This window comes from Cynocephalus volans, chromosome 10, assembly GCF_027409185.1.
Source record: "Cynocephalus volans isolate mCynVol1 chromosome 10, mCynVol1.pri, whole genome shotgun sequence".
Classification (NCBI taxonomy): domain Eukaryota; kingdom Metazoa; phylum Chordata; class Mammalia; order Dermoptera; family Cynocephalidae; genus Cynocephalus; species Cynocephalus volans.
In genome coordinates this window covers 94829524-94899597 of record NC_084469.1, presented here as the reverse complement: position 1 = coordinate 94899597, position 70074 = coordinate 94829524, and the positions used below count along the sequence as shown (strand labels likewise).

The window sequence follows — 70074 nt, the reverse complement described above, 5'->3', positions numbered from 1 at the left end:
CTGGGCAGGTGCACACTTCGAGCTGAGCTGCAGGCTCGCGTCATCAGGCTGGCATGTCACCCACTCTGCCTGCCTGTCCTCCGCACTCAACCCCTGGGCCTTTTTTTCCCCACCTGTAAAATGGGGTGGCGACCTCACATGAAATGGTACAGGGAGGGCACCCTGTGTGCCTGTGCCGTGCCCCCTTCCCTGTGCCGTGGGTCTCCGGCTGCATCAGGTGGCCACTGACTGCTTCTCTCTATCCAGACCAATTAGAACATGCAGGTCCCCAGTGAACTGCATTCATGGCAGTACGTGAAGATGGAGCTGGCTGAGAAGTTGGGCCAGCTTCGTGAGAAGCTGGGAGACCTAAAGGAGATGGGAATCCCTGCCCCATTCAGGAAGGGCTAGGAGACAGGCACCAGCCTCTGAGAGGGGGTTCCAGAGCCAGCACAGAGGCAGCTCCAGCCTGGGGAACAGGTGACCCCAGTCATGCACTGCAGTCCTGTGACTATTCATTGCTCCCTTCCTTCTGACCACACAGCTGCCACAGAACATACAGAAATGCCAGGAGAACCAAGGCTTCAGCAACAATCTCTGCTTTCCATTGTTTTATCAAGCAGAAAAGTATTGTGACAGTAACATCATGGACATCTGAGATGTGGGGCCCAGGGCTCTGCCCCCTCCCAGTTCCTGCTACACTGACCTTGCCACCATGTCTCTGCCACCCTGTCCCTTCTGCCCTGTCCCTGCCACCCTATCTCTGCCGCCCTGTTCCTGCCACTCCTTCCCAGTCACCCTTTTATCATGTTAAGACCCCTGTTCTTTAAAAAAAAAAAAAAAAATCCAAAAAAAAGCAAAAAAAATGAAAAAATGAAAAAAAAAACTTAAAAAAGGAAAAAAAACCAAAAAAAGAAGACAGCACACGAAAACACCCAAAAGAAGACAACACCTGGAAAACATCCTAAACATGACAGCTCCCAGAAAGCACCCAAAAGAAGAAAACACCCAGAAAACTTCCAAAAGAAGACAACTCCCAGAAAACACTCAAAAGAAGACAACACCTGGAAAACACCCAAAAGAAGATGACAACACCCAAAAGAAGAGAACAATGCCCTGAAAATACTCAAAAGAAGACAAAACCAAGAAGACAACACCCAGAAAACACTCAAAAGATGAAGACAACACCTAAAAGAAGAGAACAATGCACAGAAAACGCTCAAAAGAAAACACCGAGGAATCACCCAAAAGAAGAAAACACCCAGGAAACACCCCAAAGAAGAACAGAACACCCAAAAGAAGATGACATGCAGAAAATACTTGAAAGAAGACACCCAGAAAGCACCAAAAAGAAAACACAATCCAGAAAGAAAACACACAGAAGAAAACATCCCCCCAAAAGAAAGAAAACCTTAACAAAAAGAATAACCCAAAGATAAAGAAAAACTGCCCAAAAGAAAAAAATAAAACACAAAAAAAGACAACCCCAACAAAAAGAAGAGAACCCCAACAGAAGAAAAATTCCCCCAAAATAAGAAAAACCCCCAAAAGCAGAAACCACCCCAATGAAGGAAACTCCCCAAAAAATAAAACCATAATGATAAGAAGATAACCTCTCAGAAAAGAAACCCCCAAAAAGAAAATTGGAAAAGTGGAAATCCCCCCAAAAGAATAAAACAGCAACAACGAGAGAAAAAAACCACAAAAAACCAAGAAATCCACAAGAAGAAAAACCCAGTAAAAAGAAGAAAGTGCCAGAAATAGGAAGCCCACCAAGGAAGAAAATCCTAATGAAAAGAACAAAACCCTAACAAAAAGAAGAAACACCCCCCCACAAAAAGAAGAAAAGTCTCCACAAAGAAAAACCTCAGAAAAGAAGAAAAACTTCCAGAAAACAAGAAAACCTCAACAAAAAGAAGAAACCATGCACCCCAATAAGAGAACCCCCAAAGAAGGAAACCCTAACAAAAAGAAAAATCCCATAAAAGAAAAAAAAACCCAAATACAAAAAACTCCAATAGAAAAAAAAACCCCAGGAAAACAAGAAAACCCCCCCAAAAGCCCCAAAAGAAACCCCCAAAGAGGAAAACCCCAACAAAAGGAAAACTCAAAAAGAGAACCCTCCCAAAAAGAAGAAAACACCCCCAAAAGAAAACCAAATACTCCCCAAGAAGAAAACTCCCACAAAAAGAAAAACCCAGCAAAAAAAAAAGCCACACAGAAAGAAAAGCATAAAAAAAAAAAAGAAAACCCCTAAAAAATGGACAGAAATATACAAAAATCAAAAAATGCAAAAAAAAAAAAAAAAAAAAAACCCAGGAAAAATACTGAGAGAAAAAACAAACAAGAAAAAACAAAGAAAAAAGAAAAAAACATAAAAGAAAATCCAAAAATAAATATGTAAGAAAACAGGAAGAAAGAAAGAAAGCAGCAGGGTGCCCTCACCAGTAGTCCAGGCTCAGCTACCATAGGGGAAGATCAGTAGAATTGGTCCCTTGGGCAGGCCAGTCAGGGAGCCCCTTAATGCTGGGGCAGGCCAAGGAAGTACTAAGGGCAGGCCTGAGGCCCTTAGCAGCAGGGGTGTCCTGAATAGTAGGTGTGGCCATGGAGGCCCTGAGCACCAAGTATGCTAGGCCAGGGGGCCCATAGTGCCAGGTCAGAGGGGTCCTAGGTGCCCAGGCCAGGCCAAGGAAGCACTCAGGGCAGGCCTGACAGGCCCTTAGCAGCAGGGGTGTCCTGAATAGTAGGTGTGGTCATGGAGGCCCCGAGCACCAAGTAGGCTAGGCCAGGGGGCCCATAGTGCCAGGTCAGAGGGGTCTTAGGTGCCCAGGCCAGGCCAAGGAAGCACTCAGGACAGGCCTGACAGGCCCTTAGGAGCAGGGGGCCCTTAGCAGCAGGGCGGCCCTGAATAGTAGGTCTGGCCATAGAGGCCAGGAGCGACAAGTAGGCTAGGCCAGGGGGCCCATAGTGTCAGGCCAGGGGGCCCCTAGGTGGCCAGACCAGGCCAAGGAAGCACTTGGGGCAGGCCTGGCAGGCCCTTAGCTGAAGGGAACCCTTAGAAGCAGGGGGGCCCTGAATAGTAGGTTTAGCCCTGGAGGCCCTGAGCACCAAGTAGGCTAGGCCAGGAGGCCCACCAATCAAGCCAAGGGGGCCCTGAGGTAGACCATTCGAGGGGGGTCCTTAGTAGAAGGCCAGTCCAGGGAGTTGGCGGGGGGGGGAGGGTGCTTAGCAATGTTTTATCATTTATACTTGTCCAGAAAATCTTCTTTTTCATTAAAGTATCAAACTTATCTATGAAATGTCTATTTTAATAATTATCCTTATTTTTGTAGTTTCTTCAGAATCTACATTTATGTTTTTCTCCACTCCCATATTTGTGTATTTTTATTTGAGTCATATTTATTTAATTAAAATACAGACTGAAAGTGAATACATGGTTTTTGTTTGATTTTTATTTTTCAGGTAAACAGCTTTCAGATTTATTAGTCTGTCAATTCTGTAATTTTCTCCTATCCAGATAATTTGATTTCATTATTTTGTGTGTGTTCAGTATATCCATTCTCCTGTGAATCTTAGGTTTGTCGTTATTTTCTTATGATGAATAAGTATTTTTAGAATACTTTGATATTTATGATTTAATCATGACATATAATGGTGTGAATTTGCTTTAGAAAAGAAATTTGACTTTATGTCCTTCGTCTCAGCAATTTAACTACGATGGACTTTGGTATGATTTCCTCTTTTCTTTTTTATTCCCAGTTGGGGTTTGGTTCTTTAATCTGTGGATTGACCTACTATACCCATTTTGGAAACCCTCAGGCATCACACCTTCAGGGAGGGCTTCTGCCCCTTCTCTCTCCCCTCTCTGTCCCCTACTGAGTCCAATCACACACACGCAGTTGTAATGAGGCTCGTCCATCTCTGCTTCTCCTGTCTTCCTCCGGGAAGGCCCATCAGGGATTTGGATGAACATTCCAGTAGGTCACTGGTCAAGCATGAAAGACTGGCAAATCCACTTGTAACCTTTGGACGTTTCAGCTTGCTGCTTTAGCGCCCACGCCCTGCAGCTTTCAAATGTGGCAAAAATCTTGAGGGATCAATCAGCAGGCCTGTCCCTCTTTGAGACTCAGACTTGACTTTTAGGAACCCTTTGCCTGGCTCCTTAATCCACCATGTTCATCCCCAGAACACAGACGATGTCCTGTGGAAAACACAGACTGTGTTGGTGCTTCTCGATTTTTGTGATTTCTCACCCCAGCACCAGTCCTGAGAGACCAACCAATACGTCCCTGGTATCTCTGTCCCCTGCATGGGCCAAGTGTGATCACCTCTGTCCCCCATGTGGGTCAAGTGTCATCATTGTAGCTTTTTCTTGGTGGAATCAGAGTCACAGAGGCCCTAGAAGTGTTAAGAGAACAAGATGCCCACCATAAAAATTAGACCTTATACAAATGTGTTAAGATCGAGAGAGGGGACTCAGAACATCTGAGACTGCAACCGTAACAGTCAGTGGTCTGGAGAACACGTAGGGTTTGTAGGAAAATTGAGACTGTGGGTGTCTCGCCACACAGATGTACCCTTGACACCAAGCTCATGGAGAAGTCTGTGGAAGGCTGCACCTCTGAGAAAATGGAAATCAAGCACTTGCTGTTTGTTTTCATGATACTCTTGATGGGCAGGGCCAAGAATCCAGAAGATAAACTGAAGGCTTCTATCCACAAAGCCCCCATGCATCTGTCTATTTTCATTTATTGGGACCTTAACAACAGTAACGACTTCTTCATTCCGCCCATCTAAATCTCATGCAAGTGACTATTGGTAAGTTCAAATGTGGAAGCAGAAAGGGAAGGGATTCTGGCAAATGCGGTTTCTGACATTATCCACATTGACATTACACAATCCAGAAAGACTGTCTCCAACTCTAGATTTCATTGTTGTATCACAGGTGTCTCTTGAGTCAAAGCCTATTGTCCAATTCATACCCGCAAGCAAGGACACGCAGCACAGGGCCAGCGTTGAACATAACCATTCACTTGAGGCTGTACTCTTTGAAGAATGTTGCATAATTACAAATTTCTGCCAGTTATTTGTTAAGAAAATGGAATAAGTTTCCTTTGACCAAAACAATAGAAATCTGACCCACAGTGTGCAGCAACCAGCCCAGAAAACCAACCCATTACTTATAGTAACCAGTCCATGAAGCCAGGCTATTGTGTGTAAGTCAGACTCGCAGGTGGTCAGACTGCTGTTTCTAGCAAACAATCCAGGAAGCCAAACAATAACCTCTGTAACAACTGGCCCCAAACAACCCGGACTTGATTAACAATTGATTTTCTTTGGTCTCCACTTCCAACTTAGGATGAACCAAAGAAAGCCAAACATGCCCTCCCTAACCCATCACAGGATTCCCAGCTGTATCCAACCAGGGCACGCCTGAAGCTTTCCCCTTCTTCCACCATCAAACTTTCCCACTCCTTCGCCTGCCTTTCAATCTGCGGCAACACACAAGCCATGGTGGCTGACTCCCTTGCTGTAGCCACCTCTGAATAAACAAACAGCCTCTGCCTGTTCTCATCTGAGTGCTCTTTGTTTACTTCCATAGCACATGGCAAGTCGATGACATCTGGTGGGTGGAAAGACTGACTCATAGTTACATAAATACAAAGGCCAAGAGAGGTCAGAATGCATGGATATGGTTGTGGCTGGGGGTGGCGAAGGGCCAAGTAGAGACCACCCTTGTGTGCGCGGGCACAATACGGTCCTCTGCTGTTATCTTTACATTGGAAATTTTTACCTCGCCTTAGGTAACTGGGAATTACTGAAGAACGGGTCTGGTGGGAGAAAGTGGTTTTTGCTGGGCACGTGGCAGGGGTGTGGAGTTGTCCATCAGGAAGCTCATATGTGCTACATATTGAGGAAACATGAGAGCAGGTGCCACTTGCCATGGGGGGTTACCCCAGATACTGTTCTGGCCGGCCACCAAAAGTCCAAATAAAAGAATAAAATATAATTGGATTTTTGGTGATGGTTGTGCAATTGGACACATTTACCAAAAGTCATCCAGCAGTGTGCTTAAAACGGGTGACCTGACGTGTGTAAATTATTTCAATGAAGGTGTCATAAAAAGTTTTACCTACAGAGGGTGCCAGAGGCCACAAGTTCAACTCAGAGCCAGCCTAGGGGGGACTTGGTCTAATAGAGACAGTTTATCTTCCCACCTTACAGAGAGAATGAAATGGACCCTCAAGAAGGCATCCTGGGGAGATCTCACCAGGATAAAGCCGTCCCCTTCATTGGACGACACCATTCGGGGCTGGCTGGTCAGCTCAGTTGGTTAGAGTGTGGTGTTGTAACACCACGGTCAAGGGTTCGGATCCCTGTACCTGCCAGCTGCCAAAGAAACAGATGACACCATTCGAATTAACAACTGGCCAACTGGGAATTTACCCTATGTAGCCTAAAATGTGTTTAACCAACGGTGGCCACACTTTGTCCTAAATTTATATGAGTTGGCTTGATGGTCAAGTCTCAACCACGGGAAGGCCAGGAAGAGTTGGTGATGACATATCCTGCAAGTTCCATTCCTTCCCCAAGTCCTAGAGGTAGAGCTCTTCCCCCACAAAGTGTAAACTGGGACTGAGCATCTATGAATGTGTCAGGGAGCCACGGCTCGACCGTCCTAAGGCCCCAGCCCTTTCCCACAACTCAGAGACAAATACCCAAAACCTGGTCTCCGAGCCCATCTGACAATCTCACACCACCCTGCCCTGCCCAGCCCAGATGAGGACAAGTGTCCAGAAGGAATGCTGGGCCTCTGGGGACAGGGGGGACAAAGCCACCTTGAACCCCCAACTGTGACTTACAAGGAAAATAAGCACCAAAAAGAAAAAGTGTGCATGGATGGACTCAAGTGTCCTGCATTCAGCCATCCTTCCAGCTGTCAGTTATGCAGCACATCCTGACACACAAGGAACGACGGAATAAACAAGAAAACATCCCAGGGGGGTGAGTGCAATTGTGGATGCAGGAGAGACAATGACGGAGGTGGGAGAGGGCTGGCCAGTTAGCCCGGCTGATTAGAGCGTGATGTTGTAACACTAAGGTCAAGGGCTCAGATCCCATACCGGCCAGCTGACAAAAAATATTGGTTCTGATGGCTGAAGGTGGTCAATTGAAAAAGGGAAAATCAAAGGCTCAAATTTGTATAATCATTCACTAGCAATCCAGATTCCTGACCACCGGAAACTGCAAGTCAATAAATATGGGTTACTTTCAAGCCACAGTTCAAGCCATAAGTTTGGGGGCATTTTGTTATGCAGTGATAGCTGACTAGTACATCTGGGTTTCTTCCAAGGGGAGAGCCGGGTCCAGGAGATCCAAAGCCCACTTCTGGAACGGATGCACCTTCCTCCAAACTTGGGCCCTGGAGGTCCAACCTCACGTGGAGAGTTCAAGGTGGGAACCTAATTGGATCTTGGTATTACGGTGTAAGGGTTAGGAGCATACGACCCAGAGCAAGATGGCCAGGGTTAAAATCCTCATTTAGCCACTTAGTCCTGCGTGATCCCAAGTAGGTCACTTAACCTCTCTGGGCTACAGTTTCCTCTTCTGTATAACGGAGATATCAGGGTTCATGGAAGGATTGAGTTGCTATAGTAACTTAACTTCTTTCTTGAGCCTTGTGAGTAAAACAGTGTCCCCCCAAGAGATATGGTGAAGTCCTAACATCTCCCAACCCCCCTCCCCCACTGCCATCTGCCATACCTGGGAAAGTGACCTCATTTGGAAATAGGGTCATTGCACATGTGATTACTTAAGGTGAGGCCACACTGGATTAAGGTGGCCTCTAAATTTAATAACTAGTATCCCTAGGAGAAGACGGAAATTTGGACACAAACACGGAGAAACACAGAGAAGAAGGAAGCAGAGACTGAGGCAGAGACTGGAGTGGAGCCCAGTAATGCTGGCCACCCACCAGGAGCTGGAAGAGGCAGGAAGGATTCTTCTCCCAGGCCTTCGGAGGCAGCGTGGCCCTGCCACACCTGGATCTCAGACTTGTGGCCTCCAGAACTAGAGAAAATACCTTTCTGTTGTTTTAAGTCCTCTAGTTTGTTACATCTGTTGCAAATGTGTGAGGGCAGCAACAGGAAACACAGACCTCCTTCTACCAGATGGCAGAAGGCAAACCTGTCAATTCCAGGTAATTGGAGAAATTCACTTTTCCTGCACCAAGGGGTTCATGTAGAGTCTGAGTGGAGGCAGCTGACCCAGGGACATCCACCAGCATCTTTGGAGGGTCCCTGTCCTGCCTGCCTCTTGGTCATTTGCTCACTGAGGCCATCTCTCATGCTGGACACCAGGGTTTTCCTACTGTTCCATAAAAATGATCTAAGTTTCTGCATTAGACTCCAACAGACCAGACGAAATATCAAAATGGTGTCACCCCTGCTAAGTTCCAGTTTGGTTTTGATCTGACCTTCAGAGAGGTCAGGAGAAAGAAAACAGCCAATTTCCCAGTCAGGCCAGTTCTCATTTTCAATAGGTCTGATAACATAGTTCTCTCAGCTTAATTCTTACACAAAAGAGACAATCCGAAGTGAGCTGGTGTTAACCAGTCAGTTATTTTTCTATTGTTCTGTCCCCACCTTACAAGGAAAGTCACTTTGAAATGACGAATCTGCTTTTTGTTCTTGTTTCTGCTTTCTTTGGCCCCCTCCTTTTTTGCGGGGACAGGCCCATGTGGGGATCTGAACGCTTGACCTTGGTGTTAAGGACACCACGCTCTAACCAACTGAGCTAACAAGTCAGCCCCAAATGCTTCTGATTTCTACCCGGACCCAGGAATTTTACTAAGAACGTCAGATCAGTACTGTCCAGTGGAACTTCCTGTGATTGTAGAATGTTCTAGATCTTCACTGTCCAGGCTGGTAGCCCCCAGATACAGATGGATCCCGAACACTTGACATTAGGCTAATGTGCTTAAGGAACGGAATTTTAAATTTTATTGAATTTTAGTTCATTTTAATTAAAAGAGCCATGTGAGCCTAGTGGATACTTCATAAGCCAACACAGCATTGGATAAACTGATGCGTCCAGAGGAAAGTCTACAACCTGGAAGAATGGGAAAGCAAAGCATGGAGAAGAGGCATATAAGCTGGACCATAAATAAAATACACTTCCATTAAGGGCCAGTTGAGGGATCATAGCTCTCACATTCTCCCCCATAGACCAGCCACAAAACTCAAGTTACAACGCCTTTATATCATCACCTCCGGGGGCTCCTTGTCCCAACATTTAAACCCTCAGTTCTCCCTGTGACAAAGCACAGAACCAGGGAAACAGAGGAGACTTCCGTGGCCAGTTTGGATCCCACGCCAGCAGACCTAGCCAGGTGCCTGTGTCACAAGGGAGGTCCCAGGATGGGGATGCCTCTTAGGAGAATCCTCACAGCATTTTAAACACAACAGGGTTTACAGCCAGCCTCACAGGAACCCCTGAAAGGACATGAGAAGCTCCAATCCAAACCACGCTTGGAGAAAAATAAAATAAAATAAGGGAGATGCAGGGAAAGGAGGTTTAGGAGACCCTCCTGAGGTGGTGACTTTACAGCAGAGAGCTGAACAAGGTGAGAGAGCCCCAGGGAGACTATCCTAGGCGGGAGCAAAAGCACATGCAAAGGTCCTGGGGCAGCAGCAGAAACTTGGTCTTGTTAAATAAAAGTGATTGGAGACCGTTGCTTTGAGCTAAATTCCTACACTAGGCCCCAACAGACTAGACTAAAAACCAAAATGCTGTCATCCCTGCTAAGATCCAGGTCACTTAGGCTGTGGTCTGACCTTCTGAGAAGTCAGGAGAAAGTGATAACAGCCAATTTCCCCCAACAGGCCAGTTTAAATCTTCAATAGGTATGATAATAAAGTCCCTTCCGCTGTAATCCTTACACAAAAAAGACAGCCTGAAGTAAGCTGGTGTTAACTAATCACTTATTTTCCTACTGTTCTGTCTGCCTGTCCCCACCTTACAAGGAAAGTAACTTTGAAACGACCCACCCTCTTTTTGTTCTTTGTTTCTTCTTTCTTCAGCCTTTTCTGTCAAGAAAGCCTTTGTTCTTGCAATAGCCTGCCAGCACTTTTCTGACTCTGTCCAATGGTGTTTCCAGGGTCGATCCTCACATTTGGCTCCCAATAAACTTTACAAAATTACTTCACTCCATATCTCTGGACTGACACCACTTCATATTTCAAATAAGCATTTCCAACCAGGCCCAAACAACTCTGTGCCCCCTGTCCTCGCCCCCACGACCCCACCCGTCACTACTCCCGAGGTTTCTGTATCTCAGTAACAAATCCACCACTCTTCCCCACCCTGGCCTTGAACCTGGCCACGCTGCACCAGCCTTTGCTGTTCCTGCTTTGGGTTCTCAGATCCTTTGTCACTGAGCTGGGAGGACAGTTGGGAAAATAAAATTCACTGATAAAACGCTTAGCCTGGGGCCTGGCTTACAGGAAACACTGCATCAAGGGGAGCTATTAATTCTCTCCAATAAGGAGGCTTGAAGCTTCGTTTGCATTGCACTGGATTTAATATTGATGAAAACGTAATTAGTCCATATCTAAGCACTAAAGATCCCCACCCCCACCCTGGGCAAAGTTGAAAATGATGAGACGTCTCACCAAACAATGCAACTCCTCGCCTCCCATCTCCTGCCCAAGTTCCGTCCTCAGACCCCCACGTCCCACACCCTCCCAAATATCCCCGCCCCTGCCTGAACCCCACACTACCTGAGGCTCTCTCTGCACACCGCCCTTCCCAGCAGCGGGACCGCAAGGGTTAAGCGAAGGCTCGGGGCTCACTGAGTGACAGCCGGCCTGAGGCCTTGGCGATTTGGCCAATCAGCGACGGCAAACACGGCCCAGGTGGGCAAGCCACCTCGCAATTGGCCAGTGCTGCCAGCGCTTCCCGCAGAGCCCGAGCCCACGCGCTGCGGCTCCTTCATTGAGCGGCTTCGAGGTCCAGGGGGCGGCGCTGGGGCGGCGCTGGGGCGGCGCTGGGGCGGCGCTGGGGCGGCGCTGGGGCGGCGCTGGGGCGGCGCTGGGGCGGCGCTGGGGCGGCGCTGGGGCGGCGCTGGGGCGGCGCTGGGGCGGCGCTGGGGCGGCGCTGGGGCGGCGCTGGGGCGGCGCTGGGGCGGCGCTGGGGCGGCGCTGGGGCGGCGCTGGGGCGGCGGGTCAAATGACTCTAGTAGGGGCAGGAGGTGCTTCTTCTTGGCCTGAACTTGGCTGACCTTCGCAGCTTCTTCCTTTCTCCTCTGTCCTTAGGTGAGTTGGCAGGCGTGTTTCCTGGAGGTGAAACCCCTGCAGGGTGTCCGGGCTGGGGAGGACACTGGAGGGGCGTCGAAGGGCAGAAGTGAGGTGCAGAGAGATCTTGGTGTGCAGGAGTGACTGGGGTGGAGAGCTCTCTTTTGTCCTTTTTGCTCAATTCCACCGAATGCACCTGGTGAACTCTTACTCATCCCTCAAAACCCCTTTCTCATGATGATCTCCCCGTGCTTTAGGAATTGTCTCAAAATGAAGGTTGAGCTTTGGCGACCTTCTCTGGGCTCCTCCAGCCCACTGGGTGAGGCCTCCAAGACTCAGTCCATTGTGGGTCCCCACCTCTTATCAGGGTAGCTGGAGGCACTGATGGATGCATTTGGGATGTAGGCAATGCAGTGGGGTGCTGGCAGTCAGGGACGGTGGGTGGGAGCCTCCCAGGAGGGATGCCAACTTGGGTGGTGGAGACGGGTTGAGTCTTTCGCTGGCACTGCCCTGCCTTCTACCCTCAGGACCTGCCATCTCCTTGTTAACTTTTAGAGTCTTTGGCTAAAGTCCTGGAGGCTACAGCCCGAAGATGACCTCTCTGGGCCAGCCCAGCCCCAGGGGCACCCTCAAAGAAACTTCGGTGAGGAGGAGGGTGTGGTATGGCTTTTGCCCCCAGGGAGCTCAGTCACCTGTATCCACCTGTAGAGTTGCAGGCCAGGCCTTGCAGCTGCAGGCAATAACCCATCACTGCCACACCAAGGGGCAGGTGGAAAGGCTTTTGAAAATTAAGGTTACTTTTTAAGATTAAACTTACTTCCAGTCACGCAGGCGATACAACACCTGGACACATCATTTATTCCGTTAATATTTTACAACCCTACTCCCTCCTGCAGACGCTACTTCTCCTTCTAACAGTTTAGGCCAGGGATGGGCAAACTTTCTGTAAGAGGCCAGATAGGTGGTGAATATTAGATGCTGCGGCCAAGGTGGGAAATGGAAGATACTCCTTAGATACTTACATAACAAGAGAGGGCTGGCCGGTTGGCTCACAGGTTAGAGTGTGGTGCTGATAATATCAAAGTCAAAGATCAAGATCCCATCCCACACCAGGTTTTAAGGGGCCCCACCCTACCCCACACAAGGCTGGTTACATCCCGGAGGGTTTCAGGTTGTATCTAATCTCTGGATGGGTGGGAAACCTGGGGGCTTGGACGTTTGGGAGGCAGGTGGGTTTTAAGTATCCCTCCTGTGACCTTTCCAGCCTTATCCTGGAGTGTCTAAGAGTTCTACAGCCCTGAATGATCAGGACACCCGGGATCAGCTCCTAAAGCAGTTCCCCAGGTGAGGGCAATTCCAGGGTGTCACGATCCCTCTCTTTGGAGCCCAGGTGGGTGATCCAGAAGCCCTTGGCCCAAAACACAAGATCAGTAACAGAAAAAGTCATACTGAAGCTTCAATCAAAAGGAGAACCCGGTAGTACCGATCCCAGCTTTTAATTAAAAGGGATTTAAATGAAGAAAGATTTTTCTTCTTCAGTATAAATGTTTCTTTTCTTTTTTTTTTTTAAGTTTTTCTCATTGAGCTTTTGGACACCATCTTAAATTGTGTCCCCGAAGCCCTGGGGTTGAGGGAGGCGCTCACTCAGATGAGGGGTCCTGAAGTTGTGTGTCTTTCAGCCTCTGTTTCTTTCCCTTAGGTTTCCCCTTCATTTGACTGCTAAGTTGGAGGACATTTACCACTTGGTGAGCCAGACCCGGACAGCCCCTACCAAGGGTGGAACAAGCTGTGACAAGCCACAGAAGTAGTCCCTGGGCCTTTCCTACTGAGCGTCACAGAAGTGCTCGGGGGCCTGGGAGGGGGTTGGGGGAGATACCCCTTCCTCTTATTTTGGCTTACTTTGGGCAAGCGACTGAACCATTAAGCCAAGCTGCTTCACGGGAGTTTGGGAGTTTTTTTCTCCATTAATACTACCTTTGCTGCAGAAACTAGAAATTCTGCATTTAAAGTAGGTGTTTACTTTAGTAAGTAGGAGCAGGAGTTGGTGGTTTAGGGATACAGCAGGTGACTTCAGCACCCACCCACTCTAATGTACTGTCTTCCAGAACTTTCCAGGATGTTCTGTATCTACAGCATCCAAAACGGCACCCACTAGCCACCTGAGGCTGTTCAGCACTTGCCAGTGCAGCCGGTGCAACTAAGGAACTGAATTTCTAACTTAATTCAAATAGGCACACTGCACTAGTGACCTCACTGGATGGGGCAGCTCTTGGGGGAGGAGAGACAAGTAAATAGAGAAATAAGATTCACAAAGACTAAAGAAAGTGCGAGGTGGTGGGGATAAAAATGTGTAAAAAAAAAAAAAAAAAAAAAAAAAAAAAATTTAAGAGTAGAGGGCTGGCTGGTTAGCTTAGTTGGTTAGAGCACAGTGTTAACACCAAAGTTCAGGATTCAATCCCAGTACAGGCCAGCTACAAAAAAAAGGGGGGGAGGGACTAGAGAGGTAGAGTAACTTCCCTTGGGTCACGCAGCTGGGGGTAAGCATGCAGCCTTCAAATCCTGACCCTTACCTGCTCCCAGGGCCCACTTCCCCGTGTGACTCCTGTGGTTCCATTGCAGCTCCAGAAGGTCCTGCAGGATCTACAGGAGCATCACAGGCTGGTGGGTTCAAAGGTATGGCTGCCCTTCCCTGGAAGGCATGTGTGAGGGCAGGGAGGGGACAGGGCATTGTGGGCCTCAGGGAGGACTTGGGCTTTACCTCCCATGCAATATCTGTGGGCCTAGCCCCTTAAGAAGGGGCTGCCAAATCCTCAGTACTCAAGAGGCATCTGTTGAGTGAATCCTGAATTCTAGATCATGAACTCCCGAAAGGCAAGGACTGTCCCTGATTCACCTCATGCTCCTGGTCCCCAGCATGGCACATGGCAAGTGTCACACAGAAACGTCTACAGATCCATGGGCAGGTGCTCGCCAGCGCCAGCCAGTCCAGCTGGGATGAAGGAGAGGTGCACCCAGACCATCTCAAGACCCCAAGTTCTCAAACAGAACCAGGCACTCCAAAATGACTCTGTCCTCCACTCGAAAAAACCATAAGTGGGACCCGACCCTTGCCGGCTCCTGCTTTCCTCCCCCTGGATCACCCCAGATGTTCTTTTCTTCACTAACAGCAGAGCTTTCCCCAGCTGCAATTAGTTCCCTTGACCCCCCCACCAGCTTTATGCCCAGGCTACCCCTGCCCCCCTCCTCCCCCATAAACCTCAAAAGCAGAGTGAAGAAACTTCTGCCCAGCCTTCCCCATCCCACCCCAAAATACCCAGAGCAAGGCCCCCTCTCCCATCCTTCCACAGCCTTCTAGCAATCTGACTTCTACTTTCTAAATTCCTTCCTTTCCCTGAATATTTCCAGACACTGATTTAACTAAAATGTTGTCTCTGATTCTTGGCATTTTTTTCTACCTGATTGAGAACTCTCACATCTACGAACTACTGCCCTGTCCTGAGTCTCAAACGTGGCAGTAATGGGAAGAGAGGAGAGTGTTACTGAAAGAAAAACTTTCTTTTCCTTAGAAAATAAAATGTTTCATAAGAGCTATAATAACACTGTTACAAATGTAGGCTAATCCCAGCAGTGGTTCTCACCAGGAGTGATTCTGCACTCCTTTGCCCCCCAACCTGGCTATGTCTGGGGACACTTGTGGTTGTCACAATTGGGAGAGCTTCTGGCATGGAGTGGGTGGCCAGGGATGCTGCTCAGCACCTGCAGCGCCCAGGACGGCCTCCCACATAGTGATCCAACCCCAAATACCTATAGTGCCCAGAGGGACAGACCTTGTCCTAAAGGCTTCTTTCTACAAGACAAGGAAAAGGCCACCTCTAGCCCCACTGTGGAGAAGTGCCCCGCCCAGCTCAGGCTCTGCAGACACTCCAGCTGGACGCTCTCCATCCCCAAGGTACTCACCGGAGGAGCGCTGTAGCTGGCGTGGGGGTTGTTCTGGATCTCCCACAGTCCCTCATTGAAGCCTTTCCTCTTGTTGGGTTTCCTGTACTTATCTTTACATTTGTTGTAGAGGAACAGGTCTTGGGTCCCAGTAAAGCTCTGGAAAAAGGAACCACAGGCAGGTCCCTGGTGAGCCAGGTCACCCCAGAAGGCACCAGGGAGAAAAACCAAGCCCTAGCTGGGGACACTTATGTTTTGTGTGTACGAAAGAAGATGGGGTACTTGTTGGGTGAGGGCTTCAGGGCATCATCGGTGATGTCATCAATCTGCCATGAGAGGCCAGTCAGGGGGTGGCCTGGGGCAAAGGGGGAGCTTCACCTACTGACCCAGGAAATCACCAAGAAAACAGCCAAGTTACTCGGAGAAAAGCATGCTGCGGGGAGGGGATCCTTCAACCCAGGAAAATGCATCTTCCAAATGGGAATCTGCACTCTTCTGGGCACGGCCTATTGCAAACTGGTCCCCCAAACCAGGGTCATCTCTTTCCCCCCAGGAAGAGACCTGGCGCCAAGGCAGGTGCTTCACCTGAGCACAGCCAATATAGCCCGGGGCCAAGTTCAGCTTCTATGAACTCCCAGGACCCTTCAATGGGACCCCTTCCACCAAGAGGCAATCAGCAGGCGGTCTCCCAGAGGTGCAGCTGGCAGCTCCAAGGATGCAGAGGGTGGGGGGTGGGCTCCAGAAGACTGGCCCTGAGCATCCAGGAAGTCCCACCCTCTCCCTGCAGGCCCATGGGCTCTGGCAGCTGTCAGTCACCTCCCCACGGGAGGCTATCAGCCCCTTCACTTCCAATCAGGTGCTTGCAAATGTTCTAGGGGCTCAGAGAGCCAGCAGGAGAAGGGGAAAGGAAAAGCTACTGCTCTGGAAAGAGAACTGGGAAAAGGAGGGAAGTGCCTGTAAAGTTTCATCACTCTGGCCTCCCCCAAGAAAATAAGCACAAGCAAATCAGGTTAGAGTGGGTCCTCTGGTCCCAGTTATCCATTCCCCATCCACTTCTCCAGCTCCTGGGTGGCTGCTGGAATCTTCCCTGCCCCACTCACCCAGCTTCCTTCTCACTCAATTCTCTGAGCTACTTTTTCAAAGTCCTTGGCCCTGGGCTCGGCTGCAGGCATCCAGGCCAGCATCCCTCCCTCCTGCAGAAGCATCCCAAACTCGGCCAACCTGAGGACCAGCGCGGCATGCCTTCCTTCCAGGCCCTGCTTCTCCTCTTGCCTCACCGGGGACCCACCCCTGGTCCTCTGAGTCCCACGCACCCCAGCCACCTCCCGTGCTGCTTCAGTTCCAGCCCATCCTTCAGCCTCACCCCTGCACTGCCTCCCCTCCCTGCCTGCTGCCTGGGCCTTCCACCACCGCACCCCAAATTCCTTCAGTCCCTCAGCCCTAGGGCGACTTTAGCCCTAAGACCCAGGGATAACAGTAGCCTCCGGGTTCCTGCTCCACACTGGCCTATCCCTGACTAGGCCTGGAACTCCACACATCTGCACACCTAGGATTTCCAGGCTGAGGAGGCCCTTCAGACCTGGACCCCAGCTTTCTCAAAAGGAGAACCCCAAGTCCCCTTGGCCTAGCCCCCTTCCCTCAGATGCTCTCTCACCCCTGGGCACGGGCTCCATTTCAAGCATTGGAAAGGACCATCCTGCCTCCAAGCCCCCTCCCCAACAAGCTTCTTCAACTTCCTCCTGGCCTCCTCCTCGCAGGGAGACAGTCCCCAGGGTCTCCTGACAAGCCTCATTCCAACCTCATTCTCAGACCCAGTTCCCCCAGCCCCAGTGACCTTGTGAACAGAGCCCACAGCCCCATTTCCACCCCTGGCCTCCCTCACCCTCCTGCATGCTCCTCTTCCCCGGCCATCCTTGGCCTTGACCCTCAGCCCTTCTCCGTTACTGCACCTCTCATCCCTAGCCCCACAGCCCCTCAGATCTTGGTTTCTCCAGGCCCCCAAAGAGGTCCTTCAGCGTGGGGTGCCCCTCCTATCACACTTGACCCCTCTCCTCAAATCCCACGTTCCTGGCTCCCCTCAGACCCCTATCCTCCCTCAAACTCGAATCCTGTCTGCTCAGGCCCCCGCCCCGCAGACCATCCCCCACTTCTCCCTCAGGCCCTGAGACCCCCAGATCCCAGGCAGACGCTCTCAGACCCCAGCAGCCCCGGCCCCTCCACCCTGGCACCCCCAGACCCCCGGCGCGCGGCCCCCTCAGACACGGGGACCCCAGACCCAGGGCGCGCGGCCCCCTCAGGACCCGAGTCCCCAGACCCCCGGCGCGCGGCCCCCTCAGACACGGGGACCCCATACCCAGGGCGCGCGGCCCCCTTGGACATGGGACCCCCAGCACCCCTGACGCGAGGCCCCCTCAGACACGCGGACCCCGGCGTGCGGCCCCCTCAGACACGGGGACCCCAGACCCAGGGCGCGCGGCCCCTTCAGGACCCGAGTCCCCAGACCCCCGGCGCGCGGCCCCCTCAGACACGGGGACCCCAGACCCAGGGCGCGCGGCCCCCTTGGACATGGGACCCCCAGCACCCCTGGAGCGAGGCCCCCTCAGACACGCGGACCCCCGGCGCGCGGCCCCCTCAGACACGGGGACCCCAGACCCAGGGCGCGCGGGCCTCTCAAGACACGGGGACCCCCCGAACGCCGGCGCGCGGCCCTCTCAAGACACGGGGACCCCTAGCACCCCCGGCGCGCGGCCCCTCGGGCCCGGACCCCCAGACCCCCGGCGCGCGGCCCCCTCAGACACGGGGCCCCCGGCGTGCGGCCCCCTCAGTCACGGGGACCCCGGCCCCCGGCGTGCGGCCCCCTCAGACACGGGGACCCCTAGCACCCCCGGCGCGCGGCCCCCTCAGGTCCGGGCCTCCACTGCCCCACCCCACGCCCTCGGGCCCATCTCCCGCGCGTCCTCACCCGGGCCGGCCAGTGTGGGTAGCCCTTCGTCTTAGCGAACACCAAGTCCCCGGGCTTGAAGGCGTGTGGCATTCTGTCGGCGGGAGGCCCAGGCCGCGGGAAGCGGCAGCGGCAGCAAAGGCGGCGGCGGCGGCGGCGGCGGCAGCAACGGGAGGCAAAGCCAGGGGCGGGAGCGGGACGCAGAGGGGGCGGGGGCAGCCGGCCGACGTGTGCTTATTGGGCACGGAGCTGCCGGAAGTCCCACCCTCTCACACGTTCGGGGACGGAGAAGAACGGCGACCAATGAGAATAGGGGTTTGAGCAGAGCTAGTTAACGGGATTGGATAACGGGCAGAACCAAGGGGCGTGACCCAGAGGCCTAATAAGAGGGGGTGGAGGTTATGGGGGGTGAAAGTGGAAAAGGGAAACGAAGGAGCTAAAGAAGTGAAGGGGCGGGGCTTAGGGAAGAGGGGCGGGACACAGACTGTCACAGGAGGAGGGGCTTTACGTAGGAGACAGACCATTGGGTACCACAGGAAAGAAGGCCCAATCAACATAGGGGGCAGGTCATTGAGCACCTCCGTCCTCCCGGGAGGAGGGGTATAATGTAGCGATGCGGTCATTGGATAGCACGACAGAAGCGCCTCAAGGTAGGGAGCGCAGCGCAGAAGGAGGGGCCTAAGCGGGTCAGCCATTGGCTGTCGTGAGAGGACAGGTTCGACTCAAAACAGGGACCGGCCGTTGCCAGCTGGAGGGGCGAGGGCGTGGGGCTTAGGGGAAGGGGGAGCCACGGAGGGTGGGGGTCTTAGGCCACAAGATGCACAGAGCAGTTATTAACAGCCACAAAATGCACAGAGCAGTTAACGGCCACAGAATGCACAGAGCAGTTAACGGCCACAGAATGCACAGAGCAGTTAACGGCCACAGAATGCACAGAGCAATTATTAACGGCCACAAGATGCACAGAGCAGTTAACGGCCACAGAATGCACAGAGCAGTTAACAGCCACAGAATGCACAGAGCACTTATTAACGGCCACAGAATGCACAGAGCAATTATTTCTTCGCTTATGGGAAGTTTATTGAGTACCTACTATGTACCAGAGTCACAAAATACCTGACATGCATATGAATCCATTAAAACCCAATGTGTCCAGCATCGACCTTATTATCCCACTTTCCATCCCCACTTTTCTCCTCTATATTAATGAGCGTATCCTGGCTACCCAAGCCCCAACCAGTCCAAATCTCAATTCAGACCAAGGATGGAGTCGTGTAGGATTCTTCTCATTAGCATCTCTCCTATCCGTCTCCTGCGCTCTGTTCCCCACCGCCACTGCCTTCTCTCAAGTCATCTCCATTTTCCCAACAATCGCTGTAGCCATCTGTTAGTGGGTCTTTGGGATTCTAGTTTTTCCTTTTCACATAAGAGTTTCTCTCCCCACTCAAAGTGACTTTTCTAAAACAAAAATATGATTATTTCAATCCACTGCTTAAATGTTATAATGAGTTTAGGGTACCTGATGGATCAGTTTCATATGCCAAGGAATGGCCAGATGACCTCCGGGGCCTGCTACAGTCTGACCCCACCCACATCTTCAGCTTTTCTTTCTTCAGCTTTTCTTCAGACACAGATTTTCTGTGTCTCTCCTCACACCCAGTACTTGGGTCGTAGTGAGCTTCGTGCATTTATCAACTTTCGCTGCCTATTTCTCACCTACAGCATTTCCTCACACTGTCAACTCTAGCTGAAATCATCACACACACACACACACACACACACACACACACACACACACACACACACACACACACACACACACACACACTCCCCTAAACCCTTCTGGACACTTCCCCACCTTCTTCCACTAGAACTGGGCAGCCCAGCCTCTGGGCTTCACTGCTCTGATAGACAACTCTGTCTTGGTGCCTCTGATTTATGGCTCTTATTTGTATACCTCCACATCTTCTTTTAGACCATATCCTCTTTGATGGCAAAGGGTCATGCGGTACATCGTATGTGCCAGTAACAGAGCTGGCACAATAATCATTTGTTGAGTTAAGAAACTGACTAAACATCAACTTTGATCCTAACACCTCAACAAGTCTTGACCCAGTCAATCTTTTGGAAGGACTGAAACTTCAGCCACTCTGGCTTCAAATCCAATTTGCCATGATCCTTTTCTGTAACATATTAAAGTTTAATGCTCACTTGGTCTTGTGGAAATTAAATAAGTAATACATCAATATCCTTTCTCCATGGAAATAGAAAGCCACGATGAAACACCTATATAAACCAATATTTTTCTTAAATCACCTCATTTTTTCCAATTACATAGTCTCAGTGAAAGCCCATACTACAGGTGTTTTAGAGTTTCCTGACAATAAAGTAATTCGTAGTTTCTTACTCACTTATGCAAATCATTATTAGTTTTATAAACTATAGCAAAGCCAGAAGCATCTAACACCTTATGCATAAGTATTTAGACGAGGGATTCATTGGGATAGTATCCAAAGCTCACAATGTCAGTGTGGGAGACTGGAGACTTGGGCCTAGAAACAGGCAGAAGGAAGGGCAGCTCTGAGAGATGAGGATGTCAGAATAGCAGGGACAGCCCACAGCAGGAGGAGTCTGGTCAGGGAGCCTCTACCACAAATGAATAAACACAACTATTTTTATTTTTTTCCCTCTGCTTAAGATCCACTTCCAGGGATAATGTGTCCAATTGGCTTGGGTTGGTTCATACCTTCCCCTTGTAGCATGGAGAGTGGGACACAGTGTTACAGTGTGTCTTAGTCAGCTGAGGCTGCCATAACAAAATACTATAGGCTGGGTGGCCTAAACAAGAGAAATGCATTTTTGCAGAGTTTGAATTGGAAGTTCAAGAGCAGGGTGTCAGCAAGGTCAGGTTCTGGTGAGGAGTCTCTTCCCAGCTTGCAGACAGCCACCTTCCCACTGCATCCTCGCATGGTAGAGAGAGTGAGAGAGGAAACAAGCTCTCTCAGATCTCATTTTATAAGGACACCAACCCATCATAAGGACTCCAGCTCGTGATCTCATATAACTTTAGTTACCTCCCAAAGTCTCCATCTCCACATACTGTCACATTGGAGGATAGAGCTTCACCCCACGAATTTGGGGGAGCAGGATGCAGTCAGTCCATAAGGTAGCCTTTCTGGGTTATACCCCATGAGGAAGAAGCAGTTGCCCACAGAGGGCATGGGTCTGCCTGCAAGACCAGACAACAGCCAGGTAAATTAGAGAGTGAACCACGAAACACTGACATATCGAATTAAGTATAGGGATTCATTAAGTTAGAGATGATTTTAAAGAACACAAACCCTATTTATGCATAAGTCTATAAAAGATGCAAGTTGTTAACTAAACATTATTGTTTCCCTTTCCCTGAAAATTTTTCAGGTTTCCTCCCCCTTTTATTGGTAGTTTCCCTAACAGAGAAGCAGTGAGCAAGCATCACAGGTTTAAATTAATTTAATTTAAATTAAATTAGGGTGTGGAGGAGCAAAAGCTGAACACTAACAAAATTGTATATTTTATGCTAATTAATTTTGAGATTTGGTGGAAAACTAAACATGCAAATTCCTTTTAGCAGCAGAACGCCAGGGTCCCGGACAAGTACAGTGATGGGGGAAGCGTCTATACCACAAACGAAAGTGCAGCTCGATTAGCTGCCAGTGGTAAAATTAGGCAGACGAGGAGAACTGATGGGAAAATGAAGAAGGAAGAAGAGAAAAAGGCAGAGGAGCGTGGCGCGAGGCTGATGTTGCCGAACACTCCTGCTGGGCCAGGCACTCTCCAGGGTTTCACAGGTTTAATTCACAACAGCTGCACCAGCTAAATACCATTGTTTGTCCCGTTTGACAGGTGCCTTATGCCTGCAACATCAGATGTCCCCTCTAGTGACATCACAGCACCATAACGAGCATGACTGTGTGGAGGGTGATGAGGTGGGGGTGGTCCAGGAACTGGGTCCTGTATGGGAGACACAGCAGCCAACAGGACGGACAAGACCCCTTGCCTCGTGGTGCTGACGCTGCAGGGAGGGACACATAATCGACAGGACAGTGACTGCACGGAGGAGGAAATAAAGCTCGGAAGGGGATGGAGACTTGGGGGAGGCGAAGGCGGTGGTCTCAAGCGGGAGGGATAACAGCACTGGTCCTGTTGATGTCTGACCTGTCAAACTACACAAGGCAAGAACAAGACAAAAAACTGGCCGGTTAGCTCAGTTGGTTGGAGCGTAGTCTTAGAACATGAAGGTCATGGTTCAGATCCCCATACTGCCCAGCTGCCAAAAAGTAAATAAAAATAAAATTAATAAAAACAGGACCCAGGGAACCGTCTCTCAAGGACCACGTCCATGAACCTCCAGGTTCCATGGGAAGCTCTGACTTGGTGAGAAGCCCGAGGAAAAGCAGGCCACGTCTCCCACCTCCACCCAGCTGTGCCTCCCAGGGCTGGGATCAGTCACCGGCCGTGCTGCAGGGCTTCATCGCTCGGCTTGCCCGTGTGTAGAGAGATGGCTCTGTGTTCTTATGCAGTGTTCATAGATCCACCTAAAGCTTTTGGTTCTCATCTTGCAGCAAGAACCCAAGCGACACACACGGCCAGCGAATCACCTTCCCTCATCACTGTTTGACCAGAGTGAATCCCTCTGTGTCTTGGACCCACTGAGTTTTCTTCCTCTGGGTCTTTGCAAATCTGGTTCCTACCTGAATGCCCTCCTGCGTTCTTGTCTGGATGAGCCTTCCGAAGGAGGTTTCCCCAGTGTTGCAGATTGGTCAGGTACTGCTCAAACATGTTCCTGTGACCCCGTGACAGCCTTTTTATTTTCTTTTTTGGCAGCCTGCCAGTCTGGGGATCCAAACCCTGGACCTTGGCGTTATCAGGACCACGCTCTAACTGAGTGAGCTAATGGGCCAACCCTGTGAAAGCCTTTGATCATGCCATTTTGTCATGGCTTCTTAGGTCCCTGACTTCCTGCTGGCAGACAGCACGGTGTGGCAGAGACTCAGAGACCTTGGCTCCCAGCACCTCACACTGAGAGACTTTTGTGTGGGCGGAGGCAAGACAAGCCAGCTCTCCATTTGGAGAAAATGGGGTGGGCTACCTCAAGGAAGGGATCATTCCTCCTGGGGCTCCCACCTTCTCTGAGCCTGGCTGCGTCCCTCTCTTCCACTGCTGCCATAAATGATGTGGACCAGAAGGTTGAGAAGGGAGCTGATAAGGCACTCGCTGCCTCAGGTGCAGTGACAGCTTTGTAGGGCCTAAGGAGCCTGTCCCAGTCCTGGTTCCAGCTCCTGTTAGGTCACTGTCACCCGAGATCTAAGGGAACAGGACCATTCAATTAGATAATACTGAGCACATGTGAGATTCAGGTGGGAAAGGTGTCATTGGACAAGAATCTGACAAAGTCCTGTTCTCATATGGCACCCAGTGTGGCAAGAGAGTCTGGTATGAGGCCTCGTGGGGTGATCTCCAGGTTAGGAGCCTGGGATGGATCAGGCTCTGGTCCTGGCTCATCTGCTGATTCACTGTGTGACTTTGACACATGGCTTTCCATCTCTGAACCTGTTTCCTCATCAGCAAGACAGGGACAGCAAGGGAATCTGTGTCATCAGGTGGTTATGAAAACCTGTTGACATCATGGTGTGAAACTGTGAAGTACGAGGTACTTCAAGACGGTCACAGAAGGATTTGTATTATCATCCTTTCTTTCCATTTTCCCACGACCTTTTTGAAGTGCCCTTGTATAAGAAACAGCAAGGAAAGGCCAGAAATGAGAAGGCCTTCTGCATGGGGCCAGTGTCACAGGATCTTTCATGGTAAATCTAGAAGGGTGGATAGATGCTGACAAGTGTCTGAAGTCTGGAACGGGACCAGAGCATGGGCACAGGTCCCTGGGGGTATGGATTACTGTCTCGCACAACCCTAGGTGCCGAGTCCTGCGTAACCACTCACAGGTACTCAAAGCACCCTTGGAGGTGGGTCATCGTGGCCAAGACATCTCGTCCCCATCACACATCCAGTGCCCACCCTCTTTTCCCAACTTCCCTCATGGCCCAGTTGGGCCACACGACTAGTTCTGGACAATGGACTGTGAGCGGAAGGGGTGTCTGCCAGTTCTGGGGTGAGTCAGTTCAGAGTTAATGTGTCCTCATCTCTCTGCCCTCTCTATGATCTCTGGTGGCCACATGGTCCAGGAGGGTAGCTACAAAATGGAGGAGGGGAACCAGACCCTCATTGGACTTTGCGGGACAAATAGACCTTTACCGTGTCCAGACATGGAGATGGGGGTGTTTGTAGAGGCAGCCAGAGCTGACTGCCCTGATGACCATGGCACTCCTGCCATTTCTACTTCATAGAGGCCCAGTCCATTGTCCGCGGTCACACGGCCTGCAGGTGGGCAGAGCTGGGGCTCAAACCCAGGCTTAATTCCCATGACCAGTTTTTAGAACTATAAGTCCTTCACCTCGCAGCAGGCTGTCCCCAAGCACTGTCATCCCATCCGAAATCTTATGGGAACATCCAGTGGGGACAGGGCCAGAGGGGCAGCTGAAGCTCAGAACACTGAGTGGTCTGGTGTGAAATCCTGCCATTCTGGATTGCACCAAGCAGGTGGGTCACTCCGGCTTCTCTATTGCTGGTGACGATCACTCATGATAAGCAACATGTGATGAGAAAGTGACGTCGGCGGCTCTCTCTTGCTTGGAGGAGAATTGTAAGTGGGTTCCACACAGCGACTGGCAAGGGAGGGACTCTCCCAATGTCACCATTGCTCACTCTCGGCTCTTACCTGCTTCTCCTCCACCCAGAAAGGCAGCTTTGCAAACACACGCTTCAGAGTCAGACTCGAGTTCAGACCCCTGCTCTGCCACTCACTGGCTGTGTGACCTCGGACAAGTCACTTTGCCTCTCTGAGCCTCAGTATCTTCGTCTATAAGATGGGGACAGTAATACTAATTCCTTCTAGGATGGTTTTAGACTTCAGAGATGACAGACGTAAGGCACTTAGCACAGTGCCCGGCACATGTGAGTCTGTCCAATCCAGGGCAGGCTCTTTCTCCCGGGTGTGCTTAGGGGCTATCAGAGGGGAGGGAATCAGCACACAGACTCACACCAAGATTGCTCATATGTTTGCTGACAAATAGGATACACACACCTGTGCACAGGTATCACTGGGACATTTCAGGAACCTGCCCCCTCTCTTCTAGGGTCCCTCCTCATTCAGCTTGGACTCTCTAGAAAAGGGTTTCTGGAATTTTCTCACTGGCTGGGCTCTCACCACTTCTCATGTCCATATCTGCCTGTCCCTGTGGGCGATGGACAAGGGGCCGAGAGCCTCTGCTCGGTCATTCACTTCCAGACCAAATTCTGGATACAACTCTTTGGTGGTGACACCTCGGATCACGGCTGGAAGGAAGGAAGGATGGATGTCCAATGGGGAGAAGTGGGGGAGAGCATGGCCAAAGCCCCAGGCCGGCCTTGATGTCCTGACCACCCAGGACCAACACCTCTGGCTCTAAGCCAGTGCCCACACCTGCATGTCCCCTGCTTAGGCAAGGTCACCTCCCTCCTTCCAGGCCTCTCCCCTGGGCCCTGCATGGCCACCCCACATGCCGGGTGCTGTACTGCACACTTGACCTGTGAGGGCTCCCCTCATACTCGCCCGATCTTGCAGGGTGAAGTGAAGCTCCCCCAGAATCCTGTCTCCACACACAGCCGCTGGGTCATCACTTAAAATGTAAGCTGACCATCTCCGCACATGCTGAAAACCCTATTCCTCAGCACGGCCCCGTGGGCCAGCCCTCGCTGTCCCAGCCCCAGGTGCAGCCCCTCCTCCGCTGTCCTCTGTTCGTCCTTTCCTGCCCTGGGGAGCGTTCTCCTCAGAGGCCTCCCCTGACCACCTTTTCTCATCCCCACCTGCCACCCTGCTCATACCCCAATATTCTCCCCATCTCTGCCCTCTGTCTCCTTCACCCCTCAGTAGTCTCTAGACATTTCCAAATACCCTGAGGGACAAAACCAGTCCTGGCTGGGAAACTAATGGTCTCTTCTTATAATGGCAAGAGGACATTTCAATGATATGTCCTCGTTAGTTATTTTAATTGGTACAACTGGTCAGAAGGGTTTTTCTTTCTTCATTTGCAATATCTACCTAGCCGCACCTTTCACTACTTTTCAGAGATGATCTCAGAATTATTCTTGTATAAGGCACAGAGAAGCTCCTGATGCACACTTGGTTGGAAATTTTTCTACATTTCATGGCTGCATTTAGAAAGACCTGCATCTTTGCATGGAGGAGTCTAAAACCCCAAAACTTGTTTATATATCCATGGAGGTGACACTTCTTTCACTTTATCAGAAGACACTTGTCACTGTCCTCACATAGATCCTGCACATGGTGTTAACCCTATTCCTCGATATTTTATATAATACATTTTATGTGTATAATCTATATCTGATCAATAACTAAGTTGACTTCTGCCTCAGTTCTAAGTTTTACAGTTGTTTTGTCTTTAGTTTCTTGAGAAAGCAACACTATCACCTCCACTAACAATGTTTAGTTCTTCCATCTTATTTATATCATTGTGTTTTCTGACATGTTATAGATTCAAGCAATGATAAATAATTGAGGGCAAATAGACATTTTAGCTTGGCTGTTCCTGTCAGTTGGAAGCCTCATGAGCACCCGTTCTTCAAGTTCTGCTGTCAAACACCTTCTATGACTAGAAGGCTGGCCTGGCATGTTGTGCCTGCAACTGATCAGAGACACTTTAGCACTTGAAGTGCCTGAAACGTTTGTGGTGCCTACTTAAGATTTCAACCAAGTGTAAGGAAAGATCTTTTCTCCAGTGGCGAGTTTAATGTGGATAGTGTAGAGTTGAGTAGAGTTGTTTCTGATTCATATGAGAGAGGCCATCCCAGTCCATGAACCATTTATTCCAGTTTTGTTAGAAAAGGGGCAATGAGTCTAGTGGCTAAGACTGTAAAGTAATGGTCATGGGCTTTATTCCAATAGTGCTTATTAGGTCGGGGAGAGAGACAAGCGCCTAAATGAGCTCACAGAAAACGATAAGGGTATGAATACTAAGAAGAGATTCCTAATAGAGCCAATAACAGTTTTAAAAAAAAAAGTTTCCAGGGGACGCCTCTCAAAAGGCAGAGTGAGAGAAACCTTAAAACCGAAGCCAGGGAGTGAAAGAGGCGCCAGACTTGTGGGGAAGCCTCCCTATGCGGAAAACCTCACTGATTTTGTAGTTGATTGATGGGATCTGAGGGTGAGACAAGGCGGGTGTGGCTGTACCCAGAGCTCTGCCTGCAGACTTCCCAGGCGGGCAGGTGCAGTGCCACCTACAGAGAAGAACAAAATAGCTGAGGGAAGGAAAAAGAATCTAAATCGAAACATTGACAGGGAACAACCCGATTATATATTAAAATAATATCAATCTTAAAGAAGCAAACCAGAATCATATCTGTTTTAAGTGCACCTAATTAAAAAATCAACAAATTCCGGGCCGGCCCGTGGCTCACTCGGGAGAGTGTGGTGCTGATAACACCAAGGCCATGGGTTCGGATCCCATATAGGGATGGCCGGTTGCTCACTGGCTGAGCGTGGTGCTGACAACACCAAGTCAAGGGTTAAGATCCCCTTACGGGTCATCTTTAAAAAAAAAAAAAAAAAAAAAAAATCAACAAATTCCGATACCAAACTACAAGGAAATACAAGGATTCCATGAAAATCCAGCCACAATAATATCAATCTGGGTTGTAGGTGTTGATGGGTTAGAGGCAAAGGGAGGGCCTGCAGCCGTGCCCCTGGTCCCCAACGCCCCCGGCCACCCTTGACTCTGCAGGACCCCATCCCTATTGTCCCGCCCTGTCCCCTTCTGCCCGGGACAAAGGGTTTCTCGGTGGGGAAACTGAGTCTGGAATTCCCGCGCATACAAGCGTCCCCGCATCCAGGAGGAGGATGCAAGAAGCGCCGCCAAGCTCCAAGGAGATGAGGGTGTCCCCCCCCCCCCCCGGGCGCGGGGCCAGTTCTGCCCAGACGTGAAACTCCCCGCCAGGTTGGTCCCTATCCTGGGAAGGCGGCGAGGAAGGGCTGAGGCCGAGAACGCGCATCTCCGCCCGGCCTAGCCACGTGACGTCACCCCCGCCTGTCATTCAGGGTAGGGGAGGGTGCAGTGGGAAACTGCCTAATCAGAACCCGGCAGGTGGAGCGTTCCTGGAAAACTGTCCAATCATATCCTCGGGAGGCGGAGAGTGCCAGGAGCGCTGCCCAATCAAGGTCCCAGGGGTGTGGACGTCACTTCCCGCCCCGCCGTGCGAGCGTCCCGCTTCCCCGCGCTCCCCGGGCGTGCGCGTCCCCGTCACTCGCACCTTCCGCAGCCGCTGCCCTCGTGGAGGACGCACCTGAGAACCGGGAGCGGAGCTGGACATGGTGAGCGCGCGGGGGGAGCCCGAGTCCGCAGCCGGGCGGAGCTGAGGGGAGGACCCGATTCGGCCTGTGGGGTCCTGTGGGGCGATGCTCTGAAGACCCCCGGCCAGGCTGGGGCCCCACCCGGCCTGTGAGGTCCCGAGGCGAGATGCTCTGAGGACGCCAGACCAGGCTGGGGCCCCACTCGGCCTGTGGGGTCCTCAGGGGCGATGCTCTGAAGACCCCCGGCCAGGCTGGGGCCCCACTCGGTCCATAGGGTCTGCGGGGTCCGAGGACTCCAGGGCCAGGCCGGGTCCCGGCGGAATGGTCGGGGGTCCCTGTCCCGCGCGTCTCCCCAGCCCCGCCCGTCCTGGGACTGGCATCGAGTCCCCAAACCCCAGGCCCCCGGCGTCCCGTCCCCGCCGCGCGCGCAGCATCCGCGGTGACGCTCCTCCCCCTCCCGTCGCCGGCAGCCTGTCCTCGCAGCGTCTTCCCTGGGGACAGACGTCCTAGCGGAAGCGCTTCCGGTCGAGGGTCCTGGGGTGACCTGCGTTCTCAGCCCACCCTCCTGGTCTCAGAGCTGCCCTGGACGCCCCGATACGCCTCCCAGCTGCCCTCGCCCTGGGGAAGCGGCTGGGCGCGCCCCTCCCACGGGACGGCTTGTTGTGGGGGGTCAGAAGAGCTGTCCCCTGCCCTGGGTCGGGGAGGGACCCCTCAGGCCCCTCCGTCGACTCTGAGCTGTTCCTCCCCGAGTCCCGGTTTTCCTTCTTGGAGACACGGTGGTGGGTGGTGTCCTCTGACCTGCGGGATGCTGGCAGTAAGGGTGACAGATGGACATGATTCCTGGCCCCTGGGTTCTCGCCGAACCGAAGAGATCAGAGAAACCCAAACCTGGGAGGGAGGGAGGGTACCCGCCCGAAAAGCAAAATGCACTTCAGACACCCAGTGGGGACACAAGCGGAGTCAGTCAGGAGGTTCGTGTTTTAGTGTCCTAGGACTGCTGTACCAAATGACCACAAACTGGACTGTCAAAACTGCAGAGAGTTATTCTTTCATGGGTCCCTGGAGAGTGTGTAGTAAGTTTGTCAGGTCTGTTCTTTTGAGTGGAATTCAAGGGCTTAGCCTTGAGAATCCTACTGGGGAGAAGAATCTCAGAGAAACAGAAAATCTCCCTTCCGATATGGCTGCAGAAAAGTGAACACAAGTCCACCAAAAGAGTGAGGGAGATACATTGGTGAATTACAAAGATTCACAAAAATATCAGTTACTGTCCTTTGTGGCCTGGAGATTTAGTGATTTTCTGTTTTCTGTTGTCTTGACTTCAGAACTTAATGCTAAACGCTGGGAGGTGAGACTTGTAACACTAGACAAATTCAAACAGGATTGTTCACAAATAATTTGTTTAGATGGAAATAATAACTAGGTGGGCTGGCCCGTGGCTCACTCGGGAGAGTGCGGTGCTGATAACACCAAGGCCCCGGGTTCGGATCCCATATACGGATGGCCGGTTCGCTCACTGGTTGAGCGTGGTGCTGACAACACCAAGTCAAGGGTTAAGATCCCCTTACCGGTCATCTTTAAAAAAAAAAAAAAAAAAAAAGAAATAATAACTAGCTGGCATCTTTTTTTGAAACAGATAGTTGTGGATTTTCTTCTTGACCTATAAAAAGTGCATTAGAATTTTCTTCCCCCTTTTATATATAAACACTGGATTTGTGGTTTGTCTCTTTTAAATGATCCACAGGTGTCCAACTGAATGAGTCACCTGGAGTGGGGAGCAGGGGCCTGAGGCCAGTGACTCCAAGCTCAGGCCAGTGGTGAACCTCCAAAGGGAGAAAAGCGAAGTTGGTTCTTCCCAGGGACCCTCCCCTGCAGGTGTGACAGCCTGCTCAGCCATCCGCAGAAGGAGGGGGGTACTGCAAGAAGCTGCAGAGTGTGGAGAAGCCACATGTCCACATGCAGATGTGGGTGGGGTGATGCTGTTTCTTACCTTTCCACTGTAGTTGTCTTGAGAGTGAGTTCTGACACCAGTTTGATGCAGAATTGGTGGCGTCGAAGTGCATGTGGTACAAACTGAGGAAGGCTGTGACGTTCAGACTTAGCTATTTGGATTCTGTCCTCTGGAGACAGGATTTAGGAATTAGAAACATGGTTCGGCACAGAATATTACACTGACTCTGGGTGAGGACATTATCACTCATGAGATTGGAGGTCCAGGAGAAGGGAGCCTTTCTACAGTTGGCAGAGTAGGAGGTAAGGGGGGGTGTCCCAAAGATAGGTCCCCTGGCTGTCCAGCTTTCCCTCTCTCGTGGCCAGGAACTGAGCCACCCTGGGGCTGCATCTCCACAGTAAGGGTGTGGATTCCAAGCTTGGTTTCCACCTTGGTGTTTTTACTCTTAAACCATGGGTGAACCAGGCTGCTTCTCTGAGTTAATTCAAGTGTTTGCTTTTCTTTCTTCTTGAGAAATCTCTAGCTTGACCAACATTTAACAATGACTGTACTTGAGTGGGTAAGGGTTTTATTTCTTTGGTTGAGAATCCAAGTGAATGGAGAGACAGTGTCAGGAATACAAGAGTATTTTGGAACACAAAGTAAATTTGGTAATTTTTCTGAGAGACTATCCAATAATGAGATGGGCATATTTAAATCCTCAGATATACATTTGCAGCTAGAAGAAGATTTTTTCCAGATCATTGTGAGTGTGTCCCTAGAGAATTTCTAATTTTCAAAGGCCATGAAACCTCTGTGACCATTGAATTCCTATTTTAACCAATGTAAGATTAAAGCTTTTATTTTTTATTTTATTTTATTTTATTTTTTTAGGTTTTATATATTTATTCAGAAGGTTATTCAACAACAGAATAAAGCCCTTTCAGCATTATGAAATCCAATGGTTTGAATTATTTTTTTCCTCAGCAATTCTGTTTATTACAACTTTTTTAATACTGAAGAGATTCTTTTATCTGAAGTTTTTCATGCATTCAAGTATTTTGCATGATGTCTGATGTGATCAGCAATAAACGTTGAAGTGAAGTAGTAGCTATGATCATAACCCTCTTGTAATCTAAAAACGACGGGGATTTTCTTTTCTGTACAAGCAGCTATGAAGTTATCAGGGAGTAACTGTCCATCTGAAAGAAACTGGTCATCTTTTCCTTGATCAATCAGAATATCTAGTTGAGAACCTGGATAGGACTTCACAAGATGAGTGGCATCATAAGCCTTCCATTTACTTTGATCTGTTCCCAAATATCCACTAAAGGCTTTTTTGCCCCAAGGACAAAGCACTGGGTTACAAATTGGAGCAAATGCTGACACAGATTTGTATTTTCCAGGATTTTTCAAAGCACAAATCAGAGCTCCATGGCCTCCCATGGAGTGGCCAAAAATAGACGTCCTTTGAGGGTCCACTGGAAAATTAGCATTTACGAGTTGGGGAAGCTCCTCTGTTACATAAGCGTACATTCTGTAGTTAGTTTTCCAAGGTTCTTCAGTGGCATCCACATAAAAACCAGCACCGGTGCCAAAGTCCCAGCTCTCATCTTCTCCTTTAATATTGCAGCCACGAGGGCTGGTATCTGGAGCAATGACAACAAGGCCATGTTCTGAGGCAGCTTGATGATAACCAGATTTTGATATGAAATTTTGTTCTGTGCAAGTTAAACCAGACAGCCAATATACGGCAGGGCACTTTCCAGTTTCTGCCTTTGGTGGTAAGTAGACAGCAAATTTCATTATGCAGTTCAGTTCCACACTGTCATGTTCAAAAACTTTCTGCAATCCCCCAAAGCACTTGTTGCTGGAAATCTGTTTCAGTGCCATTCTTTTCCTGTCTAATTGCTATCTGGTTTTTTGTCTGCACAAAGAGCAGATGATCCTCCGGTAGTGTCTGCAGCGCAGACTACAGATTAAAGCTTTTAAAAATCTTAGCATGGGGGGCCGGCCCGTGGCTCACTAGGGAGAATGTGGTGCTGATAACACCAAGGCCATGGGTTCAGATCCCATATAAGGATGGCTGGTTTGCTCACTTCGGAGAGCGTGGTGCTGACAACACCAAGTCAAGGGTTAAGATCCTCTTACTGGTCATCTTTTAAAAAAAAAAAATCTTAGCATGGGTCTTAACAGTCCTGAAAAATTCACCAAATCAACCAAAAGTCCTAATGCATTTAATATACTACACATTTCAGAAAATACTCTCCAGGTTGAACTAAAGTGCAGATGGCAACTCTGATATCACTTGTCATTTTATTTACAAAGATGGGAGAAAGCATTTTATGATTGCAAATAAACTGTCAAAAAACTTTCATAAAAATTAGACTTTGAGATGCTTACATCTTAGAATGGTTTCCTACATAGAAAGGTTGCTTGCAATTAAAAAATTAATCATATCACTATAAACTATTTTGAATAAAATTTATAAGCTCTTTAAAAAGTATAAATAAAATTATTTTTTTTTCAAATAATGAACACAGAGTGTCGGGTCCGCCACCGGCCAACCCGAACAGCCCTAGCCTCTTTCCTTTTGGTGGGCGAGCGAATGGCCCGGATTACTCTTTCCCTCCTGTCCTCTTTGGAAGGAGATGGGGGAAGAGAGCCATGAAGAGAGGTGAGCACAGCCTCCGGCCCCAACCAGCCCAGTTAAAGGACACTCAGACGTGGTGTCGAGCAGTTCCGTTTATTATTACACAAGCACTTGCTTTTAAAGGCAAATGGGGAAGGGAGGTTTTTTACATAATCCTATCAGCTTAAAGGTCAAGGGCATGCATCCTGTCTCAATGCCTAGCTATTGCAACCACTCAGTGTTCACGAGCGCGGAAGCACGTATTTGGCCAATAAGGGCTAAGGCGAGGTTCCCGCAGACACTCCCACCCTACTTCCTCCCTGCGCTGTCTTAAGCTGCCACGTTAATACGCCCTTGTGGGCCTATAATGGCACTGCCTGTAATATCACTTAAGGTGGTGTTAGTTTTTAAGGCCCAACATCTCCCCCTTTTTGTTTTAATAAGGCAACTGGAGGCGGCTAACCTTCCCAGCCTCGCCTCCGTTCCCTCTGGTGGCTGTGCCTGTCTTAGGTTGTTTCCCTTTGGAAATCTTACCCGTCATTAACTATCCAGCCAAGCAGGGGTGGGGCAGAGCCTTACAGATTGGCGTTGATTTTTTAAAGGGCTATACTGACCCAAGGGCTGTCAGGGCTTTCATTATGGGCTACCTCCTCTACCACCTGGGTGAGCATTACGAGAGAAGGGACACAACCTGGCGAATGGCGTAAGGCCCCAAGATGATTAAGACAAGGAAAATGGCTAGGGGGCCCGCCAGGGAGGACAGCAGGGTGGTGAGCCATGGGGAACTTGAAAGCCAGCTTTGGAACCAATTACTATGGCTTCACGTTCTTTTTTTTGCGCTTTTCTAGCCCTTCTCTAAGCTTAGCTAGGGAATCTTTGACCACTCCAGAGTGGTCGGCATAGAAGCAGCACTCTTCTTTGAGGGCAGCGCATAATCCTCCTTGCTGTAAGAACAACAGGTCTAGTCCACGTCGATTCTGTAAAACAACTTCAAAAAGTGATGTTAGCGATTTTTAAAAATGTGATACAGACACCTCCACGTGGCCAAGATCTATGTCCACTGCCTCCCTAAGGGAAGCTACCTGTTGATGTGCCAAGGCTATTCCAGCAGTCCCGGTACCTGCTCCAATAACTCCCAAGAGGGAGCTGATGGCCACTGCAGCTGCCCCTGCGGCCCGCTTCTTTTGGGTCCACTTATTTTGGGTTTTGGGGTGGTGAGATTTGCCACAGTGCTGCAAAAGGGTTTGTTGGCACCTACGCAGGAACCTTTGCCAAGGACCCACGGGAAGGTGAGTCCGGGGTTGGTGGCATTGATTTATCTCTGCCTGCACATGGCACTCTTCTTTAAAGAAGGCACAGAACTTGATGAATAAGTTTGGGGGGGGGGACAGCCTTACAGAGCATTTTCCACTCTTGGGTCGTGCAGGGTTGGTGCGCTAAGCCCTGGAGGATGGTTTCTGCCCATGGGGAATTGGGCCCGTCCTCTGCGACAGCCTTTTTCAGCTCTTTAAGGTCATGAGCTTCCCAAGGGTCCTTTTTCCAATGTGATCCTTTTTAACATCGGGGGGCAAGGTGTGGTAGGGGGTGTTTTCCCTTTAGCCTTGGGACATTGGCTTTTAAAATGACCTTGTCTTCTGCAACCAAAACATTGTCCCTTGAAGGGTGGGAAACTATTGTTTCCTGAGGGGATCAGGGTGGTAAACGCCTTGAAGGCTTCGGTTAAGTTTTGTATCTGAGACTGCAAGGCTGAGGATAAAGTCCTGGACTTGGCAACAGCCTTTTTTAGTTCTTTTACAACGTTGACCGGATAGGCCTGAGGAGCCGCTTCCCCCCACGGGCTGCAGATGGCTGGGGGTTCCCAGCGAGCCATGACAGGAAAAACCTGCGGCTCTGCCGGGGATGTTTTTAAAGGTGGAGTAGCCTCCTCCACTTCTTCAGGTGCTGCTTTCTCTCCTTTGGCTAAACTTTGGCGGGGTGACAGGGTAGGGGCATAGGTATCACTCAGTGGCTCAGGGCCTTGCATCGGCAGCTTTTTTTCCTTTTTTCTCTCCTCATCGAATTGCGCCCAATCCCTTTCTGCCCCTTCCTGATGCTTGGGACGGAAGCAAAGCTTTAGGGCAGAGATGGTTGAGTAGAACCCTAAGGGGGGGTCTAGCCCGTGACTAATCTCGTTCTTTCTGGCCAGGGTCTGAACCCGGTCCCAAGCCTCATACAAGAACAAGTTGGACGAAGGTGCCCAAGGGGCTACCTGCACCACATGATGCCAGGCATTGCTGGCCGTGGAGTCAGATATTTCTAGGCCTCTGCATTTTAACATGTACTTTAGAGCTTTGCAGGCTGTCTTGTCGCTCTTTCCACACTCACCTCCCATGTTGCCCCTTGAGGAAGGGACAAAGGGAGCAACAGGGCAGAGAAGTGCAGGGACTTCCCCCTGTTATGGTACTCACCCTGACACGCAGGCGGATTACTTCACGGTGACTACCGTGGTTGCTGGTTGATCACCCTTTGTCGACCTTCTTTCAGGACCAAGCAGCAGGGGTCCTCACTTGCTTGTCTTTCACCCACGAATTTTAAAAAACGCCTCACACGGGGCACCACTCTGTCGGGTCCGCCGCTGGCTGACCCGAACAGCCCTAGCCTCATTCTTTGGTGGGCGAGCAAATGGCCCGGATTACTCTTTCCCTCCTGTCCTCTTTGGAAGGAGACGGGGGAAGAGAGCCGTGAAGAGAGGTGAGCACAGCCACTGGCCCCAACCAGCCCGGTTAAAGGACACTCAGACGCCGCGGGGGAACTGGGGGGTTCTGTCGAGCAGTTCCGTTTATTATCACACAAGCACTTGCTTTTAAAGGCAAATGGGGAAGGGAGGTTTTTACATAATCCTATCGGCTTAAAGGTCAAGGGCATGCATCCTGTCTCAATGCCTGCTATTTGCAACCACGCAGTGTTCACGAGCGCGGAAGCACGTATTTGGCCAATAAGGGCTAAGGCGAGGTTCCCCCAGACACTCCCACCCTACTTCCTCCCGGTGCAGTCTTAGGCTGTCATGTTAATACGCCCTTGTGGGCCCATAATGGCGCTGCTTGTAATGTCACTTAAGGTGGTGTTAGTTTTTAAGGCCCGACAACAGAGTTTCAAGAATCAACATGATGGGGTTTTTTGGTTTTTTTTTTAAAGATGACTGGTAAGGGGATCTTAACCCTTGACTTGGTGTTAGCACCACGCTCTCCGAAGTGAGCTAACCAGCCATCCCTATATAGGGATCCAAACCTGTGGCTTTGGTGTTATCAGCACCACACTCTACCAAGTGAGCCACGGGCTGGCCCTAACGTGATGTTTAAGAGTCTGCCTTACGATTTACTTCTAGCACATCTTTGACTGTAAGCCTCTTGCCCCAGCCCAACCCTAGATACCAATTTTATTAGTTCTTGAACATCCTGTCAGTATTTCTTTGAGTAAAACCCCATGTCTTAGTTCTGGCTGCTCTAACAAGTACCACAGGCTGGGTGGCTCAAGCAGACGTTTATTTCTCACATTCTGGAGGCTGGATGTCCAAAATCAAGGTGCAGGCTGGTTTGGTTGCTGATGTGGGCTCTCTTCCTGGCTTGCAGACAGCGGCTGCCTTTTCACTGTGTCCTCACATGGAGGAGAGAGAGACTCTATCTCATCTCTGCTCTTAGTGCACTAATCCCATTCATGGGGTTTCACCCTTGTGACCTAATTACCTCCCAAAGGCCACACCTCCTAATACCCATCACCTTGGGGGTTAAAAGTTCAACATATGAATTTTGGGGGGACACAAACATTCAGTCCATTGCAGCCAGCGGTAACATATTTGTTTTCTTTCCCCAGAGGTACCAGGGCTGATACCCTGCAGTACACTTTGTTGTTCAGCTGTCAACGAGTCCTTCACCTCCTCTCGTGTCAGCATGTGACCTCCTTGCTTTTTTATTAAGGTCAATAAGATACCACTATGTGACCAGTTTTTCTTAAATGATAAAATAAATAAAAGTAAATTATGTCCTTTGCAAGCTTAATTAGTGATTTAATATTTGATTGTGAAATACATCTTACTTGCAAAAGAAGTTTTATGTTAAGTTTAAATAATGATAACACGTACAAGTACACATTCTCAGATTTACCACCCAGATCAGCAAATAGACCATGGACGGTTTTTAGAGGCTCCCCCCGGTGCCCTCCCTGATCTCATCTCCCTCCTGTCCCCAAGGTGACCACTGTCCTGACTTTTGTGTTTATGTCTTATAGCTTATCCCTCTTACTTATTTGTATTGAACTATATTTTCTTTTATTACTGTTGCAGCTTTTCCAGGTAAAGAAGTTAGACTCAGTGCTCCAAGATTCTCAATTTTTAAAAAAATAGTTGGACTTTGCTTTTATAAGGAGCCAAAATCCAGTATTGCAACTAGTGACCATTTTTCCCCCAATTTTTTGGAGGTTAGTTCCAATTTCAAATAATCTGTCACATTGTCTATTTAGTATACATGAAGCTGGAAGACCCTGTATTCCCACTTTTTGGTTTGGAAAATAGCTCACAGTTACTAAAACAGTTAACATTTGGTAGCAAGTAACTGAAACCCCGTATGGTGACTATAATGGTTCACTCTAGACTCTAGAAAAGTCTAGAAGACCTGTGGTCTTGGGGTGAGGTTTGGTCAGGTCTCTGGCTTCATTTCTGTGAGATCTTTTTAGCTCTGCCCACTGTGTTAGTTTCTCCATCTGCAGGTTGGGCACTTCTCAGGAGAGCTGAGGCAGAGAATTTCTAGCTAGGTCCACAGCCATCTCTTTGCCATGCCTAAGCTGTACATTGTTTACTTTTCCGTCTTTTGAACTCTCTACGTAGATAGTAGTGGAGTTAGTGAATGATTTCTTCCCCTGATTCTTTGTGTCAGTGTGTTTCATACCTACTGGTATTTGGGGCCGTCCAGTGTACTCACCCATTCCAGCACTTGTGGGATTTGGGTTTATTTATTTATTTACTTACTTACTTGCTTGCTTGCTTACAGAAGGCTGTGGTTAGACAACACTAAATACCAGTGTACCAAGTGTAATTAGGGATACTCCAAACAGCAGACTTCACTCACTGACCTCACAAAGAAGATAGTTCCCACTCTGGAGCCCTCTAGCTCTGCTGCTGTTTATCGTACAGGCAAATGGCAGCAGCTGTATTGCAGCATGGCAGCCTGTATTCCCACTCCTGCATGTGGAAGCCAAAACCATGATGCACTTTCTCAGAGGCCAGGCTTTCTGGGATCCTGCAGAACTTCAATTAATTTAATTCTACACTAGGACTCATAACCTCTGCTTCTCAGGCAGGAAGGAGCACTCTTTCTGGAGAAGACAGGGCTGTTCTGGCCTCTTATGACCACTGTCTGTGTGGTGAGAGAGTTGTCACCCATGATTGCTGGTTAGCCACACCCAGGCCCATGAATGTGGGTTTGTAGTGAGGTCTGAATCCTTACGCTTCCCTTCCTGCCTGAGCCCAACTTTTCAATACAGTGCCTGTCTCCTGGAAGAGGATGTAGTGTAAGTGGAATTGCTGTTGATTTATTGAAAAATTGGATACAAATAATTTGATACAAATATTAACACTTCTCATAAAGAATATTCTTATTCCACCAGTTGGACCTGTCAGTTTATAAAAGATTGGGGTTCTTCAAGGAAATACATCTATCTCGGCTTGGGTTGAAGGTTGGGCATAGTCAGGCCTCTGAGAATCAAATTGTTGGTTGAGGGTAAAGAAGGAAATGGTCCCAGGCCTCAGTGTGTTTTCATTCATTAAAACCTTATCCACATCTGACCCTTGCTGCATGTCATGCTGAGAGCTATTGTGGACAGTGAAAAAAGAGATGAAATCATTTTTGTCACAAGAAATTGATGTTTTTAAAGAGGAAATAATTGTTCCATTTCCCCAGCATTTCTTTCATTTCATCAGGGTATTGTATACTGTTCTGGACCCTTCAGATGGAGAGGAAGTGTGGAAGAGTGGAAGTAGTCACAGTTAAACTGCAGAGAGATGAGTTTGCTGGACGTGCTGTTAGATCTCTGAGGCAGGATGGGATCACTGTGGAAGTGAGTGCTGAAACAGAGGGGAAGTGATAGGACAGCAGAGCCCTAGAGCAGATGGGAGACCACAGCCCTGTGTGTGAACTTACTGCGAATTGAGTCCCCAGTGCCGTCAATCTCACCTACTCTCATGCACACCCTGGTGAAGAATGGTTCCTTGTTGAAGCAGAATTCGTTGGATGTTTTAGGACTCAGTGGTCTTTGAGGATGTGGCTGTGGACTTCTCCCCAGAGGAGTGGGCTTTGCTGGATCGTGCTCAGAGGAAGCTCTATATAGAAGTGATGCTGGAAACCTTCAGGAACCTGGCCTCAGTAGGTAAGGACCACATCGTCCTTCACTTCCTCCTTTAGACAGAGTGCAAGTTTTCCCTAGCTACGGAGCTCATTTCAAAGTTTGGGCTGAACAGTGAGAATTTACTGCTAAGTTAGACAGACATGGTTGCCTTGCTTATGGAGCGTGTCATCCAAGAGCTTTCTCATGGATGTATTGAACCTACTACTTCCTCTCTTAAATGCTTTTGGCCTCCTGAAAGGTTATTATTCTGTGCCTTAGAGAAACAGCCGTTGTTGGAGATCATGACGTTTGGAAATATTAATGAGCAAAATAAATGAATCTTCTTACTGAAGAAGTTGATTTTGGCAGATGCCTTGGCTTCCTTGTTTGACTTTTCATCCATTCTCTCACAATGTCCTTGTCCTGCATGGAAGACCTTCTGTATAAAGTTCGGATTTGGGCACGTTCCCTTGTCCACTTCTTTCCATGTTGCTTTCCCGATAAAAAAGCATTTATGTCGCCACTAGCCTCAGTCTTCTTGGAATTATTTCCAGTACATTGTCCACCATTTTGACTTCTTGCCCTTGTTCTTGTCAAAGTCCTGAAACAGCTAAAACTCCTCAAAGTTGTCTGTTGCTTGAGTGTGCATTCTTCCTTATAAAATTTATTTTTGGATCGCTATTTGAAAATAAATGTGCGTGCTCTCTACTTATTTTCTTGCCTTCATTCTACCAGTTCTTTCCAAAGAAAGTAAATTTTGTTGCCATTTGTTTAATGTTATAACACTCAGAATTAATGGGTCAAATCCTCTATAGTATATGTATTTGGAAAAGAAATACAAAACGAACAGAATATAGTGTGATTCAAAAAAATGATTACTTGTTCATTTTAGGAGAAAACTGGAAATGCCATGGCATTGAAGGTCATCCCAAGAACCAGGGGACACGTTTGAGGTGAGTGATGTTTATACCAGCAAAAATAGTGTCTCGGGAGAGAGGATTAGAGTGCCATGATTGTGTGTGTGTGTATGTGTGCAGATATGTCATATGTTAAGCATTCACAGAAAAATTTCACAAGACAGTTTTATATAAGTGATACAGATGTTGATTGAGACACAGTTCAGTTGTAAACAATTGTCAAGAAAAAACCCCATATATAGAAAAGACTAAAAATGACAACTGTGGTTCAGCCTTCTGTTAGAGCTTCAACTCATACCACTTTGGAACAATTCAAAGAGGTCAAAAAACACACATTCACTGGAAATGGTGAGAATATAATCATATTAATCATTAAAAACCATCAATGAATTGTTAACAAATAAATTATTCATAATATGATTCCTATTTTTACAGAAGTCATGTGGTGGAGATGTCCTCAGAAAGTAATGAAAGTTATCAATGTGGAGAAATCCTCAACCAGATTCCAAAATTTAATGTGCACAAGAGACTTTCTACTGGAGTAAAATCCTATGGAAAAAATAAGCTTGAAAAAGCCATCATGGATCCTTCCTCCCTAAAGAGTCAAACAGCATCACCTCAACACAGACAAAAGCCCTATCAGTGTAAGGAGTGTGGGAGAACTTTTACCTGTCACTCCTCCTTAAGGGCCCACGTAAGAGCTCACACCAAAGAGAGACCTTATGTATGTAAAGAATGTGGAAAGGCTTTTATGTATTTTTCCAAACTTAGCATGCATATAAGAACTCACACTGGAGAAAAACCATATGACTGTGGAAAGTGTGGAAAATCCTTCAGATCTCCCTCAAACCTTTGGACACACAGAGAAACTCATACTGTGGAGAAACCTCATGCTTGTAAAGAATGTGAGAAATCCTTCTCTTCTCCCTCTTCACTGAGAAAACACATGAAAGTCCACAGTGCAGAGAAAGCCTACAAATGTAAGGAATGTGGGAAAGCCTTTCTTCATTCTTTTTACCTGATCATCCATGCAAGAATGCACACCGGAGAGAAAGCCTATAAGTGTGTGGAGTGTGGGAAAGCCTACAGGTGGCCCTCAGACCTCAGGATTCACATGAGAACACACTCTGGAGAAAAGCCTTATGAATGTAAACAATGTGGGAAATCCTTTCGTTCTCCCTCATCCTTTAAGGGACACATCCAAACTCACACCGGAGAGAAACCGTATGCGTGTAACGAATGCGGGAAAGCCTTTAGTAGTCTTTCATACTTCAGAACACATGTGCGAATTCACACTGGAGAGAAACCCTACACGTGTGAGCATTGTGGGAAAGCCTTCAATAGCCCTTCATACTTCAGAACGCATGTGAGAGTTCACACTGGAGAGAAACCCTACAAATGTCAGCATTGTGGGAAAGCCTTCAGTTGGTCTTCATCTTTTCAAGGACATCTGAGAACTCACAGTAGAGAGAAACCCCACGAGTGTGAGGAATATAATACAGCATTCAGGAGACTCATCCTTACACAGACACGTGAGAACTCACACTGGAGTGAAACTCTCTAAATGTAAGCAGTGTGGAAAAGCCTTCATAGTCTCCTTAAAAAACACATGAGAACTCACACAGGAGGGAAACTCTGTCATGTCAGTAAGTAGTACGGGAGATCTCTCAGCAGACTGTGTACTGTATGCAACGAACTTCAGACCTTTAGAAATGTATATCAAAGTCTTGAATATAGTGTTGGCTTTATTAGTGCCTTATGCTTAGAGCAGGCCTCTACCATATCCAGTTTTTTCTGAGAAAAACATTTGGGAGATAAACATTCCTTTAGGTATTACTTTGCAAGGGTTGCTATAACAAATTGTCACAAAGTTGGTGGCTTAATAAAAACAGATTTATTCTCATAGTTTTGGAGGTTAGAATTCCAAAATCAAGAAATTTTTTAGGTCAGTTTCTCCTGGAGATTCTGAGGGAGATCCAGTCTCTCCAAGCTTCTGGTGGCTGCCCACAGTCCCTGGGCGTGTAGATGCATAACTCCCCTCTCTGCCTCCGTCTTCCTGTCACCTTTTCCTCTGGGTTTTATCCTCTTCTCTTATAAGTCATTGGGTCCAGGGCCCACCCTAACCCATGGTGATCTCATCTTGAGATCCTTAATTACATCTGCAAAGATTCTTTACAAATAAGGTTGTGCTCACAGGTTTTGGGTGGACATATCTTTTGGGGGGGCCACCACTTTGCCCACCCCATACACAGCCAGGCAAATTACATGACTTTTGGTATACAGAGTTTTAATTACGAATTGCTTGTACAAAAATTGTTTTATTTACACTATGAAATCTTTTGGATCCATAGATCTTTTGGAAGTGTGTTTTTAATATGTAATTGTCAGAATCTCAGATGGTTTTATTTATTTCTCATTTTCATTATGTTTCAAATGTGGGTATTATGATAATGAGACTTTGGTATCATTAGGACTTTATTTATTGTCCTGATGTCACAGGTACTGTAATTTACATGCGTGACATCCATCCTCTCTTTCCTCCTTTCTAAGCAAACAGTATTTTGGGGGCTCTTAGTCTTCATGTTAAAGACGTATATTGAGCGTGTTTTGTGGAGAGAGGGCACAGCGTCCATTGTCCCGACAGGAATTGCTCAGCACCAAGCTGTTGCATGAGGACACCTCAGCCAACGTATTTTCCTCTTTTGCCCTTTTCTGTTTGTTTTAGCTCCTGGCTGGGAATTGGACACAAGGTTTTCAGTTAAGAAGAGACCTAGGGGGCTGGTCAGTGAGCTCAGTTGGTTAGAGCTTGTGTTGTAATACCAAAGCCAAGGGTTCGATCCCCACACCAGACAGCTGCCAACAAAAAAAAAAAGAGAGAGAGAAACCTTGTTACTGAAGATGGTAGAAGCTAGAATAGATGTGTGGTGCTGGATTACCCAAGTCCACATGGGTACAATGTTCTACATTTCACAGAATCTCTTTCCTGTATTGTTCCAAACTGGACTTGGTCAGAGGCAAGACTTGCATGAGATCTGGAAGGCAGAAATGAAGAGTACGTCATACTTAGTTTTTGGAATTATCATACAGGGAGATGGGTGCAGAAGGGCTTGGTGGGCACCCATTCCCAGTTGATTTTGCTGCTTTCTGGGCCTGCTGATAAAGTGTCCACAAACCAAACACCAGGTGCAGTTCTGTGTCACTTAACAGCAGGGATATGTTCTAACGAATGCATCATTAGGTGACTTTGTCATTGTGCGGACATCATAGAGTGCACTCACACAAACCTAGATGGTATAGCCTTCAACATATGTACACTATATGGAACAGCCTATGGCTCTCAGGCTACAAACCTGTACAACATGTTACTGTGCCAAATACTGTAGGTAGCTAGCACAATGATAAGTATCTGTGTATGTAAAAATACCTAAGCATAGAAAAGGTACAGGAAAAATATGGTATGAAAGATAAAAAGTGGTACACCTGTGTAGGGCACTTACCATGAGTGGAGCTTGCAGGACTGGAAGATGCTCGGGGAGTGAGTGAGTATGAAGGCTGAGGACAGGACTGTGCACTGTTGTTGTCTTTGTAAACACTGTATGCTTAGGCCACACAAAATTTATTTAAAAATAAATTCGTTGTGCTATAATGTCACTAGGCAATAGGAATTTTTCAGCTCCACTATAATCTTATAGGACGGCCATGGTATGTGTGGTTGATCATTGACCAAAACATGGTTATGCAGCACATGACTGTATTTCGGTTCCATCACCCCAGTGCTGGTGTATTCCACAGTCATGTCCAGCAGATCCACTTCCATGCTTATCCATCCACAGCGTCCACCCAGGCTACTGATTTTTACCTGTGTGGTTGGTGACCTTCTCTGATGCTCTGACTCCCCTTTTCTCCAGTTCTTACCATGTTTGCATTTGGTGTAATTTCTGTGGTAAATATCTTCTTTCTGCAATGTGTCTAGTGCCCTTAGGTTCCTGACTCCACCTTGAAAGTTACAATTATGGCATCAGAAAACACATAGTAAGGCCGGCCCATGGCTCACTCGGTAGAGTGCGGTGCTGATAACACCAAGGCCACGAGTTCAGATCCCATATAGGGATGGCCGGTTCGCTCACTGGCTGAGTGTGGTGCTGACAACACCAAGTCAAGGGTTGAGATCCCCTTACTGGTCATCTTTATATAGGAAAAAAAAAAAAAGAAAACACATAGTAAGACTTTGTTTCCTGATTGCAGTGTTGAGTAGTTGCATTTTTTGTTTTTGAAAGCTTCCATGTGAGAAATAGGTACCTTGTAGATATATGAAGCAGACTGTAGGAATTTTCTATTATTCACGGCTGAATGCAGTCTCCAGACAATAAACCCAATATGTATTAAATAATCCCAATAGTTATGCTTGCAAGAACAACCTATATATATATATATTTTTTTGGGGGGCCAAATACAAATTTCCCTACATATTTCTTAGAAAAATCATAGTAAAACTTTTTATATTTGGTATATACTTAAAATTTTAACTTTTATGTACTGAGAAAGGATTTGTTAAAATATCCCAATATAATTATGTATTGTCACATCAATTTTTAATTTAATTTTTTTAAACACTACGTTCTGTGGCCATACTGCATCAATGTTTTAGAATTTTTCATGTGAAAATTTTAATTCTTATAATGTTAATTTTCCATTAAAATGACTTATTCATTCATAAGAAGAAAAGCTAATATTACTTATGTCAATGTCTACCAGCCAAAATCTGTGAGAGACACCCATAGCCGAACAGAGTTGGGTTTGTTGACTTTTTCAGTGGGGTGACCGCAAGCATGAGGAACAATGGGACATCTTAGAAACTGCATTAAGACTCACAGGTACTGGACTTCCATTGATTTGGGGGAGGCGTCAAGGATCAGATATTGCCCTGCGTGGATGTCATCAAGAGGTGTGGGGTAAAGCGTTAGATCAGAGGCTTTGGTTGCTCAAGCCCTGCACTTTCCACAGAAAGCACTGGTCACTGACCAGCTCCTTGTTGACAGTCATGCTTTCACCAGGTAGGTTTTCCTAACAGTGACTTAGGGTGGACACCTGTTTTTGTATCCCTGAGGCCATAGATAATGCTGTATGGGTTTGACCTCTGAGGAGGGAGGCTGGAGACAGACTAGCTGAGGTCAGTCATGTGGGTGCTGTGTGGCTACATGACTGACCTCCAATAAAAACCCTGGGCATGAAGGCTCAGATGAGCTTGTCTGATAGGCGACACTACATGGATTGTCACTCATCATTGCTGGGAGTGTCATTCATGTGAGTCCACCAAGACAGGACAACTGGAAGCTTGCCCTGGTTTCTCCTGAATTTCACCCTGTGTGTGCCTTCCCCCATTGCTGGTTGTCATCTGTACCCTCTCACTTGAGGCATGATTATAACAGCTCTTGTGAATCCTGTCCCTCTAGTGAGTCATCGAGCCTGAGGATGCTCTTGTGAACTTCTGATACAGGAAGTGAATGTCATTGTATGATTGAGAATTTTAATAGTTATTTTCTAGAAGCCAGGAAGAATGGACTTGAGCTAAAACTGACTTGTGAGGCAGCAGAAGTCAGTTTTATTAGCTAGAGTAGGGGAATATGTCATCATTTTTATGGTTCGCATAATTCTCTTATTCTGTGCAATGACAAGACTGCATAGAACTCTTTGTGTAACAGGCTCACTGTGCACTGGTTGCCAACTTGTCTGAGTCCAGAGAGACAGAACACCCACATGCACAAGTTGCACAGAGCAGGTTTACTACTTACAGGTTGGCAGCAAGGGACGACAGGAGCTTAGGATCTATTGTGAGCTGACCCTCCAAGGCTCAGGAAGCTGCCTGGGTCTGGAGGAATCTCGACTTACACGTGCCCCACTAACACTGCCAATGAGGGACTCTAAAGGCAGCCTGTACTGGGGGGATGGAGCACAGTCTGGGCTCTTCCAGCCGTCTCCCATTCCCAGCACATTCTAGAGAGTTTTGAGAACTACAAGCCAGAAGGGGGGGTGGGGGGACTGTCCTGCCCTCTGGCTTTTGCCTTGCTCCGTGTTGATCACCCAATGGCCCTGTCTGGTGTTGGTGTTTTGTACAATTCTTTCTGTTCACCAGAACACCACAGCCCAGGAGTGAGTGCCAGGATAAGTCCCAGTTCTCAGGCACCAGTTTTTCTCTCTCACTGTGTAAGCAATTGACTGTTGCTTTCTATAAATCTGGCAGTGTTTTAATTGTTTCCCATGAGTTCATTCAAGTAACAGACATAAATTCAATTAATCCTCCAACACTGTAGTGTAGATACTTTTACTGTCTCCTTCTTGTGAGTTAAATGAGGGCTGCAGATTACAAAGCTAGCAAGTGATGAGACAGGATCAGGATTCAAAGCCAGCCTTCTAGCTCAAAGACCATGCTCTTTACTCGTGAATGTTTGAACCTCTCTCATATACCAGGCATTGTGAATTCAAAACAAAAAATTAGGCACAAGACTAATCAAGCATGACAGGCTCTCATTGTAGAAGCAGTAACAAGTCTGTGCGGTTCTGATGCATGTACTTTTGTGGGAAAATAGACGTAAAAGAAAAAAAGTAAAGATTTTAATGTAAAAAGTGGAGATTTGATATAAAAGATATGGGTCTTCAAGGAACATAATCCATGACAACACGGGTAATAGGGAAAGCGGGGTTGTGGTGTGTGTTTTCCCTATGGAGGGTAGGGGCATTAGAGGGTGAGGACATATTCATTTGTTTGTGTTTCCATCATCTAGTGTATCCTGAGTAAACACTTACAGGGACTGTGCCGGGGTGTGGGGGGCAATACAAAGTCCTGCGTTCACGGAGCTAACAGAATAATGATGCTCTATAAAAATAACATCCTCATAGTTCAGATTTGTTTGTGCGATGGCCAAAAGCTTTAGGTCATGCAGTATTTATTTATGAATTGGAAAGGGTTTCTGTCACCAGAGTCCCACCATTTATTTGGGCCACAGAGTGTGGCTGTTTACCGTCCTTTTGAATGAACTGTAGATTGCATTGAATAGGTGGCATTATCATCTTGCTGCTGGTATAGTCTGACAGAGTTCGTATCCTAGAAAACCATAGATTTGCCCCTAGTTTGTAAGAGATATCGTCACTGGCACCGTCTTACTCCAGCATGTGCCTTCTCTGCAAGCAGAGCAGTGTCTGCATGAGCTCCTGGTGACGTGGCAGATGTGAGAAGAGTTGTGGATGATGAGAAGTTCTAGGAATAGTGAAGGTTGGCCGCAGACATTGTGTCCTTTTGAGGATCTTCCCAGGGTAGCATCAGAGGAAGGGTACTTGGCGTTTGGCATTCTCAAACATGGACTATATTATTAATATAGAAGGAGATGGAAGATTCTTTAGTGATGCATGAAGCCCAAAAGGAGCACGTTTGCTCTTTGCAGGTGTGACTTCCACATGCTCAGTCTTCTGGTACAGGTTAGGGCAGAGGAGAAATGTGATATCTTTTTGCTTAATTCAACAGCAAAGGAAGCCAGCTTTGTGTCCGTTTTTTCCAGTATTAACATTTCTGTAACACTGCAAATATTTCAGTGTAATTTGATATTCATTATTTCATTTCCTCCTTTCCCTCCTCATTTCTACCACCCTCCATAGAAAGTTAAGCACAAGGAGCACAGTCTTGCATAAGCTCCTTTTAACTAATAATGACAGTAGGTTGTCAGTGTTGAAGACTATGGGCTTTATCAGCTATGCAGCCATTGTAGAAACTTCAAACTTTAGAAATCGAAAACTCAGAAATCTAAAATTCACTGAAAGGCAAGTATAATTCATTACCCAACCTTACAAATAAGACATCATATATTATAAATCTGACTCAAAATGCTACACAGTGTCTGATTCCATTTATATGGCATTTTGGAAAAAGCTAAGCTTTAGGCATCTAGAACAGACAAAGGTCTGAGTTGGGGAAGACTGAATTACAAATGAGCAGCCCTAGTGTGATTATTTGGGGTGATGAACTAGTCTGTCACGATTGTTGGTACCACTGTATACACTTGTGAGAACTCATGGAATTAATCTAAAAAGACTGAATTGTACTGTTATGCATATTCATAAATGATAGAGAACACACACTATTTGAACTAAGAGAAAACTTAAACTCACCTGAACCTTGATTTTTAGGTAAGAAAAACCAATTCTTTCTACCTTGGTGATGGAGTTTGGATGTGTTGTCCCCACCAAAACTCATGTGGAAAGTCGATCCTGAATGTGGCAGTGTTGGAAACTGAGTTGTGGGGGCAGATCCCTCATGAAAGGATTAGTGCTCTCTCTGGGTGAGGGGATTAATAAGTGATTTCTTGCTTTATTAGTTCCTCTGAGAGCTGGTGGTTTAAAAGACCCTGGCACCTCCTCTCTCTCTCTTGCTTCCTCTCACTGTATGATCTGCTTGTACCCGCCGGCTGCCTGCCGCTTTCCACCACGAGTAGAAACAGCGTGAGGCCCATGCCAGATGCAGCTGTCCCAGAATCGTAAGCCAAATAAACCTCTGTTCTTTATAAATTTCCCAGTTTCAGGTGTTCTGTTGCAGCAACACAAAATGGACCAATACAGATAATTGGTACCGAGGAGTGGGGTGTTGCTATACAGATACCTGAAAATGAGGATGTAGCTTTGGAACTGGGTAATGGGCAAAGGTTGGAGAAGTTTGGAGGACTTAGAAGAAGACAGAAAGATGAGGGAAAGTTCGGAACATTTTAGAGATTGGTTAAATGGTTGTGACCAGAATGCTGATAGAAATGTGGACAGTACTATATCGACAAAATAAAATTTTTAAATAAAAATAAAAAATAAATAAATAAAAGGGCAAAAAAAAAAAAAAGAGATATGTGGACAGTAAAAATGTAGATGATGAGGTGTCAGAAATGGGGAACTTATTGGGAATTGGACAAAAGATCACCCTTGCTACACCATAGCAAGGAACTTGGCTGCATTGTGTCCATGCCCTTGGACTTTGAAGGTGGGACTTAAGAGTTGTGAACCGGAATGTTTGGCAGAAGAACTTTCCAAACAGCAAAGCATTAAGGAAGCTGCATGGTTACTTCTAACAGCCTACTGTGAGTTATGGTGGCAAAGGCATGATGTAAAGCCAGAATTTAAAAGGGAAGCAAAGCATAAAGATTTGGAAAATTTGCAGTCTGGCCATGTGGTAGAGAAGCAGAGAGCTGGAGAAAAATGTAAGAGTGAAGCAGATAAACTGGTTGCTAAAGACATTAGCTTGGCTGTGAGGCAGCCAGGTGCTAACAGCCAAGACAATGAGAGAAAAGTGCTAAAGGCATTTGAGAAGTCTGGAAGGGTGTCCCACCCATCACAGGCCCTGAGGCCTAGAAGGATTGAGTTCCTGGAGGACAGATCTGGGACACAGCTGCCCTCAGGGAACCTTCTCCCTGCATCCCAGCTGCTCTGGCTGGAGCAGCCCCAAGTGTGGTTGGTGCAGCAGCTCTGGAGAGTAGAAGCCTGAAACCTCGGTGGCATCCATGTCGTGTTAAGTCTGCAGGCTGGCAGGACATGAGAGCAGTGGAGGCATGGAAGCCTCCACTCAGATTCCAGAGGATGTATGGAAAAGCCTGGAAGCCCAGGCAGAGACCTGCTGCAGAGGCAGAGCCACTGCTGAGGCCATCTACTAGAGCAATGCTGAGCTGGAAAGTGGGGTTGGATCCCCCACAGAGAGCCCCCACCAGGGAAATGTCTAGTAGAGCCAAGACAGCAGGGCTTCTTCCAGGACCCCAGAAGTGCAGGGCCACTGGTAACATGCAACGCAGGCCTGGAAAAGCCAAGGCACCAGCATGGCCCACTGGGCTGCACCTGGCAGAGCTGTGGGAGCGAGGCTGCCCGAGGCTTTGGGGGCCCAGATGCCCAATTGTGCCCAGGATGCAGGAGTTGGAGTCAAAGAAAATTATTTTGGAGCTTTAAGACATAATGTCTGCCCTGCTGGGTTTTGGACTTGTTTGGGGTCTGTTTCTCCTTTCTTTTGGCCTACTCCTCCCTTTTGGAATGGGAATGTGTACCCAATGTCTGTTCCACCATTGTATCTTGGCAGTAGATAAATCTGTCTTTGGTTTTTACAGGTTCACAGTTGGAAGGAGTTTAGCCTTTGGTCTCAGATGAGACTTTGGACTTTGGACTTTTAAGTTGGTGCTGGAGCAAGCTATGACTTTTGGGACTATTGGGATGGAATGATTTTGTTTTGTATGTGAGAGGAACATGAGTTTTGGGAGGCCAGGGGCATAATGATGGAGTTTGGATGTGTTGTCCCTGCCAAAACTCATGTGAAAATTTGATCCTGAATGTGGCAGTGTTGGAAACTGAGTCATGGGGGCGGATCCCTCATGAAGGGATTAATGCTGTCTCTGTGTTGGGGGGATTAATAAGTGAGATATTGTTCTATTGGTTCCTGCGAGAGCTGGTTTTTTAAAAGACCCTGACACCTCCCCTCTCTCTCTCTCTCTCTCTCTTGCTTCCTCTCGCCATGTGATCTGCTTGTACTTGCTGGCTGCCTGCCGCTTTCTACCATGAGTAGAAGCAGCCTGAGGCCCGTGCCAGATGCAGCTGTCCCAGAATCGTAAGCCAAATAAACCTCTGTTCTTTATAAATTACCCATTCTCAGGTGTTCTGTTATAGCAACACAAAGTGGACTAATACACTTGACAACCTTGCCAACAATGGTAGATACAGGAAAGAAACATCTTGAGCCATTAGGCCTTTTTTGGAACCCAGTGTGACATAGGACACGCCTTGCAGGGCCACGCCTGCCCTCACCTCAGACACATACCCAGAGAGACGTGAGAAGGCATCTGTGCCCCCAGGTTCTGGGGTCTGAGCTCTGGAAATACTGTGGGTCTGGAAGTGTAAAGTTCCCTATGACGGTCCTCCTGGGTGGAATTCTAATTGTTAGTTTCCCAGAATCCTCAGTTCTTTAGGGATGGTTAAGATTCCTGGAATCACTGCTTACAAGTGTCTTGAGCTGGATGGTGCTTATGTCGGAAAATAAAGTTTATATTTTTTATTTTTGTCTTTTCATTCCTTATTTCCATGAACTTTTTTTAAGTCCTCTTATATATGTATTGCAAGTTTCTTCTTTTGTTCTGCTGGTGGTATTTTCACTCTTATTAAAATGTACCCAAACAAGGGCCGGCCCGTGGCTCACTTGGGAGAGTGCGGTGCTGATAACACCAAGGCCACGGGTTTGGATCCCATATACGGATGGCTGGTTCGCTCTCATGGGAGAGTGTGGTGCTGACAACACCAAGTCAAAGGTTACAATCCCCATACCAGTCATCTTTAAAAAAAAAAAAAAGCACACCAATAGACAGAAAATGGGCAATGGGCTCCCTGTGACTAAAAAGAGACACTAAAACTCTCAAACAACCAAGTGGCCATAGCAGAATGAGGCGTTACACACACATTCCTCCGCTGAAGTGTTCCTTTCCTGTAACTAAGCACATGCTGTCGGGGAAGGTGGCAGCTTCCCAAGCTGCAACATCCCAGGCAGGCGTTTCCAGAGGAGCCACCTGGAAGCCGAAGCCGCCATAATCAATCTACAAAACACTCCATCACCTCACAGAGCAGCTGCCTAGTGCCCTTGTGTAGACAGCTCTTCCCCTGCTCTTAACGCTTGATCTGTTCTAGATCCCCGTACCTTTGTTGTCTCCGGAATGTCACATCAATGTAGACTTTGGGGTACTGTGTTTAAAGTTTGATGACCATTTGGAAAGTTGTGTATTTGTCCTCCAGAGTTGTCCTGAAATTGTAAAGTTTCGACAGTGCTCAATGCATGTCATAGCACACATTAGGCCTTCCACATGGAGGTATTTCATTATTATCATGGGGTGTGTAACGTCAGCAGGACTCTGCCCCCTGTGCTTAACTTCTGTCATTTGTATCATCAGAGGGATGCTGGGGAAGGCTGATTAAATGAGGTGATGGATTGTGGAGTGACACCAATGTCTACAGTGCTGTGAAAACCAAAGTTAACATGGAAAATGGGCAAAGACTGGATTTTATTTGCCCTTTAATTGAACACAAAGCTTTTTTATATATTTTTCTTTTCTAATACGTGCTGGAAGTCTGCATATGTTTTTCTTTTCTAATATGTATGGAAACAATACCTGCGAAAACTAAAATGGGAATTTGGGGGTTCGTGGATCATTAAAACAAAAGTTTACACTTAAAAAATTAAAAAGCTTTTTTTAATTTTTGAAAATTGAATTTTCCCTAATTGGGATATTACTCAGAATAATAACACTGTCTGCAGCTCCCTTCAGTCATTCCTCACCTAGTTCCGCTTCCCGTATCCACAGCTCTTTCTTCCATTTGCTTCTGCCAGGAAATCAGAGTGGGCTTGTGCAGACCACTCTCCAGAGAAGACCCACAGGGGCTAGACCTGTGTAGACCCTCCCTCAAACCGTGAAAACTCTGGTTTTCTGCAGAACAAATTTTGTCCGTGTGTATGAGTAGCAAAATGAAAATGCCAAATATGTAACACAATTTGAAATTAAATTTGACAAGGATGTTTACCACAAACACCACACAGTGGCCCGAATCAATGTGAAGCACCCAGTCCCAGCCACCAGTGTCCAATCTCATAAATACATGACAGGCCCTGAAATTTTTAACTTTTACAAAAATGAGGCCAAACCATGACTATAATTTCATTTCTATGGAGACTAATTACTGTTAATTCACGAGTGGAGGACGATTTCTACATCACTACCCGCTACTCTCACTTCATGAGAAGCTCTGGAAATAGTGTGTCAGACACATGAGATGACATAAGTATAAAGGAATGAATGACGTCATCGCCCACGGAGTTCTGTCCTTCCTCCTGCGTCCCCCATGGTCCCCTTGTCGCGGCTTATGAGCTACTTCATTCTGCCTTGGTATTATCCAATAAAATTTAAACTTGTTTTATTAGGATGTTTTTATATCTTTTACTAGCCATATTCAGTACTTAATTAAATTGGTAAAACCAATTTTTAAGTTTTTACTATTATGAATGACTCAAGTTATTTGATCAATTTGGAACAATATAAGATAAATTTACTAGAAAGAAAAATGCCTAAACCCGAATGTTCCTGGGAGTATTGATTCAGAATGTGGAATGCTTCAATTCACAAAGTTACAAAGTGGATTTGAAAATTAGTAGTTTTAAAGGTTTAATATGTCCTTTCAGTAAATGAAAAGTACAGAGTGACGTTTGTATGCAATTTATTTGAAAACACAGAGTTAATAGGCTATTTCTCAGAAACATTTTACACCTTTATATGGTATACCACTTATTTGAAAACAGTTAATATGACATTTCCCAGAAACAGGCACTTTTGTCTTAATCATAATCAAATGTAATAATTAAACACACATGAAAGGACTGTATTCAGCTCTAGGTAACAAAACCCCACAGTCTGCCCCATATGTCAGTAATGGGCTGATTTGTCTCGTGGAGATGCTGAGTCAGGGGAGCCTCTCAGTGACGCCGTAGGGAAACAGTCTCGTGTGTTCACGGCTGCGTTATTGTATCTGCTGCAGTGGAGTCAGGAACACAGATGCATGAGAATTGTTAAGAGAATGAAGTGTTCACTATACAAATTAGACTTTACAGACACATAGTAAGAGGTAGAGAAAAGAAGAGTCAGAGCATCACATAAGATCAACAGTCATGGCATCCTGAATCAGTGGCCTGGTGGACAGCATAGGGCTTGCAGGAAAATCCAAACCGTGCATGCATCCGTGATGGGAAAGCTGGTGGAGATGTCTGGAAACCTGCACCTCTGACCGAAGGGAAGCCAAGCAGTTAGTATATGTTTTGAGGATACTTTTGATTGGCAGGGCCAGCAATCAGGAAAATAAGCTGGACCCTGGTGTCCGTACAGTCCCTGTGCATTCGTCCATCTCCCTGTTTGGTGGTGGCTTGATAAACTGAATAATTGCTTCTTCCAAATTTCCTGCAGATTGGGCTATTACAGAATTCTAACATGGAACCATCTAGAGAAGGAAACCTGGGACATGTACTCCCTTGCCTTACCCATGCTGATATGACACAATCCAGCAGAACCATCTCCACCTCTAGATTTCACTGTCATATTACAGGTCTCTCTTCTTAACTCAAACCTATTATCCAGTTCCAGCCAGAAGCAAGGACGAAGAGCAAAGAGCAACAGATAAAAATAGTAGTTCCCATGAGACTATCCTCTTTCAGTAGCTTTGCATACTTAACAGATTTCTGCCAACTGTTAATTAGCCAGCCAGCAAAATGGAATAAGGATCCTCTCACCAAAATATTAAGTTGCTGAGAATACAAACCTGATGTAAGTAAAAAGTATTGAGATTAAAAACTGCTGGTTTTCTCAGTAAAATAGAAAGGTGAAATATATAAGGGGACTTCAGCACGCTCACGAGAGAGTCATGTTATCTTTTAATTCTGTTTTCCCATGAACTTTCTGAAGGACCCTTGCATGTTATGGGTAAGTAATAACGAGTTTGGAACACACAGAGCCAGTAAGAGAATGCCAGCAGGTACCAACATTTCATTAGTTTTATGGCTCCATACTTACAGAACAACCCAAAAACTACATAAAAATTATGTACCTAATGCATATCAAAAATACACTTCAAATCATCCATGGGTATAACACACTTCAAAATGGAAAGAGAAAAATTAATAACTGAAACCCACCACTATGTATCAAAAATTACATACTAGAATGAAAGAGTACTTAGAGAATTCTCACCTCAATGTCTATTTGCAAGAGAACTTGGAAATTCATTCACTAGAGGTCCACTTTTAGGGATATAAAATGCAATAGCATATTTATAACTTTTATAAGATTTCTGTCCTGACGTGAATTTTCTGAACGGTTATATATGAATTAATTAGTATAGCTTTCCCACACTACTTATATTTGTAAGGTTTCTTAACCAGTGTGACTTCTCACGTGACCTTGAAAGGATCTAGGACAACTGAAAGCTTTCCCACATTTTTCACATGTATAGGGCTTCTCTCCAGTCTGCATTCTTAGAGTTTTGGAAGGACGGGGGCCAGGTAAAGGCTTTCTCACATTGCTTACAGATCTAGGCTTCTCTCCAGTGTGCAACTTCACGTGTTTGTGTAAGGATGAAGTACAACCAAATACCTTCCCACATTTTTCACATTTATAGAGCTTCCCTCCTGTCTGCATTCTTACATTTTTGGAAGGATGAGAGCCAACCGAACGGTTTCCTACTTTGCTTACGTGTGTAGGTTTCTTTTCATTGTGCATTCTCACATGTTTGTGTAAGGAGGAGGGCCAGCCAAATGCCTTCTCACATTTGTCACATTTATAGGGTTTCTCTCCATTGTGAATGCTCATGTGCCTTTGAAAGGACGTGCGCCAGCAGTAGGCTTTCCCACACTCCTTACATTCATAGGGCTTCTCTCCGGTGTGCATCATCGTATGTACCTGGAAGGTTTTGAGACAACTGAAGGCTTTCCCACACTGCTCGCATTCATAGGGCTTCTCTCCAGTGTGCATCATCACATGTGATCTAAAGGATTTGGGACAACTGAAGCCTCTCCCACACTGCTTACATTCGAAGGGCTTCTCTCCCGTGTGAGTCCTTACATGCTCAGTGAGAGAATGGGGACGAAGAAACGTTTTCCCACATAATTTGCATGCGTAGAATTTCTCTCCACTGTGAGTTTTTACGTGGGTTTTCAGGTATGAAGGGCGACTGAAGGCTTTCCCACATTCCTCACACTGATGTGCTTTGTGTCCAGTGTGACTTCTTTTGTGCCTCTGAAGGGATGACGAGTGGGTGAAGACTTTTCCACACTGGCTGCATTTGTACTGTCTTGCTCTCGTAGGTTTCTTGGACCGATTTTGATTTGGAATCTGGCAGAAGCTTCCTTCACAATCACCACCTTTACCACTTTTACAGAGTCTGACCACCATTCGCTTTCTGCTGAAAATGGGAAGCACATTGTTAATGGCTTGTGTATTAATAGCTTTTCTTAGTAATTATTAGTGAGTACTTAATGTTTATTAATGAGTATTAGCAGTACACGCTAACTATTTTCTGTGTAAATGTAGGTTTTCTGTCTTGTCTGAATTTTTTCAAAGTGGAATAAACTAAATTTTCTGGAAGAAGGTTCAACCATAGCCCATTACAACAACAATAGCAGTATCTGGGGTTCCCCGATAACTGTCTCCAACTTAACTACCTTTCAGATACTCAATGTCTAAGTCATACGAAGGGGAAAAAATGGGGGGTGGGATTCTCTGTGAATAAATAAATTTGGAGCTAGTTCAAATTTATTTATTCACAGAGAATCCCACCACGCCCTCTCCCCATTTAGGTTTGTGGGGTTTTGTTTTTTTAAACTTCATGAAATAACACAATTTTCTAATGGGACGCTGCTTTTTTGTCTAAGTCCAACTCACCTCAAAGGTCTCCCCTTGTTTTTGTGCTTATCTTTAAGGCAATAGTCTTTCCATTTTTTTCCTAAAAGGGAGGCCCAGGTGTCATTTCTTGTGAACCTTGCTGTTTTCTGTTCATCACATAATTTTTCACCAAACATATCCTGCTGAGAAATGGACCCATTGGTTTTAAGTAGTGTCTCATCATCTGAAACCAAAAAAGTGAAAAAAAATTAAAGTGAACAAATCTACAAGGACTCAGGAGCTGAGCTGTTTCATGACTTCATTATTAACGGCATACAAGGTCAGAATGGTAGGCAATTTAATATTCACAGAGAGATCATCACAGCATTTCAAACAAGCCTCCCCGTGCCTCCAACATGACCCGTGAATATGTACCCACACTGATGACACTAAAGGACCTTAAGTCTTTTAAACAAGACAGAAAAAAAAAACAAGTGAATATATAGATTTTTATTGTCACAGGGAACCTATTAAATTCTAGGTCCAGGATGATTATGATCATGCCTGTATTATTAACCAATGTATTCTCCTTCTACATTCCAAATCTTGGAATAGGCTTGATGAGCAAGAAGTATTTATTATCTAAGTAGCTGAGTGAAGGAACGATGCCATCCTCACCTACTAAGGCCAGGTTCCTGAAGGTCTCCAGCATCACATTTCTGTAGAGTTTCCTCTGGGCAGGACTCAGCAAGGCCCACTCCCCCAGGGTGAAGTCCACAACCACATCCTCAAAGACCACTGAGTCCTGAAACGAAACACACACAAGAACAGGAGGACAGGTGAGACATCACTGGAAACTGGACTCAGCTCACAAAAAGGTCACACAAGATCCTGTGGTCTCCCAACATTTCTTTAGGACTCGGTTGTCAGACCTCTCCCTCTCCGTCCATTCTCTCCTGTCTCATAGGGGTTTTTGTTTGTTTGTTTTTGAAAAATAAAAGTTGCATATATTTAAGTTGTACAATGTGATGAGTCAATATACATGTACAATGTGAAATCAGTACCGCCAAGTCAGTGAGCACATCCATCACCTCACACAGTTACCTTTTTTTAAAAAGCAGGTGGTGAGAACACTAAGACCTGTATCTTAGCAACTTTACAGTACGCAATACAGGATTATTTCCTATAGTCACTGTATCGTACCTTAGATGTACAGAACCTATTCATCTGACAACTGAAACCTCCCTGCTGCCCCCACCCCCAGCCCTGGCACTTACCTTTCCACTGCCTGCCTCTAGGAGTTTGATTGACTTAGATTACACGCATAGGTAAGATCGCACGGTATGTGCCTCTCGGTCTGGTTTATTTCACATGGCGTAATGACCTCAGGTTCATCCAAGTTGTCACAAATGGCAGGATTTGCTTCTTTGATGGCTTTAATATTTTTATATCTTTAATATCTTTTAATATTTCATTGTGTGTATGTGTATATATATATATATATATACACACACATACATTTTCTTTATCCTGTATCAGAGTTTTAATATCATCTGTAACACACTAAACTTATCCCTGTACTTTTACTGTGACCCTTCCAGTCTTATTCCTCTCTTTTATTCACAGTCTGGAACAGTCCAGAACACACTAGAGAAATGAGAGAAATGTTACACAAGTGAAACAAATATTTCCATTTCATGATCATCAGTTCCTTGTCACAAAAACTATTTCATCTCTTTCCTTTTTTTTTTTTTTTTTTTAAGATGACTGGTAAGGGGACCTTAACCCTTGACTCGGTGTTGTCAGCACCACGCTCCCCCAAGTGAGCCACGGGCCTGTCCTCATCTCTTTCCTTATTGCCCACCACATCACTCAGTACTACATGAACCACAAGTTCAAACCTGGATGATTAATAAATAAAAATATACTGAAGGACTAGGAGGATTTCCTGCTTTCCCAACTTCACCAACCCTGGGTTTCCAAGGGCCTGTGGAAATTCAACACGCAACATGGACCAGCTGGCCATATTTCCAGGCCATTATAAGCAGGTCCATCTGCTATATGAAGACTTTTGGGGGGAGAAATGTTAATTTTAAATTATGTGTATGTTATTTATCACAAAATTAGTTGCTTCTCTTTTTTCCTCTATGTACCCTTCACTTGAGACAGAAGTATTGAGCAATGAGATCTCAGAAAGAGGAATAAAACATGAGAAATTAGACCTCCCCACAACCCCCACATTCATGAACCTTCGTACTGTACACACCAGTTTGAGCGCGCACACACACATGCACACACACGCACACACACATGCACACACACGCACACACATGCACACTGAGGTTATAAGATGCTGGAACAACTCTTTCCACCGGAACCATAGAATAGTAATTAATATGGGCCTTCCTAACCTTGAGAGATGGGTTAAAAGTATTAATCTGTTTCTGTTCCTCATAACAATACGTGAAAGTGGATAACTTATAAAGAAATAAAATTTATTTTTTATAGTTTCAGAGTCTGGGAAATCCAGGCTGGCTGGTTAGCTCAGTTGGTTAGAGCACAGCCTTGTAACACCAAGGGCACAGGTTCAGATCCCAAACCAGCCAGCCACCAAAAAAAAAGAAATTCCCACTCTCAGAGTCTGGGCAGTCCACAGTCCAGGGAACACATCTGGTGGGGCTTTCTTGTTCTTGGTGTTGACTCTACAGCAATGCAGGGTGTCACATGGCAAATGGACTGAGCAAGAGAGAGCTCACCTGCTCACGTCATCTCCTTATGAACCATCAGAACCACGCCCATCGCCATCCATGACAACATCAACTTTCTACTCCATGAATGGAGCAATCCATTCACTAGGGCATGGTCCTCCCAATGAAATCACCTCGTAAGGGCCCACCTTTCAATTATCGTAATAGGATTTCCCACCCTCAACACTGTTACAGTGGGATTAATAATACATGAACCTTTGGGGGAATGCAATTCAACCCATAGCAGAGCCCCAATTTGCAAGTGAGTTAACTTAAGTCCAGACCTGTTTCTGAATTTGCTCATGACTGTAAAATAAAATAATGAAAGTTTCAGAAATGCCCTCCTCCAAATGAAATATGCTCCCGTTTCAAATCCCAGGAGAAAGTGATAACCCGCAGGCTACTGTAGAGGCTGTGTTACTTCTATCACTTCTGTGACCCTGTTGGTCACATGAGCATAACCGCCCAGCCCCTGAGCCTGGGAAACACTGAGCTGCATGGTTCTCCTACACCGTGGTCTCTGAAAGACATCATCAACCCACTGACATCCGTATGCAGGGAACAGAGAAAGGGCTTCCGTGCTGCATTCTGATGCTAGAATTTACTTGTTCAGAACAGGAGCACCAGGACTGGAGTGCCCTCTTTTTGTGCAGGAAGTGAAAGCTGCCCAGGTCAGTCCTAGTTACTCTTCACACAGGGTATCTCTAGTGTAGTCTCATAAGAAACTACCATTACATATAGGGGCTGGCTGGTGAGCTCAGTTGGTTACAGCACAGTGTGATTAACACCAAGGTCAAGTGTTCGGATTCCCGTACCCACCAGCTACCAAAAAATAAAAAATAAATTTCCATTATATATAGACATGCACAGACAAATATATATTAGACTAGTAATAAGGCAGCATAAAGGCAGATAATAATCATTTTAGGTAATACTGAATTGGGAAAAAAAGTTAACAAATATTCAGTGCTAAATTATTAAAACAGTTTTGTCATTATTCTACAAAGTGTCAGCCTGTGGCTCACTTGGGAGAGCGTGGTGCTGACAACACCAAGTCAAGGGTTAAGATCCCCTTACCAGTCATCTTTTTTTCAAAAAAAAAAAAAGTGTCAGGATAAGGATTTTGCTTTCTTTTCAACTTAACTAGAGCCAACTTGAAGGTGCTGGAATGAAAAGTAACACACAAACATGGCACAAGAGACCTCGAACCCCAGGGCACCACTGAAACTTACACCCAATTGAGGGCTGAAAGTTCAGCTATTCCCATGAAAGAAAAGATCAGTATCAATTGGCTAAACTGCCAATTTAAATACAATGCTATCAACAAACACACCAAGTGCAAGCTCAGGAGTCCCCAAGACCACTCTCAGGTTCAGCGTGTTGGAAGGACTCGGAACTCACTGAAAGCGGTTGTGCTCATGGTGATGGCTTATTACAGTGAAAGGATAGACATTAACATCAGCCAAGGCAAGAGCTGCGCGGGGCAGAGTCCAGGAGAAGCGTGCAGCCTTCAGTTCTCTCCCAGTGGAGTCTTGGGCAGCACTCATTTCTCCCAGCAACAATGTGCGACCTGAGCCTTGGTGTCTAGTTTTGCTGGAGCTCATTCACACAGACGTGCTTGACTCCCCCCACGTGCTGACTTTACCTTCCAGCCCTGCCCCTGAGGTGGAGCTAATAATGCGTGGCCCAAAGCCCCCACCATAAATCACATTGCTAGCATACAGTATCTAATGTGGGTCAAGACCCCCAGCTAAACACACTCTCACCAGGCAGGACATCCCAAGAGCTGAGAGATTATTGTTGGGATTTGAGGACTTTGGGGGATGATCGAGAAAAAAGACCTGACCAAGAGGTGACAGTAACATACGTAAGTTTTATTGGGCCACATTGACAGGTCTGCACGTGGGAGAAGTCCCTCACATTAGGAGCTGGTCCAGAGAGGGCCAAAATTCAGAAGGCAGGAGGGCAAGGGAACTCCTGGGGACAGGGGGATCACATAGGCAGCTTATGTGCGGAGGTGACATCAGGCAGCAACGCAGCAGGGAGCCTCTGGGACAAAGAGCTCCAACGGGGCTTATAACTAAGCAAAAGGCACCGTCTTGACAATGGGTAACAGCTCTCGGGTGAGGTTTCGCAGGGTATGGAAAGAAGGCAGGCTCTAAATGGCTAAGAATGTCCTTGTTTGTGCTGTTTTAAAAACAATTGGATGTGTAAAAAATTGAGTTTGGTGCTGCTGGGCTTTTGACCTAAGGAGTCTCAGCTGCCGTGAAGAAATAAACAACCGAGGGGCCAATAGGCAGAGGCCATCTTTGGCTGATTTATATAAAAATTCTCTCCCAGGAGCCAAGGGCAAAGGCAAGACGGCCTCTTTCGGCAGGGTTAATTCTTTTTTTTTTTTTTTTTTTTCTTTTGGTGGCTGGCTGGTAGGGGGATCCAAACCTCTGACCTCAGTGTTATCAGCACCGTGCTCTACCGAGGGAGCCAACCAGCCAGCCCTGAGTAAGGCTAATCCTTTACAGCACACCAAGCACCCTATTTCAGCATAAAATTTCAAAATAGATCCCTTTAGATTGGGAATAAGACAAGTTTCAGAAGATGCTCAATTTAAATTGAACATGGCATGTACAGTATAGGTAGGAAATAAATGAAAGGGATAGAAAAGGAAAAAAATTATCCCAAAATGGGGTAAAAAGCCTGTCTGAGTCCATTTTCTGTCACTTACAGCAGAATACCTGAAACTGGGTAATTTGTAAAGAGACAAAATTTATTTCTTACAGTTTTGGAGGCTGGGACGTCCACGGTCCAGGGCGTGCATCTGGCGAGAGCCTTCCTCTGGGAGGGAACTCTGGGTGGGAACCCTGTACAGGGTCCCAGCGATGCAGGGCGCCACGTGGCGAGAGTGGCAAGAGCTCCCTAACTGCTCCCTTGCTCTCCTGATGAAGCCACTCCCACGGCAGCCCACTAGACCATGAACCCATTAATCCATTCCCGAGGGCACAGTCGTATGGATCCAATCACCCACCTCTCAACGCTGCCACGGTCTGATTTCCCACCCCCTTCACACTGTTACAATGGGGGGATCAAGCTTCAGTGGTTTTGGGGGAGACATTCAATCCACAGCACAGCCAGAGCTTAGGGCCTACGGAGGAGCAGGCACTGGATATTTGAGCACAGCCAGAGGCTGGTACAACTGGAACAAAGGGACACAGGGAGTAACAGCAGGAAAGACAGGAGCGTGACAGCAATGGCCGGGCACATGGTGTCGTGAGGACCCACCTGCTGTGGTAGAGACTTTGGCTTTGGTGCTGAGTGACCTGAAGGCTAGTGCCGGGTTCTGAGCCGAGAAATGACCTGACCAAGCATCTTGGCAAGTTCCCTCTGTTATCTGATAACAGGCACAAGGGACAGCTGCTGGACATGGTGGCTGTGGTCAGGAACGCCAAGACGGTGTGGGTCAGACGAGGTCAGTAGCAGCGGCGGTGACGCGCAGATTGGATTCTGGACATAATTTGAAGTTAGAGCCAAGCAAATTTCCTGATAAACTGAAGGTGGGTTGTGAGAGGAAAAGAAGCGTCAAGGAGGACCCCAAATTTTTGCACCTGAGTCGTGCAATGTGACAAAGAAGGATCGTTGGCAGAGGATAAAGAGGTCAACTTGGAGGGTGCTGAGATGGATATGACGAATAAAGGCACCAAGTGCAGGTATAAGAATATTTTAGAAGTACTCGTCGCTATAGCAAATATATATTTATTTAGATACACATATGAATATGGCTTCTGAATTTTTAACTCTAAATATTTAGGACAACTTTATCATGATTTTCCAAAATATCAGGCTGAATTTCACATTCTTTTTAAATTCAACTAGTTCCAACTTGGAAGTACTGACTTAGAAAACAACAGAAACTGGACACAAGTGACCCTCGAATCAAAGGGGACCATGGAGGGCTGCCCGGTTACCTCGGTTGGTTGGAGCACAGCCTTGTAACACCAAGGTCAAGGGTTCGGATCCCCATAATGGCCAGTCACCAAAAGAAAACAAACCACAAACAAACAAACAAAAAACAAAGGGAACCGTTGTCACACGCAGCTGAGGCCAGAAACTCACAAAATCAGCCACTCCCACAAAAGGAAAGTTCAGTGTCAGCAGGCCAAAGCACCGATCGGAGGTCAGTGCTTTCCACTGACCTTCCACCAAGCGTTCCGTTCAATGGTAACGTTTCAAAACAGTCCCCCCTGAAATTAGGAACAAGACAAGCTTGCAGAAGTATTCCAGTCTGAATTTACCATGGCAATGTGGCACAACATGAAAGAAATGAAACGAATGGAGAGGAAAAGCAGCAGGAGGAAGGCAGCGTGATGGGAGGCGGCCACAGCACCTGTGGGGAGCGGGTCGGCCACAGGAGGGACTTCGGCTGACTCTGTGACCGATGCAGGACCACTTCAGGCTTTTGCCCAGAGGACTGATCGCGCCTCACAGCTCCACGGCCCGTAGGTTGCAGGGACACTACTAGAATCCAGGGGCCAGATGCAGAGGCCGGGACGTGTGTTGGCAGGTGGAAGCCATAACCAGGCGAGAGGCAGGTGGGCCAGCCTGGGGAGTCACAGGGGAACGGGGTGCAGGACGATTGCAGGAGAGACCTGCAGACTTTCAGGACGGGCTGAAGTCGAGGCAAGATGGAGCAAGAGGAGTCAAAGGTGATTCCGATCACTTCACACACGAAAAACTGGGATAACGGGGTTTCCACCAACTGAGACACAGAAGGTCATACATGGATCAAGTTCTTGGGGAGACAGTGAGGAGCGACCATAGAGCGGGCCGAGATGGAGATGAGATAAGACACGCAAGTGGAGACACGTACACGAGGTTCTTAAGGGCACTGGACACAATGGCAAAAGTCTGAGAACACCAAAGAGCCCCTACGCGACAGAATTAATAAACAGTAAGGGCCTGTCCCTACAAGGGAACACGAGAGAGCAGTACAGGTGAATGACCCTGAAATAACCCTGCATAAAAGAAAGCAAACATAAAACAGCATGCAACTTACTTTAAATCGAGAGGTTTATATAAATCATATTTTTCTTTTTAATAGCTTTTTAAAATTTTTTTTTTTTTTTTTTTTTTTGCTTTTTAAAAATTTCGAAGCCACTTTTCTACGTGGGAAATCATTTTAAGAGTTAATCCTCTAAACACTAAAGTTTATGAAAGTAAGAACCATAAGAAATGAAGTATTTTCAAATCTCTTTATAACTAAAACAACAAGTGACACAGTTTATACTTTATCTCAAATGGGAATATTTTCAGGAATGATTAGCATATTTAATGCATTAGGGGTTTGGGCCTAACTCGTTAAATGCACTACAATAGAAATTGAAAACATCTTAGGAATAGGACAGCCTTTTACATCTCAAAACTCTAGGGACAATCATTGATGTAAAAAATCATGTAAAAAGTGAAAAATGAGCCTGAGAATGAAACAGAGTAAGGCTGGGCCTGTGAACCAAACTGATTCCATTTACTCTAAAGAGGACACTGTTACTTTTCCACTCCTCAGTCATGAGACCCCCAGGGCAAATGATTACCCCATGGGCTGCCCTACAAAACAGACTGAGATAAGAGAGGAAACATATTTACTGAGTTGCAAACCGGTCCCCAAGGCTTGTTTACCATAATTGTACAAGTTACAGATTAGCCTTAAGACCCCTTTAGGAATTCCCACCTGGCACAAAGCATCAAGGTGACTGCTACAATGACCCTCCTGGGGTGACAATGATGAATACCACTGCCTACTGAGCAGGAGCCCATGACGCAGCCAGGAAGAAATGAACGGACCACCTCCAGTGACGCTGGCCTGTACCCCTTAACTCCTTTCCCTGTAAAAGACCCTGAACAGCTCCCCCCGGGGGGCTGGCTTTACTGTTGCTACCTCCCTTATGCATAAGTCTATCTCCTCTTTTAATAAAGCGTTGCTTGCTTTACTGTTGGGTACATTGTTCATTTCTATGACTTTGGAATCCGAGAGCCTAATTTAATCACTGGCAAAAAATTGGAAAGCTTTGGGCACCAGAGAGGACTCTAGCTGCAAGAGGCAAGTGGCCACTGGGACTATTTTGCTCCCTTGTCCCTGCTGCTGGTAGATCTCTCCTGGAGTCCCTGGCCTAAATTCTGACAAGGCAGTGCTTTATTCTCTTTAGTTTTCTCTGATTTTCTGAGCCCTCTTCTGTTTGGTTGGATCGTATCCACGTCTGTATAGGTGCACCCTAGAGGGCTCCCGGCTATGCTTTGTTTTTCTGATTTAAATCTAGTCGATACTTTTCTTCTTTATGCTGAAAACAGTGGGGAGAACTGCGTTTATCAACTACTGTCAATGGAATGGGTTGGCCCCACCGACTGGGACTAGGCTAAACTAGACCCCACTGCTCCTCTTTTCTCTTTGTTTGTTCACTTGGTTAGACACTTAGTTGAGTACCAGTAATCTGAATAAACCTTCCAATCCTTGCATCAATTTTTGGACTTTCAGGTCATTTGTTTAATGCGAGAGGGCAGCCGAGCCTGGCCTGTCGGTAACAAGAATTTAAATATGCCCATCTCATATCTAGAGGTTCTCTCACCAATAAGGAAGAAAAATTCTGTATGCTTCCAGAATTCTCTTGTCTTACATTTTATCTCTCAATCCACTTAGATTTTCATGCAAGAAAATAAAAATCTTACACACAAACAAGGAAATAAAATTATCAACTGCTTAGGGAAACTGGAGATGGCAGCAATATTTGATAAAGGAATCAAAAGGAAAGAAAACAAACCTTTCCATCAGTTCAGATGAAGCAACTGACTCTCAGCCATAGCCAGTTTAAGTTTCTAACCCCCCAAAACTCTCAAATTCATATATTATTTTTCCAGGGGACAGAACACAAAGGAGTCTTTCTCTAAGTCTGACCTTCTTAGTTTGCATAAATTACACTCAAACCCCATCAAGTCTGGATGCCAAAACCAAACAGCCCCAAGAAAATAGCAATCATAACCTCAGTAAGGGCATCACCCCCACCCGCACCTGCATGCAGACACCCAGCGCTTCAGTGCTCTGTAGCTTCTCCGTATAATCCGCTCCTTCTGCAGACGGTGTGAGCGGGCCGAGTTACAGGCCCCAGGCTGCAGCTCCCCAACCCAGGTTATTGGCTCCGGTTGGACCCCTGTGAATAATTTAAATGAGACCAACCAGTGTTTGAAGAGTCCCGCAAATCACTCAGACCCAGTGTTTATGTGTAAAAGAGGGGAGAGAAACTTTAAGTACTTTTTATAGTTCAAGAAGAAAGGCTACAAATAGGAGGGTATTTCAAAAAGTGGATGGAAAGATTCATATTGTCTTTTAACTCTACTTTGCCACAAACTTTTTGAAGTACCATTGTATCTATTCTTTTCATAAAATAAAGATATCACTCCATTATTTCCACCATAACAAAATATTTTGTAAGCAATTCACCAGATTTCAGCACTTCTAGGTGGTGCGAGTTTCATGACATAGGATTCAGCATTCATCTCTGAAGTCCAGATAATGAGAAACAGAACAGAATTAAACACCGTCGCAAATTTCCCACCCTGCGAGAGGATAATAACTGAAATTTTACCGAATTTTTGTAATTCACCAATTTATATACCAAGCATTTTTTCTTATGGAAATGTATTCATTTTCTGGGGTCATAATGGGAGATTTTCTCTATTTCTCCAAGGTTCGTTTCCCCAGGAGCATGCTCAAGGCTAAGCCTGGAATGCCATTTGTCATCAGGGACAAGAAAAGAACAGATGTGAGAAGCTTAACCACACACGCAAAAAGGAACAGAAAAAAAAAAAAAAAAGCACAGAATTTTTAACAAATGGAATTAAGACCAGCCTTTATTTTTGTCTGAAATGCACCTCTTTCTTGCCTTTTTGGAAATAGTTCACATTATCTTTCAAACTCTACTCATTCAATGGATGTTACTGGGAAAAAAATCCGAGATTCAAGTAACCAGAGAAGTCTTTGAAGGTGACAAACTCAGGGAGGGGCACCCCTGAGCGGGGACACAGACGTCTCTGACTCAGGGGTCAAGGGCGGCCGTCCTGCCCCGCGGGGCACCCGCCCCCCAGCACCTGTCCACTGTGGCCTCCCTGGACACCCTCCCGAAGGACACCCCTGCGTCCCCGCTGTGCGCCCTTGGCTTTGCAGGCTGTTGCACCACCGGGGTGGGTTTTCCTTGTGCTTCGGGTCAGTTTTCCCCCTTCACCTGTCTGTGACAACCCAGGGGGCAGGAATCATTTCTGTCTCTTCCCCTGAATACCCACTAAGATGTTCCCTGGGCTCCGGGTAGGTGGCGGCTGTGACCTTCCTGGGCTCCGGGTAGGTGGCGGCTGTGACCTTCCTGGGACGCCTGGGGCAGCTCTGAGTCGCCGACCCCCGCGCGCAGCTCCAACCCCTTCGACCCGCCCCCTCCCCGGCTCGGCTGCCGGCCGTGCGCACTCACCATGTCCCGGCAGCTCCCGGATCTCGAGGGTGCCCCGCGCGCCGCAGCAGCTGCAGATGCGAGCGTCTGGGACCTGGAGGTCTGGAGCAACGCCCCGCCCCCGCGGCCCTGATTGGACGGCGCTCCCCGCCTCAACTCCCCTGATTGGACCTTTCGCTAGGCCCCGCCCCAGATCCCCTGATTGGACCTTTCGCTAGGCCCCGCCCCAGATCTCCTGATTGGACAGTTCACTAGGTCCCGCCCCATGCCCCTGATGGGACAGCTCTCACGCCTTGGGTCATGCCAGTACCCACAGCATAAGAGCAAACCTGGGCCCTCTGGCGTGTGCCAGCTACAGGAGGAAGCAGCTTCCTCTGTCCACAGTCTTGCCAGATGTAATGGCACTGGAAGAGGTCCCGCCTCTCCTGACCAGTAGCCACCTGATTGGACCCTTGGGATCAGGTGAGTGGTCAGGGACAGGTTCTCCACCCCCTAACTAGGGTCAACACAATCGCTTGAACTTCCTAGCACTAGAGTAGGCCCCAGCCAACTATCCGCCTTATCTGAACCATTAACAATGGTCTGGCCATCTGGTCCCAGCTGTGGCAACGCAACAACTCCTCTCCCTAGCTCAACCCTTTGGGGTAAAGAACACCGGGGATATACCCAAATACAAATCAAGGCCACTCATACCCAAAGGCTCAGTTAAACGCGCAGGCAGATAAAATGGCTTGAATTACGGGGACACATAGCAACCTATAATTAGGGGGCATACTCCCTGGGGACCTGTCCCTAGGGCCAATGGCAAATAGACTTTATAGGGTGCCTGCCCACCTCTGCGGAAGCTCTCCTCCATATTCCGATCATGGTAGACAAATAGGCATATTACTTACAGCTCCCGCCAGCAATGCTCCTACTGAAGCCAAGTTCAAGTCTTCACCAAGACACTCCTTACCTGTCAGGGTTTCAGACATTACAGACAGTGACCAAGACACTCCTTACCTGCCGGGGTTCCAGACATTACAGACAGTGACCAAGACACTCCTTACCTGTCGGGGTTCCAGACATTACAGACAGTGACCAAGTCACTCAATTCACGTCTCAAACTACACAACGCCTAGCTCTTCAATGAGACATTCGGTGCAACTTTCTCCTATCTTAGGACCTGGGGCTGGAGGTCTCCTAGAACTAATGGCTGAAACAAACCTTGCAAACATTACACACAGTATATGGTTTTCTAATGGGTCTCTTCCCCTGTAAGCAGCCTTACTTAGTTAGATTCAACCCCAGTCTTTAGGGCCCATTACTTTGTCCTGATTGTCCCACTTACTGGCGCAATATAAATAGAGCATGACTCATACCAGATGCTTCTTTCAACAGGGCCACTTGCATTGACTTTGGTTAATTGTAGTAGCGCTCCACTGACCACAGCTCTTATGTCTCTTTCCCAGGCCTTCTTTCAAATATCAACTGTCCTCTGTGTGCCCTGGTGGACAATATTTCTTCTTGGGCACCCATCCCCAAACCTCCTCTAGTGTCTCTTGACAAAATTGTGCTAATTTCCTGCCAACTGGACACACTTTGCTCACAATCCTGGGATCACAGGCACTGCCCTGGGCACACATGATGTCACCCTGCAAACTCAAATCATGATGCCATCAAGAAATTCCCAAACCACTCTAACCACATGAAGCAAACAACCAATGCTTTAGATGCATTACAGGATGGACAACGCTCCCTGTCAGCCACAGCAGCCGATGACAGATTGGCTTGGGACTACATACTGGCCAGCCAGGGAGAGTTATGTTCCCTTAAAGGGGCTGCTCACTGCACTTGGGTAGACAACGCTGCAAGGTTTCACAAATAACTCAACAAATGAGACAATGGATTAAAATAGTCAGTAACATTACTGAAATATTTGAACAGATGCCAGGGAACGCTACTGACATATTTTTCTGGCTCTCTCCAATGCCCCGGGATAACTGCATCCAAATGCCCTTTCAAGACCTGCTTGTCT

The 70074-nt window shown here is 47.1% G+C and overlaps 4 protein-coding genes across 14 annotated transcripts; 1 reads left to right on the top strand and 3 right to left on the bottom strand.

Annotated features, from left to right (window-relative positions):
- Nucleotides 1–12876: 12876 nt before the first annotated feature.
- LOC134387505 (uncharacterized) lies at nt 12877–28614 on the bottom strand. The gene is made up of 6 exons (XM_063109961.1): nt 28485–28614; nt 24445–24567; nt 18172–18383; nt 15231–15368; nt 13844–13913; nt 12877–13040 (listed from the first exon to the last, which is right to left on the bottom strand). The coding sequence occupies exons 1-6, from the start codon at nt 28612–28614 to the stop codon at nt 13009–13011; spliced, it is 705 nt and encodes a 234-aa protein (XP_062966031.1). The 3' UTR covers nt 12877–13008.
- On the top strand, nt 28550–56536 carry LOC134386985 (zinc finger protein 564-like). The gene is made up of 5 exons (XM_063109153.1): nt 28550–28615; nt 39423–39549; nt 40400–40460; nt 40860–41068; nt 56317–56536. Exons 1-5 carry the CDS (start codon nt 28613–28615, stop codon nt 56334–56336), a joined length of 420 nt encoding a protein of 139 aa, XP_062965223.1. The 5' UTR covers nt 28550–28612; the 3' UTR covers nt 56337–56536.
- Nucleotides 31422–32489, bottom strand: LOC134386984 (S-formylglutathione hydrolase-like). Its single transcript, XM_063109152.1, has one exon. The coding sequence runs from the start codon at nt 32412–32414 to the stop codon at nt 31566–31568; it is 849 nt and encodes a 282-aa protein (XP_062965222.1). The 5' UTR covers nt 32415–32489; the 3' UTR covers nt 31422–31565.
- ZNF556 (zinc finger protein 556) lies at nt 53668–69284 on the bottom strand. Of its 11 annotated transcripts, none has more exons than XM_063109141.1 (7): nt 68079–68130; nt 66632–66770; nt 63540–64536; nt 62857–63122; nt 57512–57638; nt 56894–57077; nt 53668–56414 (listed from the first exon to the last, which is right to left on the bottom strand). In XM_063109141.1, the coding sequence occupies exons 5-7, from the start codon at nt 57543–57545 to the stop codon at nt 55388–55390; spliced, it is 1245 nt and encodes a 414-aa protein (XP_062965211.1). In that variant the 5' UTR covers nt 57546–57638; nt 62857–63122; nt 63540–64536; nt 66632–66770; nt 68079–68130; the 3' UTR covers nt 53668–55387. The 11 variants fall into 11 exon arrangements, with proteins under 11 accessions (XP_062965211.1, XP_062965219.1, XP_062965212.1 ...); XM_063109149.1 differs by having other exon boundaries at nt 56894–57033; XM_063109142.1 differs by lacking the exon at nt 63540–64536.
- Between the last annotated feature and the right edge of the window lie 790 nt (nt 69285–70074).

What these genes read in the sequence shown, in the direction of transcription:
- LOC134386985 (XM_063109153.1), top strand. An exon ending in CAGGAACCTGGCCTCAGTAG is followed by an intron (nt 39,550 to 40,399) that starts GTAAGGACCACA and finishes TGTTCATTTTAG; the next exon opens with GAGAAAACTGGAAATGCCAT. An exon ending in CAGACAAAAGCCCTATCAGT is followed by an intron (nt 41,069 to 56,316) that starts GTAAGGAGTGTG and finishes TTGCTCTCGTAG; the next exon opens with GTTTCTTGGACCGATTTTGA.
- LOC134387505 (XM_063109961.1), bottom strand. Translation starts at nt 28,614, where the DNA reads ATGTCCAGCTCCGCTCCCGGTTCTCAGGTGCGTCCTCCACGAGGGCAG. An exon ending in CTCGCACGGCGGGGCGGGAA is followed by an intron (nt 24,568 to 28,484) that starts GTGACGTCCACA and finishes GCCCACCTGCAG; the next exon opens with GCCGTGTGACCGCGGACAAT. An exon ending in GAAGTGGGCCCTGGGAGCAG is followed by an intron (nt 13,041 to 13,843) that starts GTAAGGGTCAGG and finishes CACCCTTGGTAG; the next exon opens with GGGCTGTCCGGGTCTGGCTC.
- LOC134386984 (XM_063109152.1), bottom strand. Translation starts at nt 32,414, where the DNA reads ATGGCACTGAAACAGATTTCCAGCAACAAGTGCTTTGGGGGATTGCAG.
- ZNF556 (XM_063109139.1), bottom strand. An exon ending in CAGGAACCTGGCCTTAGTAG is followed by an intron (nt 57,078 to 57,511) that starts GTGAGGATGGCA and finishes TTTTGGTTTCAG; the next exon opens with ATGATGAGACACTACTTAAA. An exon ending in AACAAGGGGAGACCTTTGAG is followed by an intron (nt 56,415 to 56,893) that starts GTGAGTTGGACT and finishes TCCCATTTTCAG; the next exon opens with CAGAAAGCGAATGGTGGTCA.